The sequence below is a fragment of the Hyla sarda genome, chromosome 7 (assembly GCF_029499605.1).
Source record: "Hyla sarda isolate aHylSar1 chromosome 7, aHylSar1.hap1, whole genome shotgun sequence".
NCBI lineage: Eukaryota > Metazoa > Chordata > Amphibia > Anura > Hylidae > Hyla > Hyla sarda.
This window is the reverse complement of record NC_079195.1, coordinates 54,430,381-54,502,469: the sequence shown is the minus strand read 5'-3', so window position 1 is coordinate 54,502,469 and position 72,089 is coordinate 54,430,381. Positions and strand designations below refer to the sequence as shown.

Genomic DNA, 72,089 nt, shown 5'->3' with positions numbered 1-72,089 from the left:
CCTATTACAGGGACTGTTATCCATATTCTCCATAGGTGTTGGAGAATATGATAACCCATGCTCCACCTGTCGCCTATCATCCAGACGTGGAGATTGAGGTATTTGATCCCCATCAGGCACTAGAGCCATTTCTCCGGTCTCCCCCTCTGCCAGCTAGGTAACACAGACTTGTGTCGTTGGCAAGGGCAACTTGCTATGTGTACTAGGCCGAGACAAATTAGTGATGATCTGCTGCAGGTTTGCAATCATCTGCGACTTTGCAGCCAGATCTACCCTAAGTGTTGCCATAATGGCATCAGTAGATACCATTCTAGTTCTATACTGATTGATCTCAGTGTACAATTAAAGAAGCTCTTTGTCCATGTCAGAGCAATACCTCTCTTGGTCAGAGAGTTTTGATTCCAACATACAAATTTCCTTGACTCTTTCAATTGTACACTGGGCTTCTTCTTCTAACTGGTATTCCAGTGTACACACTTGTTTTACTTTATCTAAGCAGCTATGGCAGTGATAGTTGTGTATATCAGCTACTGTGTCTGCCTTCCTGTTAGCAGCAATTGTTTCACTCTGGTCAGGCTTCCAAATGGTGTCCTCAAAGCAATACACTAGCTTTGCTAACATCTTAAGCCGTTTAGAAGTTTTATTCAGAACACATCTTTTGCCAATATGTATTTTATCATATTTATATGCTTGATCTAATAAAGCGGACCATAACATTTCTGCTGATTTGTATGTGGTGGGGGGTATAGGGTCAAAACTACTATGTTGTGCTAAATCTTTTAGTGTGGAAAAATCCATACTCCCGTTTTCCTTGGCCATCTTGGTCAGTGTTGTCCTTCTTGTCCCTTTCTTGCTGCTTGAAAAAGGTCCTTTTCTTCCGGAAAGCCTTTTCCCGACCAGCTGAACATCACCTTAGGAACACTAACATCTATGCTGGGAAGTATGTGTATGGAATTCGCCGTTTCGTCGCAAAGGAAAAAAAGCATTGTTAACACCTTAGAGAAAAAAATTAAATAAAACAAATAGGATCGCTGTTCCTAAATATATTCCTGTGTCCTGTTTTAAACAAAACTATGCTATTGGTCCAAACTTAAAAGTCTAGACGCACAGTATAACATAACACTTCACCGTGTACGTATGTTACCTGTCCACGCCTCTCCGCCTATCTTAGTTCACAACATAACACAATCCTACTAAAACAAAAATCACAAATAAATAAAAAAAAAAAAACAGTCAGGTCGTGCTCTCCAATGTAAAAGGGTGTACTAATGTGAGAGGAGAAGTGTATAAATATTGATGTAAATATTGTATACTATTCCTCTTTCCTTCCTTTTCCAAGTAACATCTATATACATAACATATATATATATATATATATATATACACATATTCGTATAATATCAATGTTTCTCTGTGTATACAACAATGGCTAAGACAACTTCAATACATTAACATTATACTAGTTACATTACAATTTAACCCAATACAATATCTTATCCGTCCACCTAATTACACACCAATACACTCACACAAGCACTCAATCCAGAACAGCTTTCTGTCCCTAAGGCTATAGGAGTTTGTGATAGCAATGAGAGGGTCAATACTTGATACAGTTTACAGGGATAGAAGGGGTTAATGCAGGGTCTTGGTAGAGAGGAGTGGAAAGGAATTAGTGAGTCTTGGAATAGGAGGGTAAAGGATAGGGTTAGACTATGGAAGCCAGGAGAGAGTGGAGGTTACGAAGAGAGAGAAGTTGGGGCAAAGGTAGAGGATGAAGGAGGGTGCCCAGGATTATACTTAGCAGATGAGTGTTGGGAGATGAGGCAGGACAGCAGTTTGATGACAGTCTATCTTTCTTGGGCCTGGATCCTCACTGCCTCATGGAGTTGCTCCCTGTGTTGGTGACTGCCTCCGTTGGGGACTGCCTCCCCAACCCGGCCCACTCTTGCAGCCACAGAGCTGTATATATGTTAGTGTGATAGCCTCCTCCCTGGCCAGATCTTTCCAGGCACCAACACAGGTTTGGTGGGCACATACCAGAGAATGTTTGTAGACAATGCCACCTGTGCTTTGGCCTCCCTATGACCTGGCCAGATATCCCAAGGCTACCATGATACGTGCATGAGACCGGTTAGGTGGGCCCATTCCAGGATGTTATAAAACATCCCAAAATATGCCCCCTGGTCTAATGGCAAGTCATGTAAGAAATATTCCTGTTTGTGAGACATTCCTACAAAGGTCTTTTATAGGGCATAGGTTGATATGAGATAAATCAATATAAATATGATTATATGACTCTTCCCTTCACATCCAGCATCAACAAGTCTGTCAGATCTGCACGAAGATGATGGAAATCCTGACACTGAAAGTGCAAGCAAAAGACTTGAAGGAAGTTGTTAACAAACTGATCCCAGGCAACATAGGTCAAGTTATTCCAAAGGCCTGTCAATCTATCCTCTCCACAACGCCTATGTTCAAAGGGTTAGCATGCTGAAAAACTAAAAATTCAACTTTCCCCGAGACCCCAACCCAGCCCACTCTTGCAGCCACAGAGCTGAGGCCGGGTCCACAGGCATCCACAGACGTGCCCAGGCTTACTCCTGCTGTCGAGGAGGTTTGGCCAAACCTGCGGGTACCAACCAAAGTGCCTCGACTTACTCCAACTGATGCGGAGGTTTGGCCAGACCAATAGGCAACAACAGTTCATCCCCCAGTGGCACAAGCTGCTGCTGTACAAGTGGTGGTCACTGTGAGTCCGACCATCACTGAATCCCACTTGTCCCATGTCTCATGGAACACACATGTCAACCCCATGGAGGGGGCCCAGTCTCGTGGTCCTAGGTATATGTCACAGCCTAGAAAGCAGTTTGACCGACGAGGTGAGAGTGGAAGAGTACTTAGGTGAAAATGTTCTATTTGTGGAATCGTGTACAGTAATTTCACCAAACTTGGTCGTAAGACTCACTGACTTCTGTGTGCAAGCACAATTTTTGTTGTTACAGGTTTCTACAGCAACGTTTAACCCCATATGGACGCCATGTGTATGGACCCCCCAGGGGTTTGCATGGGGTGCCTGCTGATAGATATTGGCAGTCACCCCGGTCCGGTCCCCACCAGGCGAGCGTCGGGGACCGGAATTCCCACGGGCGTACCCATACACCCTCAGTCCTTAAGGTATGGGTATGCCAGTGGGAATTCCGGTCCCCGTCGAGTCAATTCAGACCGGCGATTTGCGGCTTTTCCAGGTCAATCGGGTCTCTGGTGACCCAGAAAAAAAGGGTGAATGGGCCTGTCCAAGACAGCCCGATTCACCCTTACCCAGCAGGAGTGAGGTGGCACGGGTCCCGCGTCACGATCACGTGATTGATCAGTCAAAACAACCAACCAATCATGACCCTGTGTCGTTTAAAGTTTGCTACAAGCCACCTGGGAGACACACCAAACATGTGGAAGAAGGTGCTCTGGTCAGAAGAAACCAAAATCTAACTTTTTGGCAACAATGCAAAACTTTATGTTTGGCGTAAAAGCAACACAGCTCATCACCCTGAACACACCATCCCCACTGTCAAACATGGTGGAGGCAGCATCATGGTTTGGGCCTGCTTTTCTTCAGCAGGGACAGGGAAGATGGTTAAAATTGATGGGAAAATGGATGGAGCCAAATACAGGACCATTCTGGAAGAAAACCTGATGTAGTCTTCAAAAGACCTGAGACTGGGACGGAGATTTGTCTTCCAACAAGACCATGATCCAAAACATAAAGCAAATCTACAATGGAATGGTTCACAAATAAACATATCCAGGTGTTAGAATGGCGAAGTCAAAGTCCAGACCTGAATCCAAATCGAGAATCTGTGGAAAGAACTGTAAACTGCTGTTCACAAATGCTCTCCATCCAACCTCACTGAGCTCCAGCTGTTTTGCAAGGAGGAATGGGCAAAAATGTCAGTCTCTCGATGTGCAAAACTGATAGAGACATACCCCAAGCGACTTACAGCTGTAATCGCAGCATAAGGTGGCGCTACAAAGTATTAACTTAACCTGTTAAGGACCAAGGGTGTAAACTTACGCCCCTAGTCCAGCTCCCGTGATATAACACGGGGTTACGCGATAACCCCGCATCATATCACGGCGGGCCCGACGTCATAGTGAAGCCAGGACCCGCCGCTAATAGCGTGCGGCACTGATCACGGTACCGCGCCCTATTAACCCTTTAGCCGCGCGCTCAAAGCTTGCTTTATCTATATTAGTTATCTACTTATTTTTCTTTAATTCTCACTTTTTCCTATTTTTGGCTGACATTTTGGGGCTTTAGAACCAATTACCAGGTTTTCATAGAGTTCTGGTCTCAACATACAATGGTTTCAACATACAATGGTCGTCCTGGAACCAATTAATATTGTAACTTGAGGGACCACTGTATAAATTATGCACTTTGAAAGAATTTACCTTTGGGAATGTCCAAACATTGCAAATTTGAAATGTTTTGCAAGACTTTGTCATTGTGATGGTTAAATCCATGCACATATTGTATAAACAAACTATTTAGCTGTATTGATGGATTATCATCTTATATCTACAAGTGCGAATATACCATAAGGCCTCAAAGATCTAATGGAATGTTGTGTGCATTTTTCAATTAATGTATTCCTTTTTGTTCTCATATTGTTTTCCTATCAGCTAGTTAGGGACAAACTTCAAATGGCCCCTATAAATATTCTTGGAATTTTGGTCATTATTTGAACCAAAATTAGGAGTGGAATTAGCCTGACTGTAATTTACAAATAAAGCAAATAAAACAGAAAAATGCTCAAAATAATAGTGTCAGTGCAAACCCCCCTCAAATTTGTGTGATGTTTATTTTAGAAACTAAACTCTACTATTGGAGTTTAAAACTACAGCTGTAAAATGATAAACACTAGCAATGTAGCTCACTTGGTCTACCACAAAAACATACGCTCTCAGGCCTTGTATGTCTGAATTGACCCCATCTGACATAGACAGCTACATTGAACCTGTAATTGGAGTCGGGAAGGAATTTTTACCTCTAGTATGAGGGTTTTTTGCCTTCCTCTGGATCAACTCAGTAGGGACTCATTAGGGATATAGGTTGAACTTGATGGACTCTGGTCTTTTTTCAACCTTATGAACTCTGCAACTGTGTAAGGCTGGGTTCACACTACGATTTGAACTACGGTTCCCGTATACGGCTGGGAGGAGGGGTGGGCGGGGCTTAATCACGGCGCCCGCACTCAGCCGTATTAGGGAACCATAGTTAATGTATGTCTATGAGCCGGCCGGAGTGAACCGCAGCCTCCGGTCGGCTGCTTTTTCGTCCGTATGCGGTTTCCCGACCACAGGCAAAAACGTGGTCGACCACATTTTTGCCTGCGGTCGGGAAACCGCATACGTCCGGAAAAAAGCAGCCGACCGGAGGCTGTGGTTCACTCCGGTCGGCTCATAGACATACATTGACTATGGTTCCCGAATACGGCTGAGTGCGGGCGCCACGATTAAGCCCCGCCCACCCCTCCTCCCAGCCGTATACGGGAACCGTAGTTCAAATTGTAGTGTGAACCCAGCCTAACCTTACAATTCATCAGAATATTACATGTTATTGGGAGCCTAAGAATATACCATGATTTTCAGCACTGCCAGGCAATTACACTGGTAGTGACTTCATTATAGAATGTGAGTTGTATAATTCTTAGAGATGAGATTAGAGATGAGCGAATTTACAGTAAATTTGATTCGTCACAAACTTCTCGGCTCGGCGGTTGCTGACTTTTCCTGCATAAATTAGTTCAGCTTTCCGGTGCTCCGGTTGGCTGGAAAAGGTGGATACAGTCCAAGGAAAGAGTCTCCTAGGACTGTATCCACCTTTTCCAGCCCACGGGAGCACCTGAAAGCTGAACTAATTTATGCAGGAAAAGTCATCAACTGCCGAGCCGAGAAGTTTGTGACGAATCAAATTTACTGTAAGTTCGCTCATCTCTAGATGAGATCCTTGCCTCAAGTTTATTTTGTCTCTTACTTACTTGCGTTCTCTAGAAACCCTTTTATTGTATAAAATCAGGATTTATATTAAATGAATGGGACCTGTTCATGTAAATACTTTGACTCAGAAGCCTAAAATACATCCACTCTAGTATTTACTATGTGTTCATACATGTCCTGTTATTATTATTATTACTGTCACTGATGATAATAAATTACATTATTTATATTATTATTTATAATTATATAACATCATCAATATAGTATTTTTTTAGTTTATATTTTAGTAATATTTGTATGATTGGATATATTTTTTTCTTACATTTGGAACAATACCTGGTTGCAATATATATTATTTGGGGGTAATATTTTTCTGAATCTTTGTCATGTATACAGTACCTAAAGCACTTCTAGAGCGGTGTAAAATAACTACCGTATTTATCGGCGTATAACACGCACTTTTTAGGCAAAAATTTTTAGCCTAAAGTCTGTGTGCGTGTTATACGCTTATACACCCCCAGGAAAGGCAGGGGGAGAGAGGCCGTCGCTGCCCACTTCTCTCCCCCTGCCTTTCCTGGGGTCTAGAGCCCTGCTGCCGGCCCTTCTCACCCCCTGGTTATCGGCGCCGCTGCCCGTTCTGTCCCACTGACTATCGGTGCCGGCGCCCCTGTTGCCTCCCCCCATCCCCGGTGGCATAATTACCTGAGTCGGGTCCGCGCTGCTGCAGGCCTCCGTCGTGCGTCCCCGGCGTCGTTGCTATGCGCTGAACGGCGCGGCGCATGACGTCAGTGCGCCGCGCCGTGCATAGCAACGACGCTGGGGACGCACGACGGAAGCCTGCAGCAGCACGGACCCGACTCGGGTAATTATGCCACCGGGGATGGGGGGAGGCAACGGGGCAGCGGCGCCGGCAATGGGTGCCGCTGCCCCTTCTCTCCCCCTGGCTGTCTGCGCCGCTTCTCTCCCCCTGGCTATCGGCGCCGGCACCGATAGTCAGGGGGACAGAACGGGCAGCGGCGCCGATAACCAGGGGGTGAGAAGGGCCGACAGCAGCGCTCTAGACCCCAGGAAAGGCAGGGGGAGAGAAGCGGGCAGCGACGGCCTCTCTCCCCCTGCCTTTCCTGGGGGTATATCGGGGTATACACGCGCACACACGCACCCTCATTTTACCATGGATATTTGGGTAAAAAACTTTTTTTACCCAAATATCCTTGGTAAAATGAGGGTGCGTGTTATAGGCCGGTGCGTGGTATACCCCGATAAATACGGTAACTGTAAGTTGTGAACTTTGAAAATATCATTGTTTACAAAGAAAGAAAACAAAACCCAGAATGCTCCAAAGGGAAACATAGTAACAGTGTGTAAGGTTGAAAAAAGACTAGAGACCATCGAGTTCAACCTAGAGACACAATATTAGGCAGTAATATTATTATTATAGCTGCTGGGACACATTATTAGGCAGTGTTATTAATATTATAGCTCACGGGACACAATATTAGGAGATGGTAATTATGTTATGGCTGATGAAACACATTAGGCGGTGGTATTAATATTATGGCTGCTGGGACACAATATTAGAGGGTGGTATTGCTGTTATGGATGATGGGACACAATTAGAGATGAGCAAATCGAATTTGATGAATCCGAATTTGTTATGAATGTCAGGAAAAATTCAATTTGCAACGAATGCGAATATAGTTGCGATTCTATCGCGCGAATCGCTTCATTAAACTCCATTTAGTTCAGTCCAGGCTCCAGGGCATCTAAAATGGTGGATCCACATATGAGGACATGGGACAAGGAATCCTGGGAAGGCAGGAACAAGGGAAAGCGGAATGACCCTGAATCACATGCAGGATGCAGTCTATCAGCAGCCAGCCACCCCTGTGATATCACAGCCCTATATAATCAGCAGCATATTGCGGCCAGTCACTTCAGCCTTTCACTGCAGAGAGATAGGACAGACAGTGCTGTGTGTTATACAGAAAAGCTTTTCCAGCAGTGTTTCACCTCCTAGTCACGTCATTGTTCTGGTGGACAGAGAGCAGTGCGTTTTTCACAGAAAATAATTTTTACTTTAGCGATTAACCTCCCTGTCTAACTGTCTACAGCATTGTATTAGAGAGATAGGCAGAGAGCTGTGTGTTGCCTCATATGTTTGAACAAGCTGGCTCAGATGGAGAAACATTAGCAGAGGGGGGAGGAATACGTTTTTTGGCACAACTCTGTCTTTGTTCCACAACAAATGGTCTGCTGGTTATACAAGTCCGTAGATGGTATAATACATACCCAGCAGTCCATTCCTAATAGTCTTTGAGAGAGTGAGTGCAATTTTGGGTTTAGTACACAGCAACTGTGTGCTGCAGCACTGTTGTGTACTGCTGGTGTTGTACTCAAATACTTTAAGTGTACTGTAGCACATTTTTCTGCCCTCATAAGTGCATACCACATACCTACATCTAAGTAGTGTACATTTTTTTTTACCTGTTAATCTGTCAAGGGCCTAGATACTGTGAAAGGCCAGGCAAAAGTACTCACTGGCTGGTGTTCTAGACAAATACTGTTTTAAGCGTAGTGAAGCGTATTGTACTCCCCTCATATACGCACTAAGTGTGTCAGGCAGAGAAGTGCCAGGATGTGCACAGAAGAGTGGCAGAGGCCTAAATTCATCAGGCGCAGGCAGAGGTCGCAGCAGACTAGGGGCAAGTGGCAGCAGGAGTCGCAGCAAGAGGTCTGAGCTCCTGGTATCAGCTAGCGGTCGTGTCTCGACCAGCAACCCATCTGCCGTCATCTATTGGTTAACATGGTCATGTTCATCACAAGTGACATCTTATACCCCCAGTCAACAGTCGGTGGGATCCTCAGACACAACCCTCAGTTGCGTTGGCCTGGGAGCACTCCCTGTCCTCCCATTGCCTCGGTCCGATGCTGTTCCCTCCCCTAAAGTAGTATCTTATGCTGTGGGTTCCGCTCCACTATTCAGTGAGGACGATCTAATAGAGGACAGTCAGCAGCTACTGCCCAGCGAAGAAGTGGAGGAGACATCCATCCAGTAGTGATGAGGAGAGTGACATTGAAGGTGGTGTTGCCAGCGTTCAGAGTCCTAAAGCAGACACTGTTGAGGAACCTGAGGAGGACATCAGTGACGTGCAGACACTTGTTGATGATGATGAAGCTGATCGCAATTGGGAGCCGGGTGCAGAAGGGGCTTCATCATCAGGAGAAGGTTGCAGGTTGCCTGTGAGACAGCAGCTGAGACAGCAAGGTGGTAGCATGTTTGTCAGTCAGCATGGTGGCAGAAGTGGAAATTCTGGAGCCAAACGTGCCCAGGGGAGACCACCTGCTTTGCGGCAGCCTACCTTCCCGGGAGGTAGTGGAACAGGGGTTCCTGGAGATGGCGGCAGTAGCACTCAATTAGTGCAGACTGTAGGTGGGAAAATCAGCTACTCAGCAGTGTTGTTAATGACCGACTGGGGGACAGGGAGAGTGAGCCCTAAACTGACCCTAATACCGCTCTCCCTGCCTACTTGCCCACTCACCCTAAACGGTGAGTCGACAACTGGGCGCCGGTCCCTGCCTAAACTAAAGTGCTGGGGCCTAATTAAAAACACACACTAATAAATAGTTGGTCACCAACCAGAAACATAACAAGAACATACAACTCTATGATATATAAGTTCAGGGGAAACAGATCAGTGAGCAGCACAGAGGACACCATCACTGGACATGAACATAGGACACTTAAGATCATTGGACATGAACAGAGGACTCTATAGATCTGTAGTCATGAACAGAGGTCACTATAGATGAGTAGACATGTACCAAACTCAAGAGATCAGAATAAAAGAACAAATAAACATGAAGTTCAAAACACCAGACAGGAAAACGGATAAGTCAACAGACTACAGGAATATAAAGCATAATCCCCCAGAACCTCCAATAGACACCTAGTCCATGGACCAGAAACAGGGATATATCGCTAACCGGGAATATAAATACTACACGGCAGAATATAGTGAATTAGCAAACAGTTCATAAACCGGAAATCAGATAAACAGCAGAAATGCTAAAATGAACAAGACTAAGCATGATATGAGTATACAGCAGAATACAGGAGATGCAGGGGATAGCAGAAGAACTGAGAGCCAAAACACTAAAACTGAACAGGTAAAATAGAACACTGTTCACAAGACATAAGACAGAAAACTGCTATCCCTCAGGAACGTTCAGAAGACTCCAAGTCCCCATGGACCAGAAACAGGCATGCCAGATAAAGGACACTGTTCACACTGCGCATAAACAGATATAAGAGCAAACACAGTGTGAACAGACACATAACAGAAAGGATAATAAAATCATAAAACCGACTAAACGAACACAGCTTAAAATCTACTAAGAGCATGGCACAACATGAATAAAACCAGAAATACAAAGTGCATGCAGAAACTGATATAGTAGATTAAAAGCACAAACAAAGTGTTTCACCCAGCCTCCATTAACCGCATGGCAGTATGCTAGCAGTTAGAAATCAGGAATTCTCTGTAATAACCAGCACAGGGCTAAGCTGGGCTGACTTTAAATAGACACACCCTATCAGCTATAGGCTACCAGAGGCCTGGGCTAAAACAGCCAGAGAAATTAACTCTTCCCTGACTAGGAAAGATAAAACTGTTCACAAAACAGCAATGCAATAGCTGTGTGTGAACACAGACCAATACACACATTACAGGTGTGGCAGTTTTTCATCAAGCATCCAGAGGAGGTTAACATATCCACATGCACGATGTGACGGCAGAAGGTGAAGCGTGGCCAGGGTCCCAATGTTGGCACCACGGCCCTGTGTCAACATATGCTTTGCAACCATAAAGCTGCCTGGGAGAAACGTGGCTCTGATGTGGTGGTCCAGCCTGTTGCATCACCCAGTGACACGCCGCTCCCTGTTTCAGCCAGCCAAGGCTCCACCACCTCAGCCGAAGGGAGCTGTGTGTTGTGTCATACCCTCCTTCTGTCGCTCCAGATGCTCCTGCTCCTCCTACTTTGAGTAAGTCATTCTGCCAGCAATCCATCGGCGAAGCCATGTCCAAGAGACAACAGTATGCGCCCACTCATCCAATGGAGCAGAAGCTGAATGTGCTCGAGTCCAAATTGCTGGTTCTGAAGTCCCTCCCTTTTCAAGTGGTGGACTCTGGACCTTTCAGAGAACTGATGGCTTGTGCCGAGCCAAGGTCGAGAGTCCCAAGCCATCATTTCTTTGCAAATTTTGTGGAAGAGATGGTGGACCAGTCCTTGAGCCTGTCTGTGTGTACCAAAGTGCTCGGCAGCACCAACTTCTGGAGCTGTAACTATGGTCAGGGAAAATACATGTCCTTTACGGCCCACTGGGTGAAGGTGGTTCCTGAACAGTCACAACACCAACTTGGACAGGTCATGCAGCTTCCTCCTCCCTGCTCTCAGGCTTTTGGTCCTGTGACAGTGTGTGACTCTGCCTCCTCATCCCCCACTGTGTCCTGAGCCTCCACTGCACGGACAAGTCTCAGTGCCCCGACAGAATACCATGTGTGCAGGGCACAGCGGTGTCACGCTGTTCTTCACATGGTTTGCCTTGGCGAATGTAGTCACACAGCGGAGGAACTGCTAAAAGTCATTCATAAAGAAATCGGAGCATGACTTACTCCACGAAAACTGGAAATGGGAACCATGGTGACTGACAAGGGGAAGAGCATCTTGTCTGCGCTGCGACAAGGAAGGCTGAGCCACGCGTCCTGCATGGTACACGTGTTCAATCTGGTTGTCAAGCAGTTCCTGAAGTGCTTGACAACCATTTGCAAGACAAGGAAACTTTGCATGTACTTCCGCCACTCGTACATCGCAAATTATACCTCCTTGAGCTGCAGCGTCAGACGGTATCCCTCAACATAGTCTGATTTGCGATGTTGCCACACGTTAGAATTCCACCATCCATTTCTTGATGATCCAAACGGATAAGGGGAGTCCCGTGTAAGTTCAATGTCAACCAGTGGCAGCTCATACATGACACCTGCTGTTTGCTCAGGCCCTTTGAGGATGCCACATGATTTGCGATGTTGCCACACGTTAGAATTCCACCATCCATTTCTTGATGATCCAAACGGATAAGGGGAGTCCCGTGTAAGTTCAATGTCAACCAGTGGCAGCTCATACATGACACCTGCTGTTTGCTCAGGCCCTTTGAGGATGCCACATTATTTGCCAGGATTATGGGATGAACGACGTGATGCTTCATTTCCTACATGTGTTGGAAATGATGGCTGGTCAGGGCACTGGAGACGTGGCGCCTACATCTCATGGCTACAGGAGCCCTGTGTGGGTTGAACTGGAGGAGGAGGGGGAGAGGCACAGTGGGGCACCGTGGCAGTATGCAGAGGAGATGGAGGCAGGGAATCCCTCCGAGTAACTTGCACAAATGGCACGATGCATGCTCAGTTGCTGTCACGCCGAGCGCTCTGGGTCCCTGCTCCTCCCTGGAGCGCTCGCGGCGTTCGTCTCTGTGCAGCGCCCCGGTCAGACCCGCTGACCGGGAGCGCTGCACTGGTGTCACCGGCGGGGATGCGATCCGCGTAGCGGGACGCGCCCGCCCGCGGGTCGCATCCCAATCTCCTCACCTGCCCCGTCCTCTGGCTGTTCAGTCCCGGCGCGCGGCCCCGCTCTCTATGGCGTGCGCGCGCCAGCTCTCTGAAATTTAAAGGGCCAGTGCACCATTAATTGGTTCCTGGCCCAATCAGTACCTGCACCTGTGCTTTGTATATAAAAACCCACTTCCCCTTCCTGTCCTTGTCAGATCTTGTTGCCTTGTGCCCTGTTTAGTGTGTTCCCAAGCCTGTGTTCCCAGACCTTCTGCTGTTGCCCCTGACTACGACTCTTGCTGCCTGCCCTGACCTTCTGCTACGTCCGACCTTGCTCTTGCCTTGTCCCTGTGTACCGCGCCTGTCTCAGCTGTCAGCTTGGGTTGAGTTGCTATCGGGTGGAAAGACCTGTGGGTTACCTGCCGCTGCAAGTCCATCCCGCTTTGCGGCGGGCTCTGGTGAAAACCAGTAACTCCTTAGACTCCGTTCCCCTGGTACGGCCCACGCCATCACCCCACTGACACAGAGGATCCACCACCAGTGTCCTCGCTGCATACCAGTTTGGATCCTGACAGTTGCTTTGCGTAGTTACTGCTGAATTGTCCCCATTCAGCAGCGGGATGACTTCTGGCTCTCCACCTTATTGGACCCTCACTTCCGGCACAAAATGGGGGCCTCTTTTACTCCCACAGAGAGGGAGGACAAACTGACCTACAACAGAGACATTCTGCGTAGTAAGTTGGCTGATGCCTATCCATCCTCCATCCTCGTCCATCCTCTCACAGGTATCACTCGGGGGTGCTCTGCGTTCACCTTCCTCTGCCATGGCTGCTGGGGAAGGGTGGGGTGGCAGGAGCAGTACCAGCTCCATCAGCAGCAGCCTGAGTCTACAGTCGCTGATGAGTAGCTTTCTTCACCCGCATAGTGAAGCAACTCATCAGCAGCAGGTAGACCTGGATAAGGACCTGAACCAGCAGGTGGTAGCATACCTTGACATGGCCATGCCAACACACCTTGAAGATCTGCTGGACTTCTGGGCAACCAAACTTGATTTGTGGCCGCAACTAGCAGAGTTTTCCCTGGAAAAGCTGTCCTGCCCTGATAGTAGTGTGCCATCAGAGCAGGTGTTTAGTGCGGCGGGGGCCATAGTCACCACAAGGAGAACTCATCTGTCCACGAAAAATGTGGAGATACTGACCTTTGTGAAGATGAATCAGGCATGAATCAGCCAGGATTTCCACACAACAATGCCTGATGCATCAGAATAGATTGATCATGGTACCACACCAACACTTCACAAATATGGATAGTGCAAAACAGATTTAAGGTGCTGCTCCCCATTTACAAACATTCCTCCGCATCAGACCATTATTCACCCACCTTCGTCACCGGGTACTGGTATTGTCACCCACCGCACCACTCTGTCACCAGGTCACTTTCAGGACTCCTGATGCTGCTGCCACCTCCAGACTGTCTCATTCTGCCACAATATGTTCTCCACATGCTGCTGCCACCTCCAGGCTGTGTCATTTAGCCACTATGTGGTCTCCTCTCGCTTCTGCCACCTCCAGGCTGTGTCCTTCAGCCACTATATGTTCTCCTCATGCTGCCACCACCTCCACGCCAGTGGCGGATCCAGGAGGGGGGGGCAATGGGGCAATTGCCCCCCCCCCCCCAGATTAATTTCCCCCGTCACATTTGGGACATCCTAATGTCCTGGAAGACCTTTTCGGGAAACAAGGTTGTCCCGGTTACCCTTCTGCGGCCCAGCGTTAACTTTATAAACGCTGGGGCCGCTAGGAGGTAGCGCACGCAGGGATGTCATTGACATCCCGTGCATGCGCCGATAGAAACAGACCAAAGCGGATCAGCTAAGAAGAGGACGCTCGCATGGTAAGTTACCAGCGGCACGTCATCTTCGGTGCTCCGACCACCCCTCCTCAGGTCCCGGGACCTACTGCTATGACCTATAGGCCATAGCAGTAGATCATGACCCCTGACCGGAGGAGCGGTGGTCGGAGCACTAAAGTGGGGCAGTACACAGGCATACAGCCTCCAGCCATACACTGTATATGGTTGAAGGCTGTATGTCTGTGGGGGCCACTGCCTTCCAAATTTGGGATGAACTATACTGCCAACCTAATGTGGGGGGGAACTATACTGCCAGCTTAATGTGGGGGAACTATACTGCCAGCCTAATGTGGGGGGAAATATACTGCCAACCTAATGTGGGGGGAACTATACTGCCAACCTAATGTGGGGGGAACTATACTGCACACCTAATGTAGGGAGAAATATACTGCCAGCCTAATGTGGGGTAACTACAACCTAATGTGGGGGAACTATACTGCCAGCCTAATGTGGGGGGAACTGTACTGCCAACCTAATGTGGGGGGAACTATACTGCCAACCTAATGTGGGGGGGGGGACTATACTGCCAACCTAATGTGGGGGAACTATGCTGACAACCTAATATGGGGGGGAACTATGCTGACAACCTAATGTGGGGGGGGAACTGTGCTGACAACCTAATGTGGGGGGAAATATGCTGACAACTTAGTGTGGGGGTTAACAATACTGCCAGCCTAATGTGGGGGAAACTATACTGCCAACCTAATGTGGGGGGAACTATACTGCTAACCTAATGGGGGGGGGGGGGCTATACTGCCAACCTAATGTGGGGGCAACTATTCTGACAACCTAATGTGGGGGAACTATGCTGACAACCTAATGTGGGGGAATTATGCTGAACAATACTGCCAACAACTTAATGTGGGGGAAACTATGCTGACAACCTAATGTGGGGTGAACTATGCTGACAACCTAATGTGGGGTGAACTATGCTGACAACATAATGTTGGGGGAACTATGCTGACAACCTAATGTGGGGGGAAACTATGCTGACAACCTAATGTGGGGCAACTATACTGACAACCTAATGTGGGGGAACTATGCTGACAATACAGGAATATGGGTGCTCTATTGTGGCACTTATAGTCTGCTGCAGCCATCCTCCATTGTATGCATTTTTATGCTGGGGATCGCCCCTAGCAATGGACTACAAGGGCAGGATCTGCTCCCCCAGTATAAATGCACAACCGCATTTGGGGTTGAGCACCTCCAACCATTTGAGACCGCGTTTTTTGTTGTTTGTTTAAATTTTATACTTGGAGGTGTGTAAACTCCATATGTAATGTGCCTTGAATATCTTCCAGGTAGCATTAGGGTAGCACCTGTGAGGCCATGCACCTATATTAGCCAACTTAGGTGGGGCTTGCAGCCTGCCTTTCTCCTCCCATTGTATGTGTGCTCAGCCACGCTGGAGGGTACCTGGGAGGACACTGTGAGTCAACCGAATGCTGCCGAAATTGTCCTCTGGCCCCTGGTTTGCTTATCACTCACAGGTAGGTTTAGTGTTAGGTCCCATGCCATTTGCGAAACCTTGGCGGTGGTGTGCGGGCTCTGGTATGTCCTTCATATAAGGATATACTGGCGAATGTCTCAATTTTAACATCAGTGTTGAGGGATAGCCAATGTCATTGTATACATCTACCACAGTAGTGAACCCATATTCCTGTATTGTATTATTCTAATTGTTACACATCCACACCGTCTATCTGGTGTAAGATTCTATTGTGGCACTTGTAGTCTGCTGCCTCCATTGTATGCATTTTTATGCTGGGGATCGCCCCTAGCAATGGACTACAAGGGCAGGATCTGCTCCCCCAGTATAAATGCACAACTGCATTTGGGGTTGAGCACCTCCGGCCATTTGAGACCACGTTTTTTGTTGTTTGAACTATGCTGACAACCTAATGTGGGGAGAACTATACTGCCAACCTAATGTGGGGGCAACTATGCTGACAACCTAATGTGGGGGCAACTATGCTGACAACCTAATGTGGGGAACTATTCTGACAACCTAATGTGGGGGAGCTATGCTGACAACCTAATGTGGGGGGAACTATGCTGACAACCTAATATGGGGGGAACTATGCTGACAACCTAATATGGGGGGTACTATGCTGACAACCTAATGGCGTGGAACTATACTGACAACCTAATGTGGGGGAGTTATGCTGACAACCTAATGTGGGGGGAACTATGCTGACAACCTAATATGGGGGGAACTATACTGCCAACCTAATGTGGGGGCAACTATGCTGACAACCTAATGTGGGGGCAACTATGCTGACAACCTAATGTGGGGAACTATTCTGACAACCTAATGTGGGGGAGCTATGCTGACAACCTAATGTGGGGGGAACTATGCTGACAACCTAATATGGGGGGAACTATGCTGACAACCTAATGTGGGGGTACTATGCTGACAACCTAATGGCGTGGAACTATACTGACAACCTAATGTGGGGGAGTTATGCTGACAACCTAATGTGGGGGGAACTATGCTGACAACCTAATATGGGGGGAACTATGCTGACAACCTAATGTGTTTGAACTGTGCTGACAACCTAATTTGGGGGAACTGTGCTGACAACCTAATGTGGGGGAAATATGCTGACAACTTAGTGTGGGGGTTAACAATACTGCCAGCCTAATGTGGGGGGAACTATACTGCCAACCTAATGGGGGGGACTATACTGCCAACCTAATGTGGGGGCAACTATTCTGACAACCTAGTGTGGGGAATCTATGCTGCCTACCTAGTGTGGGGGAACTATGCTGCCTACTTAGTGTGGGGGAACTATGCTGCCTACCTAGTGTGGGGGAACTATGATGCATACTTAAAGGGGTACTCCACTGCCCCAGCATTCGGAACATTTTGTTCCGAACTCTGGGTGCCGGCTGTGGGGGTTGTGACATCATGCCATGCCCCCTCAATGCAAGTCTATGGGAGGGGACGTGTCGACTAGTGTTGAGCGGCATAGGCCATATTCGAATTCGCGAAGATTCGCGAATATATGGACGAATATTCGTCATATATTCGCGAATATTCGCATATTCGTTATACCCTCGTTTTATTTTCGCATATGCGAATATTCGCGCATGCGAAAATTAACATATACAAATTAACACATGCTGAAATTCGCATATGCGAAAATCAGCATATGCTAATTTTCGCATATGTGAATTTCCGCACGTCAGTCTCACACAGTAGTATTACAGCCTTCTTTACACCACACAAGCTGGAAGCAGAGAGGGATGATCACTGTGATGTGTACTGTGAAGAAAAAAAAAACAAAAAAACAAAAAAAAAAAAAACGAATATTCGTAATTACGAATATATAGCGCTATATTCGCGAAATTCGCGAATTCGCGAATATGCGATATTCGCGAATAATATTCGAATTGCGAATATTCGCGAGCAACACTAGTGTCGACCAATATACAATACTCTGATAGAGCCCCTTTCGAGACTGGACTCTGGATGCGCCACTGCTCCACGCTGTGTCAGTCAGCCACTATGTGGTTTCCTCATGCTGCCGCCAGCTCCAGGCTGTGTCATTCAGCCACTATATGGTCTCCTCTTGCTGCCGCCACCTCCAGACTATGTCATTCAACCACTATATGGTCTCCTCATGCTGCTGGGACATTACCTAAAAAAATTTATGGTAGCACTTGCTACCATGAATCTTCAATTTAAATTTGAAGATTCAGCTCTTAATCTTGGGGATTGTGAGGCCCTATGGTCTCCTCATTCTGCTCGGACATTACCTAAACATTTTTATGGTAGCACTAGCTACCATGAATCTTCAATTTAAATTTGAAGAGTCAGCTTTTAATCTTAGGGATTGTGAGGCCCTATGGTCTCCTCATGCTGCTGGGACATTACCTAAACATTTTTATGGTATCACTAGCTACCATAAATCTTCAATTTAAATTTGAAAATTAATCTTTCAATTTTAGGGATTGTGAGGCCCTATGGGCTCTTCATGCTGCCACCAACTCCAAGCTGTGTAATTCAGCCACTATATGGTCTCCTCTTGCTGCCGCAAATTCCAGGCTGTGTCATTTTGCCAGATTATTGTCTCCTCATGCTGCTGCCACCTCTAGGCTCTGTCATTGTGCTGCCATGTGACTCCTTGTTAGATTGGGTTTTGTGGTCATACAGTATTAGTTCAATGTAAACGCCGGGACATTAAACTTGGGAATCTAATATAAATCTTACATTTAAATTTAAAAAAATCGATGTAATCTTTTCAAGACTGAAGCCCTATGGTCATTGACGTCATTATCTGTGGAATTATCACAAGAATCCAATGAAACAGCTTGGAGCGATAACAATGAACCATAACTGATTAAATGAGAGACAGGGGCTGGAACGGGTGGTATCTCACCTGGCGGAGGACCGACAACTCGAAGCTCATCAGAATGGGTAATCAAAAAATTTAAATAAATTCAAATAAAATAAAATAAAATAAAAATTACATAAAAAATCTTCCACATCCAGATGCTCTGTGGCAGGGAATAACGCCTCTGATCTGCATGTCATACTGAATAACAGTATTATTTCACTAACCCAGCACACTCCCTATGCGTGTTACAGCAAGGCAAAGTGTTCCACACCCCTATTGAGCCTCTATGTGGGCCCTAAATAGCCATTTTTAACCACTTAAGGACCTAGGGCGCAGGGATACGTCTTGTCGTCCTGGTACTAAAGGACCCAGGGCGTATCCATACGCCCGTGGGAATTTCGGTCCCTGCCGCACGCCGGACGGGGACCGGACCTGGGTGACTGCTGATATCAATCAGCAGGCACCCTGCGCAAATGCCCAGGGGGGTCATCAGATCAGCCAGATCAGATCAGTGGGTACCTCCAGCTGTTACATAACTACATCTCCCAGCATGCCCTTCGGTGATTAGTACATGCTGGGAGTTGTAGTTTTGTAACAGCTGGAGGCACACTGGTTGGAAAATACGGAGTTAGGTAACAGAACCTAACTGAAGGTTTTCCAACCAGTGTGCCTCCAGCTGTTGCAAAAGAACAACTCCCAGCATGCACGGTCTGTCAGTAATGCTGGGAGTTGTAGTTTTGAAACAGCTGGAGGTTTGCCCCCCCCCCCCCCCCCCCCCATGTGAATGTACAGGGTACATTCACATGGACAGGTTTACAGTAAATTTCCTGCTTCAAGTTTGGGCTGCGGCAAATTTTTCACCGCAGCGCAAACTCCTAGCGGGAAACTCCCCGTAACCCGACAGTGTGAAAGTACCCTAAAAACACTGCACTACACTACCACATAATAAAGGGTAAAACACTACATATACACCCCCTTACACTGCCCCCCCCCAATAGAAATTAAAAACGTCTTGTACGGCAGTGTTTCCAAAACGGAGCCTCCAGTTGTTGCAAAACAACAACTCCCAGCATTTCTGGACAGCCACTGACTGTCCAGGCATGCTGGGAGTTTAGCAACAGCTGGAGGCACCCTTTTTGGGAATCACTGGCATAGAATACCCCTATGTCCACCCCTATGCAATCCCTAATTTAGTCCTCAAATGCGCATGGCGCTCTCACACTTCGGAGCCCTGTCGTATTTCAAGGAAACAGTTTAGGGACACATATGGGGTATTTCCGTACTCGGGAGAAATTGCACTAAAAATTTTGGGGGGCTTTTTCTCCTTTTACCCCTTATGAAAAGGAAAAGTTGGGGGCTACACCAGCCTGTTAGTGTAAAAAAATAAAAATTTTACACTAACATGCTGGTGTTGTCCCATACTTTTTATTTTCACAAGCGGTAAAAGGAAAAAAAGACCCCCAAAATTTGTAACGCAATTACGGAAATACCCCATATGTAAGCGTAAAATGCTCTGCGGATGCACAACAAGGCTCAGGAGTGAGAGCGCACCATGTACTTTTGAAGCCTAAATTGGTGATTTGCACAGGGGTGGCTGATTTCACAGCGGTTCTGACATAAACGCAAAAAAATAAATACCCACATGTGACGCCATTTTGGAAACAACACCCCTCACGGAACGTGACAAGGGGTATAGTGAGCCTGATCACCCCACAGGTGTTTGACGAATTTTCATTAAATTGGATGGGAAAATGAAAAAAAAAAATTTCACTAAAATGCTGGTGTTACCCTAAATTTTTTATTTTCACAAGGGAAAATAGGAAGAAAGCCCCCCAAAATTTGTAACCCCGTCTCTTCTGAGTAAGAACATACTGCATATGTGAATGTGAAGTGCTCTGCGGGCAAACTACAATGCTCAGAAGAGAAGGAGCGCCATTGGGATTTTGAAAAGAAAATTTGTCCGGAATTGAAGGCCACGTGTGTTTACAAAGGCCCCATAGTGCCAGAACAATGGACCCTCGACACATGTGACCCCATTTTGGAAACTACACTGCTCATGTAATGTAATAAGGGGTACAGTGAGAATTTACACCCCACAGGTGTCTGACAGATTTTTGGAACAGTGGTCCGTAAAAATGAAAAATAAAATTTTTCATTTGCACAGCCCACTGTTTCAAGGATCTGTCAAATGCCAGTGGGGTGTAAATACTCACTGCACCCCTTATTAAATTCTGTGAAGGGTGTAGTTTCCAAAATGGGGTCACATGTGGGGGGGTCCACTGTTCTGGCACCACGGGGGGCTTTGTAACGCACATGACCCCTGACTACCATTCCAAACGAATTCTCTTTCCAAAAGTTCAATGGCACTCCTCCTCTTCTGAGCATTGTAGTTCGCCAGCAGAGCACTTGACGTCCACACATGGGGTATTTCCATGCTCAGAAGAAATGGGGTTACAAATTTTGGGGGTTATTTTCAACTATTACCCCTTGTAAAAATGTCAAATTTAGGGGGAAAAATGCATTTTAGTATCAAAAAATGTTTTTTTCATTTACGCATCCAACTTTAACAAAAAGTCGTCAAACACCTGTGGGTAGTTAAGGCTCACTGTACGCCTTGTTACGTTCCTTGAGGGGTGTAGTTTCCAAAATAGTATGCCATGTGGGTATTTTTTGCTGTTCTGGCACCACAGGGGCTTGCTAAATGCAACATGCCCCCAAACAACCATTTCAGCAAAAGTTGCTTTCAAAAAGCCAAATGTGACTCCTTCTCTTCTGAGCATTGTAGTTCGCCAGCAGAGTATTTTACGTCCTAACATGGGGTATTCCCATACTCAGAAAAGATGGGGTTACAAATTTGGGGGGGCATTTTCTCCCATTACCCTTTGTAAAAATGGTAAATTTGGGGAGAAACTGCACTTCAGTGAAAAAAATTTTTTTTTTCCATTTACACATCCGATTTTAACGAAAAGTTGTCAAACACCTGTGGGGTGTTAAGGCTAACTGGACCCCTTGTTACGTGCCTTGAGGGGTGTATTTTCCAAAATGGTATGCCATGTGGGGTTTTCTGGTGTTCTGGCACCATAGGAGCTTTCTAAATGTGACACGCCCCCCAAAAACCATTTCAGAAAAATTCACTCTCCAAAATCCCTTTGTTGCTCCTTCCCTTCTGAGCCCTCTACTGAGCCCGCCGAACACTTGACATACACATATGAGGTATTTCCTTACTCGAGAGAAATTGGGTTACAAATTTCGGGGGCTTTTTCTCCTATTACCACTTGTAAAAATTCAAAAACTGGGTTTACAAGAACATGCGAGTGTAAAAAATGAAGATTTTGAATTTTCTCCTTCACTTTGCTGCTATTCCTGTGAAACACCTAAAGGGTTAACACACTTATTGAATGTCATTTTGGATACTTTGAGGGGTGCAGTTTTTATAATTGGGTAATTTGTGGGGTGTTTCTAATATGAAGGCCCTTCAAATCCACTTCAAAACTGAACTGGTCCCTGAAAAATTCAGATTTTGAAAATTTTGAGAAAAATTGGAAAATTGCTGCTGAACTTTGAAGCCCTCTGATGTCTTCCAAAAGTAAAAACATGTAAACTTTATGATGCAGTCATAAAGTAGACATATTGTATATGTGAATCAATGTATAATTTATTTGGAATATCCATTTTCCTTATAAGCAGAGAGCTTCAAAGTTAAAAAAAAATGCAAAATTTTAAATTTTTTCATCAAATTTTGGAATTTTTCACCAAGAAATGATGCAAGTATCGACAAAATTTTACCACTAACATAAAGTAGAATATGTCACGAAAAAACAATCTCGGAATCAGAATGAAAGGTAAAAGCATCCCAGAGTTATTAATGCTTGAAGTGACAGTGGTCAGATGTTCAAAAAATCGCCGGGTCCTTAAGGCATATTTGGTCTAGGTCCTTCAGGGGTTAATAGTGATTCGTGGCGAATAAATTTGGACTGAACCAAATTTTTGGGGGAAATTCGGCAAATCGACCGCATCAAATTTTTCAAAAATTTGCTCATCTCTAACAAGAACACAGGGCAGACAACTATAAGGACCTTGTTAAATGGGCACTGTCATTAAACATGATTTGTAATATTTGATGCCAAATAAATAACTTTTGTAATTGGCTTTCATAAAAAAACAAAAAAATAGTTTTATGTTAGTTTTTCTGCTGTATATTTCTGGCCACCAGGGGTCTCCCTTCTTGGCCATAACACATTCCGTCTGTTCAAAATCTCAGATTTTGGTCTCCTGCTTGTAATGCCAGGAGATCAAACTCAGGAAGTGTTTCTCTACACTGAGCTTGATTGACAGCTGCATAAAGCCTCACTGACAGCTGCACAGACTAAAAGCTGCAAAGAGCCTCACTGAAAGATACACAGAGTTAAAGCTGCTGCACAGAGCTTGAGGTTTTCTATTCATCACAGCACTGCAACGATGTGAGGGCGGAAGTGGTCCCCTAGCAGGCTTCATTGATGTCATTCCTGCTGGGAAATGCCCACTTTCTCCTGCTGGGAGATCAGCTTTTTAAAGCTCTGAAATTTTTTTGAAAGGTGGGAGGTGTGTTAGAAATAGTTAAGGAACATAGCCTGAGTTAGTTTAGAAAAGTTTATTTGGTGACAGGTACTCTTTAAGGAATTCATTCAGAATTATAAATCTCTTGGTTGCAATATGTCGCTGAAGATACATTTTCTTCACATTTAGATATCCATCATGGAATCGCGTTATCAAGGCAATTAGAGCCCAAACATGCCGGCCAATTACTGTTGGACATTGAAAAGAGATATTCCTACTCCAAAATACAGAAGAAAATAATGTAAAAATATATTTTTAACTGCCATTAATATTAGAATTTAAGCTATTTTAAGTTGTAAGCAAATGCGAAAAATAAGTTTTTCAAAAGTTTAAAGGCATGTTACTTAAAAACTGTACCTGACACACAAATTTGGAAAGCTGAATCAGTGGGGAAAATACTATAAGAACAACCCCATTTAATCAAAGAAACACCAAAAAAGTTGAATTTTGCTTACCAGTGTATGGCTGAGCTCACACATGTCCGGCAACTGATGCCACTGTTGTGCCATACTGACCTTTTCAAAGAAAATGACCACTATGCATAACATATGTAAATTATGTCACATGAAATCTGGTCTTGATAAGGAGGTGGTCTTCTCAAAGAGGTTTCGCTGCACTAATTTTTATGTAGCATAAGAAAGAATTCACATAGTAGATTATGCAGGAATCTGTGTACTTGCTGCTTAACTCCTTAAGGACCAGGCCAATTTTCATTTTTTACTATTCCCCCGTTCTAAAAATCATAATTCTTTCATTTTTCTTTCACCTACAGACCCATATTAGGGCTTGTTTTGTGCATCACCAATTGTACTTTGTATTGACATCAATCATTTCATAATGAAATCGATGGCCAAACCAAAAAAAATAAAAAATTTGTGGGATGAAATTGAAAAAAAAAAAAGCCATTTTGTAACTTTTGGGGAATTCTATTTCTACGCAGTGCACTTTATGGTAAAGATGACACCTTATCTTTATTCTGTAGTGTTACACACGGCAGTCCAGCCACTTGCGCTGGCCGTGAGCGCATAGCCCCGCTCTCCCCTGCTGCCTGCAGGGCTGGGATTCGCATCGCAGGACGCGCCCGCATGCGAATCCCAGCCCATCACTTACCATGCTCCTCCTCCACTGCCTCTCAGCTCCAGCACGCGTGTCCCCATCTTCTAGGGCACGCGCACGCTGGAGCGCTGAAATTTAAAGAGCCAGTATGCCCATAATTATGTGCAACACCTGACACACTTCAGTAAGTGCCTGTACCTCCCACACTTCCCTGCCAGATCTCCAGTGCCCCTAGCCTGAGATTAAGCGTTCCCAATTGTCTGTTGCCTTGCCCGGGTATTTTGACCTTTCTGCTTCATTATTTGACCACGCACCCTTGCCGCCTGCCGTGACTTTCTGCTAAGTCTGACTACGCCTCTGCCTCATCCTTCTATACCTCGTCATGACCAGTTACCTGTGTGGCCAAGTTGTATCGGGGGTAGCAACCTGGGTGCGGCGGGCTCTGGTGAAGACCAGTGGCACCTTAGACTCCACTTCCCGATACGGCCCGTGTCATCAGCCCCACAGGTCTGAAGATCCACATCCAGCAGCGTTACTACTACTACCGTGAGAGTTACAGCAAGATCCGGCCATGGATCCCAATGGGGTTCCTCTGCCTGATAATCCAGATCTCGCTTCTATTGGGGCTCTCCAGTCGCAGCAGTTGGCCCAGCAGGCACAACAGTTAAGCCAGTTGTCCGCCATGATGCAGCAGCTGCTTTCTGCTCAACAATGACCGCAGCAGCCACAGCCTCCTCCTGCTCCATTGTTGCCTCTTGCTCCTGCAGTCGTTTCGGGATCTAAGCTCTGTTTGTCTCTTCCTGAGAAGTATGAGGGGATCCCAAGTCTTGCCGTGGTTTCGTGACACAGTGCTCCATGCACATAGAACTTATGGCAGAACAGTTCCCTACGGAATAAGCAAAGGTGGCTTTTGTCCTCAGTCTCTTAATTGGAAGGGCCCTGGCCTGGGCAACCCCGCTATGGGATCGCAGTGATCCGCTCACAACTTTCCAGGCTTTTCTGTCAGAATTCCGAGGAGTCTTTGAAGAACCTGCACAAGCTTCTTCCGCTGAGACAGCTTTGTTGAATCTTTCTCAGGGCAACTCCTCTGTGGGCAAGAATGCCATCCGATTCCGTACCCTGGCATCAGAGCGATCTTGGAACAATGAAGCTCTTTGCGCCACTTTCAAGAGAGGACTTTATAGCCATATAAAGGATTTCCTTGCTGCCTGGGAATTGCCTTTTACCCTGAACGAACTCATACAGTTGGCATCTCAGATTGATATCTGTTTCTCTGAACGATGTGAGGAACTACGTCAAGAAAGGGAGTCTGTACGACCTTGGTGGCTTTCCTCGCCTGGCACCTGTCTTCCAGCAACCACTGCTGTCTTCCAGCAACCACCGGAGGCTTTGCAGGTGGATCAGTCTCGTCTGACCCTGCAGGAAAGAACCTGATGACGAGCTGAGAATCTTTGCCTCTACTGTGCCAGTGCAGATAATTTCCTCAGAGATTGTCCTCTGTGTCCACAGTCATAGGGATATACTTGCACCTAGGGTTTGTGGGAGAAGCTTCCCTAGGTGTGAATACCTCTTCAGGCTTGAATTTGACGGTCCAACTATCTATACCGGTCCAACTATTTCTGTTCTTGCTTTCCTGGACTCTGGTTCAGGGGGAAACTTTATCCATGCTTCCTTAATACTGCCTGTATCCTGCCTTCTAAAGCCTTTGTACATCTCTTCGGTCAATGGAGAAAAACTGGACTGTACTGTGTTATTCTGCACAGAATCCTTTACTATGCAGTTTGGAGTTCTGCATAAGGAAAAATTGTCCTTGTATGTACTTCCACATTGTACCTCCAATCTTCTACATGGCCTTCCTTGGTTACAACTATATGCCCCGCATGGAAGACTGGAGATGTACTTCATTGGGGAACCTACTGTTATAACAACTGTTTTCATAATCTTCCGTTTAAGTTGGTGTCTCCCACGACTCCTCTGCCCGGTCTGCCATAATTTCTTCAGGACTTTGCTGACATCTTCAGCGAGAAACATGCTGAAGTTTTACCACCACATCATCCCTACAATTCTCCTATCGACTTTTTGCCTGGGACCACACCTCCTCAGGGCAGAATTTACCCTTTGTCTGTTCCCGAAACCCAGGCCATGTCTAAATACATCCAAGAAAATCTTCAGAAAGGGTTTATCAGAAAGTCATCCTCCCCTGTCGGAGACGGATTTTTGGGACATGTAATCGACTACCATGGCTTGAATAAAATTACCGTCAAGAAGAATTATCGTCTGCGTAGAACGAGGATCTTCTCCAAACTTTACCTTCGTTGGGCCTATAATTTGATCCGCATACGTGAAGGAGATGAATGGAAGACAGCGTTCAATACTTGTGATGGACATTTCGAGTATCTAGTCATGCCTTTCGGACTCTGTAATGCTCCAGCAGTCTTCCAGGAGTTCGTCAATGACATATTTCGTGACCTCCTATACTCCTGTGTCGTGGTCTATTTGGACGACATTCTCATCTACTCGCCCAATGTCCAGACTCATCGCTCACACCTCCACCAAGTCCTACAACATCTCTGAGACAATCATTCTCAAACTTGAGAAGTGTACTTTTGAAAAAAAACTGTCTACATTTTCTGGGCTACATCGTTACTAGTCAAGGTCTACAAATGGACCCTAACAAGTTGTCTGCTGTTCTAGACTGTCCACAACCTTCCGGCTTAAAAGCTTTACAGCGCTTCCTCGTTTTGCCAATTACTTTCGACAATTTATTCCTCATTACTCCATCTTGGTAGCGCTTATTGTCTCTTTCACCAAGAAGACCGCTAATCCTAAGGTTTGGACTCCAGAGGACTCCGACTTTGCTTCAGCCCCGGTGTTATCTAGACCCGATCCTAGCAAGACATTTCTTTTGGAGGTGGATGCTTCTTCAGTCGTAGCGGTGCTGTTTTGACACAGAAGTCTTCTAAAGGAAGAATTGTAACTTGCAGATTTTTCTCTAAGACCTTCTCTCCTGCGGAAAAAAATTATACCATTGGAGATCGCAAGCTTTTGGCTATAAAGCTGGCTTTGGAAGAATGGCGTAATCTCTTGGAGGGCTCTGTACATCCGGTTACTATATATTCTGACCATAAGAACTTGCTTTATCTACAGACTGCACATTGTCTCAACCCTCGACAGGCCCGTTGGTCTCTATTCTTCTCCAGATTTGACTTCTGCATCCACTTCCGTGCAGCAGTAAAGCTCTTTCTAGATCTTCTGAAGTTCATGACCAAGAATCTGTACCTAAACATATTATTTCCTATGAACGGCTCATCTCTGCAGCACCTGCCTTCTGGAAAGACTTATGTGTCTCCTCATTTAAGACTTCAAGTCTTGAAATGGGGTCATTCCTCTTTTCTGGCCGGTCATTCCGGAACTCGTAAGTCCTTGCAGCTCATCTCCAGACAGTATTGGTGGCCTACTTTAAAACAGGATGTCATGGATTTTGTCCGTTCCTGTTCGGTATGTGCTCGGGACAAGACCCCCTCGTACTAAACCTGCAGGTCTGCTACAGCCTCTACCAGTTCCTGAGCTTCCCTGGACCGATATTGCTATGGACTTTATTACTGTCCTTCCATCTTCAGGTGGCAATACGGTCATCTGGGTAGTAGTGGACCAATTCTGTAAGATAGCTCATTTTGTGCCACTGCTTGGACTTCCATCTGCACCACAGCTTGCTAAGCTTTTCTTTTGCCACATTTTCCTCATGGATTGCCTTCTCATATTGTCTCTGACCATGGAGTCCAGTTCGTCTTCAAGTTCTGGCGGGCCCTCTGCTTACGTCTCCAGGTTAAGTTGGATTTTTCCTCTGCGTATCACCCACAATCCAATGGACAGGTTGAAAGGGTGAACCAGGTTTTTGGAGACTATCTTCGCCACTTCATTTCTGCTCCGCAGAATTTTCTTACATCCATAGAAATACAGAATTCACTGGGACATCTCTTTGTGGTTTATGGACACTTTGCAAAAGACTAGTCACAAGCGGACAAGAAAAGGCGTTCTCCTCCCGAGTTCTCTCCTGGTGAGTCTGGTTGTCTTTCAGGTATATTCGCTTCAAGGTACCAAGTTATAAACTAGGTCCTCGCTATCTGGGTCCTTATAAAATCAAGAAGCGCCTAAATCCTGTGGCCTATTCTCTCAATCTGCCATCTTCTCTCTGGATCCCAAATTCCTTCCATGTCTCCCTCTTGAAAGCTGTTATTGTTAATCGCTTTTCTAAAAAAGACATTTCTCCTACTCCCACCTCAGGTACTTCTGAATTTTACATTGTTAAAGACATTTTGGATTCTAAGTTTAGCAGAGGAAAAAGTTTTTTCCTTGTGGATTTGGAAGGATTTTGGTCAGAGGAGAGGTCTTAGGAGCCCCAGGACAACATCTTAGAACGAGACCTTGTCCTCCAAAAAGAGGGGGAGACCAAAGGGGGGGGGAGGACTTTTACTCACGGCGCTCCGGCCACTTGCGCTGGCCGTGAGCGCATTGCCCTGCTCTCCCCTGCTGCCAGCGGGGCTGGGATTTGCAGTCACTTACCACGCTTCTCCTCCACTGCCTCTCAGCTTCGGCTCGCGTGTCCCTGTCTCTTAGGGTGCGCGCGCCGGAGACCTGAAATTTAAAGGACCAGTATGACCATAATTATGTGCAACACCTGACACACTTCTCTAAGTCTCTGTACCTCACACACTTCCTGACGGATCTTCAGTGCCCCTAGCCTGAGATTAAGCATTCCCAATTGTCTGTTGCCTTGCCCGTGTATTTTGACCCTTCCGCTTTGTTATTTGACTAAGCACCTTTGCCGCCTGCCTTGACCTTCTGCTAAGTCTGACTACACCTCTACCTCATCCTTCTGTACCTCGTCTTGCCCAGTTACCTGTGTGGTCAAGTCGTATCGGATCTGGGTGTTGCTTGACGCAGCAAGTCCATCCTGCCTTGCGGCGGGCTCTGGTGAAGACCAGCGGCACCTTAGACTCCGTTCCCCGATACAGCCACACAGGTCGGAGGATCCACATCCAGCAGCGTTACTACTACTACCGTGAGTGTTACATGTAGGTCCATACTCAGGGCCGGATCATCACTGGTGCTCATGGAGCGCCTGCTCTGGGCCCCGTGCACTGAGTGAATAGAAGGGGGCCCCGAGTCTCGACCCACTGCTGCCTACCCCAGTGGCGGATCCAGGGGGGCCCCGAGATTGTTGCCCCTCCCGACACTCCCGTACTATAGCATGGTGGAGCTGGAGCTGTCAGCTGTCCCGCTCCACCACTCCCTCACCTTACTTACACGCTGCGGCTGCTCCATTCACAATTCTTGTACTGAGAGCCGTGGGGACGCCATCCATGGCAGGCCGGCACGATGACATCACATCATCGTGTCGGCGCACAGAGATCACATCCCCACGGCTTTCACTCTCAGAACGGAGCGGCGTGTGAGAAAGGTAACCACTATAGCTGCTCGGGCAAAGGATTTGCAAAGAAAAGTATAAATTATAAGGACACATGTAAGGGGAGCATTATAATTTATATGTGAGGGGCACCCAGGCACAGGACATGGGGCATTATATGTGGGGGTCACAGGACAGGGCGTATTAAATATGAGGGGCACATGACAGGGGGACATTATATGTGGGGGCAAATGACAGAGCCCCCCTTTCATGTGCCCATATAATGCACATATAATGCCCCCCTGACATGTGCCCCTCACATATAATGCCCCATGTCCTGTGCCCCTCACATAAAATGCCCCATGTCCTGTGCCCCTCACATATAATGCCCCCTGAGGGGGCAGAACAGGGGGCATTATATGTGAGGGGCACAGGACATGGGGCATTATGTGAGGGGCACAGGACAGGGGGCATTATGTGTGAGGGGTACATGTCAGGGGGCATTATATGGGCACATGATAGGGGGGCCCCTGTCATGTGCCCCCACATATAATGCCCCCCTGCCATGTGCCCCTCACATATAATGCCCCCTGTCATGTGTCCAGGGCCGGATCATCATTGGCGCTCATGGAGCACCTGCTCCATGCCCCCTGCCCACAGGGGGCCCCTGTCACATTCGGGACAGCCCTGTGTCCCGAAAAATATTTTCAGGACACAAGGATGCCCTGGTTACATCTCTGCGGCCCCGCATTAACTTTAAAAACGTAGGGGCCGCCGGGAGGTAGCGCACGCAGGGACGTCACTAACGTCCCGTGCGTGCGCCCATAGTAACAGAGCAGAGCAGTGAGGAGAACACGCGCGCATGGTAAGTGACCAGCGACACGTCATCTTCAGTGTTCCGACCACCTCTCCTCCGGTCCCGGGACCTACTGCTATGGCCCATAGGCCACAGCAGTAGATCGTGACCCTGGAGCAGTGGTCGGAACACTGAAGTGGGGCACTAAACAGGCATACAGCCTCCAGCCATACACTGTATGTCGCTGAAGGCTGTATGTCTGTGGGAGAACTATACTGCACCTAATGTGGGGGACTATACTGCACCTAATGTGGGGGACAATACTGCACCTAATGTGGGGGACAATACTGCACCTAATGTGGGGGACTATACTGCACCTAATGTGGGGGACAATACTGCACCTAATGTGAGGAGCTATACTGCACCTATTGTGGGGAACTATACTGCACCTAATGTGGGGGAATTATACTGCACCTAATGTGGGGAATTACACTGCACCTAATGTGTGGCAACTATACTGCACCTAATGTGGGGAACTATACTGCCAACCTAATGTGGGGGACTATACTGCACCGAATGTGGGGGAACTGTACCTAATGTGGGGAACTATACTGCACCTAATGTCAGGGACTATACTGCACCTAATGTCGGGGATTATACTGCACCTAATGTGGGGAACTATACTGCACCTAATGTGGGGGAACTATACTGCACCTAATGTGGGGGAACTATACTGCACCTAATGTGGGGAACTATACTGCACCTAATGTGGGGGAACTGTACTGCACCTAACGTGGGGGGAGCTATACTGCACCTAATGTGGGGAACTATACTGCACCTAATGTAAGGAACTTTACTGCACCTAATTTGAGGAACTATACTGCATCTAATGTGGGGAACTATTCTGCACCTAATGGGGGGAACTATACTGCACCTAATGTGGTGGAATTATACTGCACCTAATGTGGTGGAATTATACTGCACCTAATGTGGGGAATTATACTGCACCTAATGTGTGGCAACTATACTGCACCTAATGTGGGGGAACTATACTGCACCTAATGTGGGGAACTATACTGCACCTAATGTGGGGGACTATACTGCACCTAATGTGGGGAACTATATTGCACCTAATGTCGGGGACTATACTGCACCTAATGTGGGGGAACTATACTGCACCTAATGTGGGGGAATTATACTGCACCTAATGCGGGGGAACTATATTGCACCTAATCTGGGGAACTATACTGCACCTAATGTGGGGGAACAGTACTGCACCTAATGTGGGGGAGCTATACTGCACCTAATGTGGGGGAACTATACTGCACCTAATGTGGGGAACTATACTGCACCTAATGTGGGGAACTATACTGCCAACCTAATGTGGGGGAAATGTACTGCACCTAATGTGGGGAAACTATACTGCACCTAATGTGGGGGAACTGTACTGCACCTAATGTGGGGGAACTGTACTGCACACCTAATGTGGGGGAACTATACTGCACCTAATGTGGGGGAATTATACTGCACCTAATGCGGGGGAACTATACTGCACCTAATGCGGGGGAACTATACTGCACCTAATGCGGGGGAACTATACTGCACCTAATGTGGGGGGAACAGTACTGCACCTAATGTGGGGGAGCTATACTGCACCTAATGTGGGGGAACTATACTGCACCTAATGTGGGGAAACTATACTGCACCTAATGTGAGGAACTATACTGCCAACGTAATGTGGGGAAAATGTACTGCACCTAATGTGGGAAAACTATACTGCACCTAATGTAGGGAACTGTACTGCACCTAATGTGGGGGAACGATACTGCACCTAATGTGGGGGAACGGTACTGCACCTAATGTGGGGGAACTGTACTGCACCTAATGTGGGGGAACTGTACTGCACCTAATGTGGGGGAACTGTACTGCACCTAATGTGGGGGAACTGTACTGCACACCTAATGTGGGGGAACTGTACTGCACACCTAATGTGGGGGAACTGTACTGCACACCTAATCTGGGGGAACTACAACCTAATGTAGGGGAACTGTGGGGTGGGGGCCCCATCATAATGAAGTGCTCTGTCTTCCAGGCAGCCTTAATATGGCCTTGTCCATACTGTCACAAGGATACCAAATGTATATAGGTTTTAGTTTATTTTACTACTTTAAAAAAATTATAACTACATGCACCAATATTTTGATGGGACTTTTTGAACCCTTTTTTTTATAAATTTTTTTATGGTATATGAAGTGATTAAAAATGCTCAATTCTGGACTTCTGTATTTTTTTTTTCCATATACGATCGTGGAGTTTATCTAACCTTATATTTTAATAGTTCCTTCATTTACGCATGTGGCGGTATCACCTGTTATGTTTATTTTTTATTACATTATTTTATTTAAAAATGGGAAAGGGGGGGGATTTAAACTTTTAGGGAAGGGGTTATTTCAATTTTATAACTTGGCCGCCACACCCCCTCCCATAGACTTACATTGAGGGGGCCGGCCATGATGTCACGAGGGGCGGGGTCATGACATCATGACGTCACGAGGGGGCGGTGCCCTTCATCAGGCACGGAGCGAACTTCGCTCCGTGCAGCAGATGACAAGGGGGGCTGCAGAAGAAATCGCTGTGTTCCCACGATCAGACATCTTATCCTATCCTTTACATAGGGGATATGATGCCTAGGGGCAGAATATCCCTTTAATTATCAGGATGTCCTTCAAGGGGTTAAACATACAGATAAATGGAGCTGATTTTCAATTTTCTGGAACATAATATGCCACGTGTGAATCTATTTTAATCTATACGTTGCGTTTTAGAATAGGATATGCAGACAGTAAAGATATAATTTATTACAGGTACAACCTGTAGGACAGTGTTTCCCAACCATGGTGCCTCCAGCTGTTGGAAAAGCATGCCAGCTAGAAGCACCTTGGTTGAGAAACAATTACCTAAAGTTAACATAAGTGTTCTCCAAACAGTAAGTCTCCTGCTGTTGCAAAACTACAACTCCCAGCAGGCCCGGACAGCCTTTGGCTGTCCGGGCCTGCTGGGAGTTGTAGTTTCGCAAAAGCTGGGGACACACTGTTTGAAAAGCACCGGTTAAGGGTGGGTTCACACCACGATTTTGCTATATGGTTTCGCCATACGGTTTCATTAAAAAAAAAAAAAACATATGCGACCGTACAGAAAACCGCGCCCATAGACTTCCCATTCAAAACCATAATGTTTACAGTTGTCTCCGTTTTTTCAAACCATACGGTTTTTTACTTTTTTTTTTCTGGACAGAAATCTGTGGCCTACCACGGTTTTTGGGTCGGGTGAAAAACCGTATTAAACCGTATACGTTTGTTTTTTTTAACATGGGAGTCAATGGGAACTGTACAGAACCGTATGTGCGTACGGTTCCATCTGGTTTTCACCATACGATTTTTGACTTTGCACAATTTTCTTTCTTGGAATTTCAATCAAACAAGTGAAACATTATTCATAATGGAGTGAAGAGTTAAAAACGTATACTTTTTTTTTTCTTAAAAAAAGGATGCAAAAAGGATGCAACCGGACATCATGCCGTATACGGTTTTCAACCGTATAGAAATAAAAATTTGTACACGTTTTGATACAGTTTAGACCGGTTTTGAGGAATCCATTTTATTTTTTATTATTTTTTTTTAAATCAAAAACCTGATACGGGAACTGTATTGCAAAAACGTGGTGTGAACGCAACCTAACAGTATTCAGAATAAAAAAAAAATCTAATTGTTGCATTAATAACCGATTTCCACTAGAGGGCGCTGAAAGACCAGCCTGCTCCCATATGAGCCGCGCTCCTGAGTGCAAGGGACCAGCTTAGTTGAACATTTAGTATAATGTCATATCTTTTTGCATTTGTTTCTGTTTGTGCATTTTGTTATTTTTTCTGTACAAATTTACAAACAAAACTAAATAAATAAATAAAAAAGGGTCAGCTTGAGTTGTGTATATGAAAAGTAATAAAGTAATTTTTTCCTTTTCAAATAATTTTTAGTGTTTTTTAACAAACATATAATTAATCACACATAGAAAGTAAATGTTCATCTATGAACTTCCATATTTCTATTGCTTCATAGAAAGTGCAAATCTAAATATGATTAAGTGCATGACATATTAAAGGGGTATTCCAGGAAAGAAAAATATTTTTATATATCAACTGGCTCCAGAAAGTTAAACAGATTTGTAAATGACTTCTATTAAAAAATCTTAATCCTTCTAATAATTATCAACTGCGGAAGTTGAGTTGTTCTATTCTGTCTGGCAACAGTGCTCTCTGCTGACATCTCTGTCGGTCTTAGGAACTGCACAGAGTAGAAGAGGTTTGCTATGGGGATTTGCTTCTACTCTGGACAGTTCCCGAGACAGGTGTCATCAGAGAGCACTGTTGTCAGACAGAAAAGAACAACTGAACTTCAGCAGCTCATAAGTGCTGAAAGGATTAAGATTTTTTTTTGATAGAAGTACAGTGATCCCTCAACTTACAATGGCCTCAACATACAATAGTTTCAACATACAATGGTCTTTTCTGGACCATTGTAACTTGAAACCAGACTCAACATACAATGCTATGGAATCTGCAAAACATGTCACTGGCTGGAAGAACTGACCAATCAGAATGGATATTTCACTGGTAAAACCCCTGTATTACTGAAGCGTATGCACTGACTGGTGTCTGGCAGTGCCCCCTACAGTACAGGGAGGTATTACATGTTCTGTACTCTTTACCTGTGCCAGAGTTAGTTGCTCCTTTGGACACCAAGTAAGGGCGACCCCATGTTACTTTTTTTTTTTTAGGACATTGCATGTACTGTACAGGACCCTGAAGAAGCGCCTTTCCTCTACATAGACCAGTGTTTCCCAAAGAGGGTGCCTCCAGCTGATGCAAAACTACAACTCCCAGCATGCCCGGACAGCCGAAGGCTGTCCGGGCATGCTGGGAGTTGTAGTTTTACAACAGCTGGAAGCACCCTCTTTGGGAAACACTGAAATAGACAGTGATTACAGCTCCCAGCAGATCTTTCTTACTTTTATATGTAAGGATTTGCTTTATCTATATTAGTTATCTACTTATTTTTCTTTAATCCTCACCTTTTCCTATTTTCGGATGACATTTTGGGGCTTCAGAACCAATTGCCAGGTTTCCATAGAGTTATGGTCTCAACATACAATGGTTTCAACATACAATGGTCGTCCTGGAACCGATTAATATTGTAACTTGAGGGACCACTGTAATTTACAAATCAGTTTAACTTTCTGCAGCCAGTTGATATATATATATATATATATATATATATATATATATACATATATATATATATATATATATATATATATATATATATATATATAATTCCCCTGGAATATCCCTTTAAGAAGCAAGTTTCCCCTACTCTTGACCCCTCTTCATCATTATTTGTGTCTCACCTTACATGTTTGTATCTGTGTTTTAGTTGTACTCCATGTATAATAAAGTAATTTTCCTTCCCCTGTCTGTCCCCTAAATTATTAAAATTTATTTTTAAATAATAACAATAATAAATAAATAGTTAAATAAATAAATTTGTACCAAAAATACAATCGTCCCATTACAGGAAGTGTCCCCTGGTCTATCTCCAGCACTGGAATAACTTGCATCCTATTGATATTTTTGTGGTTATAAATCCATGTAGGGCTGATGACTGTGATCACTGTGTTACAATATATCCAGCTTGTATTATTTGTGCATTAGGTTTGTAATGAAAGGAGGATTTCTCAGGAGCAGAGAGTGTGAATGTGAAGAAGAAGTGCATTTACATGACATCTCTGGGTAATAGGGGACACTTTATCCGGCTATTGTCCTGGTATTCATTACATGGAGAGACATAAACTCACAGCACAACTTATGATGATATTACAGGCCCTGACCATAAAGAGACCTCTGATGGGGTCTACAAGGAGACATTATGGGAGCACTCTGACTGCTCTGCATCTACTGACAGCAATGAGACCTCCTGCACACCATATTAACCCTCTGCAATCCGGGCTGTGTGCGCAGATCCCTATCCAGAGCATTCTGTACTAGAACTACATACTCATTCTTTTACTATTAATACTGATATAGCAGTGTTTTCCCAAACAGTGTGTCTCCAGCTGTTGCAAAACTACAACTCCAGGCATGCTGGGAGTTAAAATTTTGCAACAGCTGAAGACACACACTGTTTGGAAGACACCGTGCTAAAGATTCTGGTGATAAGTAATGGTTGTCAAAAAAAAAAAAATAATCTATTTATTCATTATATTCAGAAATAGTTATTAAGATTTTAATAATTTATAGCGAATATAGGAATAGAAATAATCACAGGGAAGATCAAACCTCAAGCGTAAAATAAGAAGAATTTAAAATGTGTCCTAAGGAAACTCGTGGAACGTTTGGCAATAGATTTATATGGTTGTTGTAATGTTTTCATGTGCGACCGTTAAAACAGATTTAAATAATAATACTATAAATATATATATATATATATATATATATATATATATATATATATAATTTCCTAAGGCAAAAGCTAATGTCAAATTTGTATTAGTGCTAATGATAATGGAACTTGTTATTATAGAAAAAAGTAGTATTACTAGTATTATATAGTATGTAAAGTAGTAGTATATCAATTAGTCTATCATTTATAGGATAGTAATATTTAGTATATTAAGTAGTAGAATTTAAATTAGTCTATAGTTTATAGGATAGTAATATTTAGTATATTAAGTAGTATATAAATTAGTCTGCAGTATAGTAATATATAGTATATATATATAGTAGTAGTATATAAATTAGTCTACAGTATAGTAATATATAGTATATATATATATATATATATATATATATATATATAGTAGTATATAAATTAGTCTACAGTATAGTAATATATAGTATATATATATATATATATAGTAGTATATAAATTAGTCTACAGTATAGTAATATATAGTATATATATATATATAGTAGTAGCATATAAATTAGTCTACAGTATAGTAATATATAGTATATATATATAGTAGTATATAAATTAGTCTACAGTATAGTAATATATAGTATATATATAGTAGTAGCATATAAATTAGTCTACAGTATAGTATTATATAGTGTATATACATATATATATATATAGTATATAAATGAGTCTATAGTATAGTAATATATAGTATAAAAAGTAGTAGCATACAAATTAGTCTACAGTATAGTAATATATAGTATATATAGTAGTAGCATATAAATTAGTCTATCGTTTATAGTATTGAAAATTTATGTATAGTATAAAGTAGCAGTATATATATATATATATATATATATATATATACATATATATATATATATATATATATATATATATAAAATAGCCGTGATCTCCACACTGTGGGCCTCCAGGTGTTGTAAAACTACAACTCCCAGCATGCTTGGAGGTCCGCAGTATGAAGGCCACTGGGGTATAGTTATAATATTAATATATATATATATATATATATATATATATATATATATATATATATATATAAAGAATTTGGGCAGTTTCCTCCAGCCTGTTGCTTTTTAGCTACTGCAGAACTACAATTCGCCTCATGATGGGAGTTGTAGTTTGGAACAGCTGGAGGTCCACAGGCTGGGAAATCCTTATCACGATATAATAAAATGACTGCTTCTAACAATTCACATACAAATGAATTGTAGTCGATTTGTATTCATTACTTATTCAGGTTATTATCATGTATTTACATTAACAAATTATACATACAACAATAGTAGTAAATATTTATAAACTTTTTTTTAATGAATTCTTTTAAATATAATGTACTACTATTAAATATATCCTTTGTTTTATTTATCATGACACTATATTTGTATTATTGTTGCTGTTGTTATGATTATTATTATTACTACAGTATTTTTACAGAATGTTTTTGTTTCTTGTATAATTATATTTAAATAGGCATTTCATTATGATTATTATTAATGAAGATCCTACTACAGACCCCAATCTCACTGATACCTCCCAGGTCCAGCAGAGTTTCTCTACATCAGTGTTTTCCAAACAGTGTGTCTCCAGCTGTTGCAAAACTACAACTCCCAGCATGCCCGGACAGCCGTAGGCTGTCCGGGCATGCTGGGAGTTGTAGTTTTGCAATAGCTGAAGATACACTGCTCTACATCATTCAATAGAGTCCACAATAATCATCTATATCCCACTGCAAACTACAAACAATCAATGCTGGAGACCAAACTGCTCAACAAGTGGAGAGATATATCTGCATCTCTTCTATAATCTGATACCAATATAAGCCATCATCCTAATATACAAGGGTCAGCATCAACTGTTTGTACTGAGATCTGTAGGACTACAAGTCCCTGCCACACTTCCACTATGCATACTATTCATGTTGCAAAATTGAAAATAGTATATACCATATATATATATATATATATATACAGTATATATATATATATATATATATACAGTATATATATATATATATATATATATATATATATATATATACCACATACTCTGTGTTGAATATGTGCAGACAATTGTATCAAGGGAGTTCGAAGCAGAAACTACTCATTCTACAGAGATGATGTATATACATGACCAGAAGGAATATAGCAGAGCTCTGCACCTCCTGTCTTTACCTATATGAATTCTTAAGTCTTGCTGGGTAATCAATGCCCAGATTTTTCTATTTGTGTTTTATAATAATAATAAATAATTATTATTATTATATTATTAATGTTATTATATTTGTCTATAATAATAATAATAATAATAATTATTATTATTATTATTATTATTATTAATAATAAGAATAATATTTTCATCATTGTTGTTGTTGTTGTTATTAATAATAATAATAATATCGTCATAATCATTATTATTGTTGTTGTTATTATTATTAATAATAATACGAATCATAATAATACTAATAATTGAAAATGACTAATAATGACCATTGTTATTCTAATTAGCACTCTGGATATTGTTCCTATGTGTCGACTTTTGTTTTAATCCTCCTTATGATACAACTGCATTGTGAATCGTACTTGGTTGTTTATATTGTGAAAATTAATAAAATATGTTTCGAAAAAAAAAATCCATTAGATTACAGTGTAAGAATTATCATTACAACAAACAGTTAAGCAAATCACTGAATCAAGTCTATGGAACTATAAATGTGATGAAATAACACAATTAACCCGTTAGGTTTCTATAGCCTGATCATGAATAACTAGGGTTTTGGAGGGGGATACACTCTATGGATACATTTAGGGGGATACACTCTATGGATACATTTAGGGGGATACACTCTATGGATACATTTAGGGTGATACACTCTATGGATACATTTAGGGGGATACACTCTATGGATACATTTAGGGGGATGCACTCTATGGATACATTTAGGGGGATGCACTCTATGGATACATTTAGGGGGATGCACTCTATGGATACATTTAGGGGGATACACTCTATGGATACATTTAGGGGGATACACTCTATGGATACATTTAGGGGGATACACTCTATGGATACATTTAGGGGGATGCACTCTATGGATACATTTAGGGGGATACACTCTATGGATACATTTAGGGGGATACACTCTATGGATACATTTAGGGGGATACACTCTATGGATACATTTAGGGGGATACACTCTATGGATACATTTAGGGGGATGCACTCTATGGATACATTTAGGGGGATACACTCTATGGATACATTTAGGGGGATACACTCTATGGATACATTTAGGGGGATACACTCTATGGATACATTTAGGGGGATACACTCTATGGATACATTTTGGGGGATACACTCTATGGATACATTTAGGGGGATGCACTCTATGGATACATTTAGGGGGGATACACTCTATGGATACATTTAGGGGGGATACACTCTATGGATACATTTAGCCATATGTTATGTCATTGATCCTGAAGAATATAAATACCCTGTATCTATAGCAATCAGTTGTCACATCTATAGAATTTTAGTGTTACATTATGTATTACCTACTAAGTGTATGTTATCTGGGGATACAATGTGTTATGTTTTTTTCAGTCCTAATATTTTGTTGCAACTAAAAGCAATGATATTCACGGTGTTCAATTGAAAGGCACAAATTTACAGGAAAACTGATACAAATGTGTCCAAAAAATGAACGAACCAAGAGACCATTTAATTTTCATCTATGGCAGTGGTCTCCAACCTGCGGACCTCCAGCTGTTGCAAAACTACAACTCCCAGCATGCCCGGACAGCCGTTGGCTGTCCGGGCATGCTGGGAGTTGTAGTTTTGCAACAGCTGGAGGTCCGCAGGTTGGAGACCACTGATCTTTGGGGTCTGGGCTATAGAAATTAAGATCTGGCAGATGTAAAGACTAAACTGCAGAGAACGTAGAATATAAAGACATAAAATATAGAATGCAATATGTATATACATATATGTAGCCTACTGAAGATAGGTAGATATGAGAGATAGATAGATAGATAAATATGAGATAGATAGATAGATAGATAGATAGATAGATAGATAATGGATAGATAGATAGATAGATAGATAGATAGATAAATATGAGATAGATAGATAGATAGATAATGGATAGATAGATAGATAGATAGATAGATAGATAGATAGATAGATAGATAGATAGATAGATAGATATGAGATAGATAGATAATGGATAGATAGATGGATAGATAGATAGATAGATAGATAGATAGATAGATAGATAGATAATGGATGGATAGATAGATAGATAGATAGATGGATGGATGGATAGATAGATAGATATGAGATAGATAGATAGATAGATTGGGGGGGGGAGGTGAAGTGTAATTGTACCCAGTAAATACTGGTGTTTGTGTAATGTATATAGTGTGTATATCCTGTGTATATAATGGGACAGAGGTCTGGGAGGGAATTGGGGACCTTGTCATTTCAGGACTACATTAATAGCAGCAGTTTGTCACTCTGGGAAATCAGGACAGGTCACATCCCATCATTTCTCATTCATTCTGGAGGACAGGCCCTCTCCTATATCCACATATAACTCTCCATGTGGAGGGTCTGGACACATAATATCTTCAGGAGAGAGACTGAGGGGTCCACAGACTTTACAACGGAAGCTTCACAACAAAAGCCCCTGAATGAGAAGCTATTGTGGTGGGTGAGGGCTGGATACACAATCTGCATTTACTGTCTCTATTGTGTCCTGCCTGTAATACATACCTCCAATGTGTAATGTCCCACCACCTGCTGCACAACTTCTTCTCTCTGTAACATAAGAGGCGCTGCATCCAGTCTTCAAGTCATTGCAATATTACCTGCAACAAAAACCTAAAATAATAAAAACATTCTAAATAGAAAACGATGATGATGATGATAAAAATAAAGCTAATATAAAAAATATCAACAATACAACAACTACTAGCACAGAAGTTATAATATCTACTAATAATACTAACAATAATAGTACTACCTGTAAAAAAAAAGGTTACAATATATACTAATAGCAATACTAACAATAATGCTACAATTAATAAAAATAAGTTAAAATACTAGTGCTAACATAAAAACAATGCATAGTTAAAATACTAGTGCTAACATAACAACAATGCATAGTTAAAATACTAGTGCTAACATAAAAACAATGCATAGTTAAAATACTAGTGCTAACATAAAAACAATGCATAGTTAAAATACTAGTGCTAACATAAAAACAATGCATACTCAATAATAATAATCAAACAACTACTTACAATTCTATAACAGTAAATAAACTAGTCATCAACACAACTGCTACTAATAGTAATACAATTTGCTCCCAATAATACCGATAAGACCAATATTGAGAACAATCATACTAATAAAACAGCAATACAATTTACAACAACAACACTATAACTACATACTCATAGGATCACTATTAACAACCATTTACAAGAGCAATACCAATGTTATTTAGAATGATCAAGTAAAGTAAGTAAAACAACAATAGTGTTAATAATAATAATACTGGTAATATAAATATAATCTTTTGCATACTCCACATCGATGCTACAAGTTGTAGCTGTTTGGAATAAGTGATTACAATGAGGTCCAGTAGAGATGGATTTGCTCTCAGTGATTTATAAGAACCCAATATATACACGGCTGCTATTGCTTCCCTGTCTATAATTATTTACTATACATCACTGTAATAGATGCAGGATTATTGTTGTATTATTATTATTTTTATTTTTTTTGCCTTTTTAACTAAGACAAATTAATCTCCATCCCATAATGACCATCACATTTCCATCACCCCCCCCCCTCTTTCCCTGTGATGAGATCCAGGGCTATATATTCCCTTTTTAAAGCCAGAGCCTCACTAAACTCTCATTGAATGGGATTTATTTAGTGGTTGGAGAGATAAATCAGTGTGTGGATTTACAGCCATGTAAAGCACCTGACTTTATCATCAGAGCTTCATTTAGTGCAGGGAGTGACGTAGATGCAGAACAGGGGCCTGGGCTGAGTGCTGACCAATCAGGGCTGAAGCTGGCAGGTGGCTGGCCAGTTATCAGTGCATGTGAATGACTGGGTGGCAGTGGGATGTGTACTGGGCTCAGGCTGGGGACACTCAGCTCCTCCAGGATTATTACTCTGCACCCAGCAGCAGCAGCAGCAGGGACACCATAGACTGGATGCTTGTGGCTGATCATTGCTCCAGAGACATCAGTGCAAATCCACAGAAAGTTCCCCTGGAGGCTGCAGGACTTGTCTGGAGAGGCAGCTCTGGATGCTCAACACCAATGTTAGCTGTGGGGCAGATGGATACTAACAGACAGAGTGCATTCGTGCTAAGCAGTGCCCCCCTGGCTGCCCTGCACAACATGGCAGAGATGAAGACCACCTTGTTCCCCTATGCCTTGCAGAACCCTTCTAACTTCAAAGCTCCAAACTTGTCCTCCCTAAACACACAGATCCCCCTGGGGACACCTCATGGGATTAGTGACATTCTCAGCAGGCCCCTGGGAGCCTCTCTGGCAGCATCTGGCAACCTGCTCTCTAGCCTGCCTCGTATTAATGGACTTGCCACCTCCACGGGGATGTATTTTAACCCAGCAGCTGTGTCCAGATACCCCAAACCACTAGCTGAACTTCCAGGGAGACCCCCTATCTTCTGGCCGGGAGTTATGCAGACTTCTCCATGGAGGGACCCCAGGCTGGCCTGTCCTAGTAAGTACATCCTTATGCATGTGTCAGTGCTTCCCAACCAGGGTTCCTCCAGCTGTTGCAAAAATACAACTTCCAGCATGCCCGGACAGCCGAAGGCTGTCCGGGCATGCTGGGAGTTGTAGTTTTGCAACAGCTGGAGGCACCCTGGTTGGAAAACACTGATATATGTATACCAGTGTTCCCTAACTTTTTCTAAATGTGTACCCCTTATTTCACTGATCCCCCAACCTGAGGCTCTCCAGGGAGTTGTGGTTTTGCAACAGCTGGAGGTACCCTGGTTGGGAAACACTGACATATGTATACCAGTGTTCCCTAACTTTTTTTTTATTTGTACCCCTTTATTTCACCGATCCACAACCTGAGGCTCTAACTACCAGCAAGCCTTGAAAGTCGAAATTGCTGGGAGTTGTAGTTTTGCAACAGCTGGAGGCACCCTGGTTGGGAAACACTGACATATGTATACCAGTGTTCCCTAACTTTTTTTTTATTTGTACCCCTTTATTTCACCAATCCCCAACCTGAGGCTCTAACGACCAGCAAGCCTTGAAAGCCGAAATTGCTGGAAGTTGTAGTTTTGCAACAGCTGGAGGCACCCTGGTTGGGAAACACTGACAAATGTATACCAGTGTTCTCTAACTTTTTCAATTTGTACCCCTTATTTCACCGATCCCCCAACCTGAGGCTTTCCAACTGTCGCAGGACTATAACGACCAGCAAGCCTTAAAAGCCGAAATTGCTGGGAGTTGTAGTTTTGCAACACCTGGAGGCACCCTGGTTGGGAAACACGGATATATGTATACCAGTGTTCCCTAACTTATTTTTTTATTTGTACCTATTATTTCACTGATACCCCAACCTGAGGCTCTCCAGGGAGTTGTAGTTTTGCAACAGCTGGAGGCACCCTGGTTGGGAAACACTGATATATGTATACCAGTGTTCCCTAACTTTTTTTTTTTTATTTGAACCCCTTTATTTCACTGATCCCCAACCTTTGGCTCTCCAGCTGTCGCAGGACTATAACGACCAGCAAGCCCTGAAAGCCGAAATTGCTGGGAGTTGTAGTCTTGCAACAGCTGAAGAGCCACAGGTTGGGGAACACCGCCTGATACTAAATGTAGCAATGAGTTTGCTATGTGATGTAACGTTTCTGTGACATTGCAACATTGTTATAATCTCAAAATAAATATAGCAAAAGTATTCTGCATCATATATATAATAGCCTTTTATATACTGCACCATAAACACTATTACTCTATAGAATTAATGTAAAGGAATCTATATTTTCTCCTGGAAATCAGGCGTATTATTATTATTATTATTATATATTTAGATAGATTTTTTTATTCTATTTTTTTTCCTCATTTTCCTCATTCGAGTAGTTTTCACAAAGAATATTGCCTTATATTACAATAGATGTTACAGCAGGAAAATTCTAACATTCATAATAAACTGTCGCTCAGAAATGTGTGGTTCTTCAGCTGTTGTGGAACTACAAGTCACAGCAGGCTCTGAGGGTCAGTGATATTATACAGAAGTATTGTGGACACTTTATAATTTTATATTGTGTTTATTATCTTTAGCACAAGCCGGGATGGTACTAGACAAGGATGGAAAGAAGAAACACTCCAGACCCACATTCTCAGGGCAGCAGATCTTTGCATTGGAGAAAACATTTGAACAGACCAAATACTTGGCAGGGCCGGAGAGGGCAAGGCTGGCATACTCCCTGGGCATGACCGAGTCTCAGGTCAAGGTAAGAGACTTACAGTCTTATTTTTTCACATTTGTAATCTACTGCTACTGCTATATAGTAGTAATAATACACTATATATATATATATATATATATATATATATATATATATATATATATATATAGTGTATCATGTAAATAGTAATAGTAATAATAATAATAAATATAGATTATTATTATTACTACTAATATATATATATATATATATATATATATATATTATGGAAATAGTAATAATAATATATATTTGTGTATCATGGATAAAGTAGTAGTAGTAATAATATATAGTGTATCATGGATGTAGTAATAATAATATATATAGTGTATCATGGATGTAGTAATAATAATATATATAGTGTATCATGGATGTAGTAATAATAATATATAGTGTATCATGGATGTAGTAATAATAATATATAGTGTATCATGGATGTAGTAATAATAATATATAGTGTATCATGGATGTAGTAATAATAATATATAGTGTATCATGGATGTAGGAATAATAATATATAGTGTATCATGGATGTAGTAATAATAATATATAGTGTATCATGGATGTAGTAATAATAATATATAGTGTATCAATAGTAGTAATAATAATATATATTGTATCAATAGTAGTAATAATAATATATATTGTGTATCAATAGTAGTAATAATAATATATATTGTGTATCATGGATGTAGTAGTAATAATAATAATAATATATAGTGTATCAATAGTAGTAATAATAATATATAGTGTATCATGGATGTAGAAATAATAATAATATATAGTGTATCAATAGTAGTAATAATAATATATAGTGTATCATGGATGTAGTAGTAATAATAATAATAATATATAGTGTATCAATAGTAGTAATAATAATATATAGTGTATCATGGATGTAGAAATAATAATAATATATAGTGTATCAATAGTAGTAATAATATATAGTGTATCATGGATGTAGAAATAATAATAATATATAGTGTATCAATAGTAGTAATAATAATATATAGTGTATCAATAGTAGTAATAATAATATATAGTGTATCATGGATGTAGTAATAATAATATATAGTGTATCATGGATGTAGGAATAATAATAATATATAGTGTATCAATAGTAGTAATAATAATATATAGTGTATCATGGATGTAGGAATAATAATAATATATAGTGTATCAATAGTAGTAATAATAATATATAGTGTATCATGGATGTAGAAATAATAATAATATATAGTGTATCAATAGTAGTAATAATAATATATAGTGTATCATGGATGTAGAAATAATAATAATATATAGTGTATCAATAGTAGTAATAATAATATATAGTGTATCATGGATGTAGTAGCAATAATAATATATATAGTGTATCATGGATGTAGTAGCAATAATAATATATATAGTGTATCAATAGTAGTAATAATAATATATAGTGTATCATGGATGTAGGAATAATAATAATATATTGTGTATCAATAGTAGTAATAATAATATATATTTATGTATAATGTATATAGTAGTAATAATAACAATATATATTGTGTATCATGGAAATAGTAGTAATAATAAATATTGTGTATCATGGATGTAGTAATAATAATATATATATATATAAAGCTTATATTACGATATAATAATACAAGTAAATATATACAGCGTTGTTGTAGTAGACATGAACTTTCCAAGATTATATATATATATATATATATATATATATATATATACATATATATAATTATTATTATTATTTTTCCCATCTACTTCTGCGCTATATAGAGATGGGGAATCCATTGCTCATAGGAGCTTACAATCTAATATACGATCATCATACCCATAATAATAGTGATCAGTATTACCATATATTGTCTATTGGACATGATCACCATGAACAGGTCCTGATAGGTAGTAATAATTATAGATGACAAGTCCATTACAGATCAGGACACATCACTGAGCTGTCACTTCTTCTACATATCAATTACAGCCGGATCGGACTTCACCAATGCGATTTAAGTCATGGGGGATCCCAGCATTTCACTTATTGTTTAACAAATTTTTTTTTTATTATTATCAATGAATCAATCAATCAATTTTATCCTAAAAGTGAGAGAACTAAACTTCCTAGAACATCAAGCGGTGTAGAAATAGTTTTACCATCGTCGATATTATCGAAATCTGATTATTATAATAATCCCTGTATAATGTAATCATCCGGCCCCCATTATAAAACAGGAAACCCCCTTTAGACAACAAATTAAACAAATCTAAAGCAAAATAACGTATTTATGTTTAGAGGAAAAAATCACCTATGTGCCGGGTACAGAACACCACATATTCCAATAGACCAGTGGTCTCCAACCTGCGGACCTCCAGATGTTGCAAAACTACAATTCCCAGCATGCCCGGACAGCCGTTGGCTGTCCGGGCATGCTGGGAGTTGTAGTTTTGCAACATCTGGAGGTCCGCAGGTTGGAGACCACTGCAATAGACTATTTAGACTGTAGTAGTTATTTACAGTATATATATATATATATATATATATATATATATATATATATATACTCATACTGTATATTTTACAGGATCGTAGATGGAATTTTTTTGGTTTCTGAAATATGTGACTGTTCTGGATAATAAAGTATACATTGCTGCTACATTGTATTCATGAGGACATCTACAATATGTTTTATACTCATAAATATGACTAAACATATATAAATATAAAGTGTATTAGACTCTACATTACTAATAAAAACAAGTAACAGACATTGTGAGTGGTGTTGTGTAATACAAGTTATTGTTACAAATATTTAAAAAACATAAAGATAACAGTACAATACACAATTATAATGTATATAGTATTTAGTAAATCTATACAGATCTGTAAAGCCAGTGCACTATGTTTTGTGTTTGGCAATATTTTTAATTTTTTTTTTAAAGGTTTTTCATATAAGAACAGAGACTTTACCCCAATGTTTTACTTGCAGTTTCTTGTTTGAACCATAGAACCATAAAAGAAAGTTTTATGGCAGTGACACATGCTGTAGGCTAGATGGGACTGTAGTGTATATATATATATATATACATATATATATATATATATATATATATATATATATATATATATATATATATATAGGGGTCAAGTCCTGGAAAAAAAAAAGTGAAGGAACTCACCCATGATTTCCACTCAAGAGCTGGTCCTGCTAATAGGAATGGTGTTCCTGCTGTGGAAAAAGTGCAGAAACTCAGTTCCCACACGTTCCTGCAGGACTTGACCCCTGTGTGTGTGTGTATATGTGTATGTTTATATATATATATATATATATATATATATATATATATATATATATAGTATTAGTAAATATTTATAGCATTTTTAGTGATCTTTTATAAATTGTATTTCGTATAATGTACAATGAAGGTCCACATCAGTGGTCTCCAACCTGCGGACCTCCAGATGTTGCAAAACTACAACTCCCAGCATGCCCGGACAGCCGTTGGCTGTCCGGGCATGCTGGGAGTTGTAGTTTTGCAACATCTGGAGGTCCGCAGGTTGGAGACCACTGGTCTATATAATATTAGCCGCACAGTGGAGAATAATATTTATTACATAATTTAATATTATAAACTGTACCAGAACACTTTATATTTTACATGTAATGTTTTGGTAATACTTTATTTTACATGTTGCTCTTACAGTGCAGTAAGTGATCCTGTGCATTATATACGTATTGTAATCTTTCAGCAATTAACAATAGAATATGGTAACTTCATAGTTTATGCTTTATTGCTTTAGTCTTTTTTAGCATACTGTATTAGTATTAAAAAAGATTAAACGTAATATACTGTATCTAATATAATTCTTATTTTATTAGTAGCTATAGTGGGTCACTTATACTTAATATGTAATATATATATATATATATATATATATATATATATATATATATATATATATATGTTTATATTGTGCTATCCGTGTTTTCTCATGATGATTTTCTGCTTCCTATAGGTTTGGTTCCAGAATCGTAGGACAAAGTGGAGGAAAAGGCATGCAGCAGAGATGGCCTCGGCCAAGAAGAAGCACGACTCAGAGACAGAGAAGATGAAGGAGAGCTCAGACAATGAGGACGATGATGAGTACAACAAACCACTGGACCCCAACTCAGACGATGAGAAAATCTCCAGGTTGTTGAAAAAGCACAAAAGCACAAACTTGAATCTGCTGAGTCCGTGCAGCAATAACTCGGACACCTTGTGATCCGCTCCCCACAGAGACTGCACCTTAACCCCCTACTTATTTACTTATCCTCCAGAGATTGCACCACTTTCCCCCTTCCTTATCCCCAAAGACTGAACCTCTTCCTCCCCCCTTCCTTATCCCCAAAGACTGAACCTCTTCCTCCCCCTTCCTTATCCCCAAAGACTGAACCTCTTCCTCCCCCTTCCTTGTCCCCAAAGACTGAACCTGTACTTTCCCCCTTCCTTATCCCCAAAGACTGAACCTGTACTTTCCCCCTTCCTTATCCCTATAGACTGAACCTGTACTTTCCCCCTTCCTTATCCCTATAGACTGAACCTGTACTTTCCCCCTTCCTTATCCCTATAGACTGAACCTGTACTTTCCCCCTTCCTTATCCCTATAGACTGAACCTGTACTTTCCCCCTTCCTTATCCCTATAGACTGAACCTGTACTTTCCCCCTTCCTTATCCCTATAGACTGAACCTGTACTTCCCCCCTTCCTTATCCCTATAGACTGAACCTGTACTTTCCCCCTTCCTTATCCCCATAGACTGAACCTGTACTTTCCCCCTTCCTTATCCCTATAGACTGAACCTGTACTTTCCCCCTTCCTTATCCCTATAGACTGAACCTGTACTTTCCCCCTTCCTTATCCCTATAGACTGAACCTGTACTTTCCCCCTTCCTTATCCCCATAGACTGAACCTGTACTTTCCCCCTTCCTTATCCCCATAGACTGAACCTGTACTTTCCCCCTTCCTTATTCCCAGAGACTGAACCTCTTCCTACCCCCTTCCTTATGCCCAAAGACTGAACCTGTACTTTCCCCCTTCCTTATCCCCAAAGACTGAACCTCTTCCTACCTCCTTCCTTATCCCCAAAGACTGAACCTGTACTTCCCCCCTTCCTTATCCCTAAAGACTGAACCTTTACTGCCCCCTTCCTTATCCCCAAAGTCTGAACCTCTTCTTCATCCCACAGAAACTGCACCTGTTCCTTTCCTCCTTATCTCCTAAAGCAGTGTTACCCAACCAGGGAGCCTCCAGCTGTTGCAAAACTACAACTCCCAGCATGCCCAGACAGCCAAAGGCTGTCCGGGCATGCTGGGAGTTGTAGTTTTGCAACAACTGGAGGCTCCCTGGTTGGGTAACACTGCCCTTAAGACTGCAATTCTTCTTCCTGATGCCCCTGCACCCCTCCTTATGCTCCTCTGCCCTCCCGATCACTGCCCCAGACTGCACCTCCTTCCCTTGCCTCCTCACCCCAGAAACCTCTTTATAAAGCGCTTTACCAGCTGAGATGACCAGGGTATTCACACTATAAATAAGAGTTGTATGTGTATGTAAGTGCTATGTGTTGTACAGACTGTTGAGATGTATATATATTTTTTACAGAATAAGTTATAAAAAAAATATGATCTTATCGCTTGTGTAAATTAGACCGAAGAGGACTCGGAATCCTGCCCTGTCAGGGGAGAAGAAGGGTTAAATAATCCAATATCCCCCTGTCCTTCTGTTATGACTCCGCCCCTATATGAAAAGACATTTTGTTACTTTTTGTACAGATTTTACTGTCACTTTGTATATAGGAGATTATAAACTTTTTCTGGTGTGTTATTTTCCAATGCAATATGAAGCTCTTTTCATTCCTCTCAAGTACCCCGAAAAGGCCTGTACCCCAAAACCTGCCAAAAATACAGTGACAGGAAATCAGAATCATTGGATTTTGACGTTGGAATAAAATATTGTGCTCCAGATACTGGAAAAACTACTTTGTATATTAAAATAAATTATTTAACAACTTATCCAGAGATTGTTGCCTATGTTATGTGTATACAGCTTAAATATTCTCCCATTAGTTTTTTACCTTTTTTTTTTTTAACTTGCAATATATATATATATATATATATATATATATATATATATATATATATATGAATTTATTTATTTATATATATATATATTTTATATATTTTTTTATATATATACATATATATTTTATAGATATTTTTTATATTTATACATATATTTATATATATTTATTTATATATTTTTATATTTATACATATTTATATATTTTTTATATACATATTTATATTATATATATATATATATATATATATATATATTTATTACATATATTTTATATGTCTATATATTTTTTATATATATATATACAGTACAGACCAAAAGATTGGACACACCTTCTCATTCAGAGTTTTTTTTTATTTTCATGACTATGAAAATTGTAGATTCACACTGAAGGCATCAAAACTATGAATTAACACATGTGGAATTATAGACATAACAAAAAAGTGTGAAGCTCAACAAGAGAATGCCAAGAGAATGCAAAGCAGTAATCAAAGCAAAAGGTGGCTAGAACCTAGAATATGACATATTTTCACACTTTTTTGTTATGTATATAATTCCACATGTGTTAATTCATAGTTTTGATGCCTTCAGTGTGAATCTACAATTTTCATAGTCATGAAAATAAAGAAAACTCTGAATGAGAAGGTGTGTCCAAACTTTTGGTCTGTACTGTGTGTGTGTGTGTGTGTGTGTGTGTGTGTGTGTGTATGTGTATATATATATATATATATATATATATATATATATATACATATATATATATATTTTATGTAATATATATATATATATATATATTTTATATATTATGTATATATATATTTTATATATTATGTATATATATTATGTATGTATATATATATATATATATATTATATATTATGTATGTGTATATATATATATATATATATATATATATATATATATATATATTATGTATGTGTATATATATATATATATATATATATATATATATTCTTAAAACTTTGGGTATGTTCACATGTGGCAGCTTTGATGCACAAACTTCTAGAAATCCATTCTATACATCAGAATGAAGTTCTTTCTGCAGGGTGTACATACATTTTTACATATCCTGTGCAGATATATGGTGGACCAGTTCTCAGCAATTTCTCCTTTATAAACATCTGTGAGGCAGGGGTGTCAATCATAAGTGATGGTGGTGGGGGTGGTGGGGGCTACTGCATCTGCCAAGAATGTGACTAAATTTAACAACCATGTCCATTTAATCTGAAAAGGAAAGACACTTGCTGCTAATATTATTAATTATTATTATTACATACAATCATAAATAGTATGGTACTTTTTGTGAATATTAAAAATAGACACTAAAACTGTAAATAATAATCATAATAATTGTCATAACAAACAGAGCAACAAGTGAGCTCTTTATGATATGTATTTATTATAAATGTATGGGTGTTACAGTGTGCCAGGAAGAACATACAACTACACTTAGGGGGAGATTTATCAAAACCTGTGCAGAGGAAAAATTGCTGAGTTGCCCATAGCAACCAATCAGATCGCTGCTTTCATTTTTCACAGGCCCTTTCAAAAATGAAAGAAGTGATCTGATTGGTTGCTATGGGCAACTCAGCAACTTTTCCTTGGACAGGTTTTGATAAATCTTCTCCTATAGTATAGAATGTTGTTATTATTATTAGATTTGAATTGTGTTATCGTTATTATTGTTATTAGATTTGAATTGTATCATTGTTGTTATTGTTATTATTATTAGATTTGCATAAGGCTTCCTATGGCAAAGAAGAAAGAAACAAGTGAATATCACCATTGTTTGTTTATATTAAGACATATAGTTAAAGAAACATCAGGCACATTCAGGAACAAGTGACATTTTGCTGTGTGTTTTTTATTATGTTTTCACACTAAAACTTAGGCTTTTAAACTTAGGCTGCTTTCACACTATGAAAAGTACCCGTTATCTAATGCCCGTTATAAAATAGCAGGCGATCGCGGGGTTAAACGGCCATTAGAAAATCCCTAACGGACGTTAGAAAATCCCATTATAGTCTATGGGCTATAGCCTATAATGGGATTTTCTAACGTCCGTTAGGGATTTTCTAATGGCCGTTTAACCCCGCGATCGCCCGCTATTTTATAACGGGCATTATAGAACGGGTACTTTTCATAGTGTGAAAGCAGCCTAAGTTTAAAATGGCGCCATTTGTGTTTAGTGTGCTCTAAATTCATGAAGCAGGAACATGTGTACAATACATTTCTAAAGTTTAGGCCCTGCTTTGGATGTCATAAAATTTACCGGAGTGAAAAATATTAGAATCATTTTATAAAAATTGGCCCATGTTTGTGACAATTTTTCAATTCGCCCGTTGCGCCGAATTGAGGAAAATATGTAAAAATTGTGGCGCACATGCTTATTTAAAAAAAAAAAAAAAAAAAAAAAAAATTGGTCTCTGGTTTAGCATCTGAGCAACTCAGACACGTGTGATGTCTAGATGAGAGCATCTATAATGATGTTTCCCAACCAGGGTGGCTCCAGCTGTTGCAAAACTACAACCCCCAGCATGCCCAGACAGCCTTCGGCTGTCTGGGCATGCTAGGAGTTGTAGTTCTGCAACAGCTGGAGCCACCCTGGTTGGGAAACACTGATCTACAATAATGGGAGGTGTTGTCAGGTGTTCCTGGTAAACAAAGTTTGGTTCTCACCATAAGGACAATTGGTGAACTGGTGCCAGGGTCATAGATGGTTCATTGATGGACATGGGAAGTAAAGACGACTTTTGTTTGATCTGATCACATAAAAGGTTCTTATGCGCTTTACTTTAACTTTCCAATAAAATGCACAATTCACACTATACTGCCTGTAGCTACAATGCTTGAACCCAGCCTATTAAAGGGGTATTCCAGGAAAAAAACTTTTTTTTATATATATCAACTGGCTCCAGAAAGTTAAACATATTTGTAAATTACTTCTATTAAAAAATCTTAATCCTTTCAGTACTTATGAGCATCTGAAGTTAAGGTTGCTCTTTTCTGTCTAAATCCTCTCTGATGACACGTGTCTCGGGAAACGCCCAGTTTAGAAGAGGTTTGCTATGGGGATTTGCTTCTAAACTGGGCGTTTCCCGAGACAGGTGTCATCAGAGAGGATTTACACAGAAAAGAACAACCTTAACTTACGAAGCTCATAAGTACTGAAAGGATTAAGATTTTTTAATTGAAGTAATTTACAAATCTGTTTAACTTTCTGGAGCCAGTTGATATATATATATATATATATATATAAAAAAAAGTTTTTTCCTTGAATACCCCTTTAAACATAACACACTAGCAACCACAGTATAACATGTCGCTGTCATTGAAAAAATGTTACACTTTCATATTTTTTCTGCTGCAGGTTTCTGCAACTGATTTGCCGGAAATCTGCATAAAGTAAACATACAATAAAAATATAATAATAAAAAAAAAAAAAAAAAAAAAAAAAAAAAACAATTGCAACCAAACACTGCTATAAACCTAATAAGGCACATGTATTATTTTATAAGTGTAGGTGAAAATGTATTGTAAGAATTAAAAAACGAAAAAAAAAAAGTAAAAAAAAGCGAATCCTAAGTTAGTTTCAAATTTTAAGGCCATATTGTTTATGTTGTAAATGAGCAATTTCTTTTGTTAGGTTAGGCTAGGTTTACATACTGTTCACAACTGATGGTACGACTGATGCTCAAAAAGTGCATAAATTGTCATAAGTCAAAACCATCAGTTGTCATTTGCCATCAGTTGTCATCAGGTGCCATCAGTTTTTTCAGAGCCTCAGTTTTTTCCATGATGGGAAATGGTAGTGGGTGTTTTTTTTTTGTTTTTTTTTAAAGATTAATTGTGCATTTTTGGTCTCTTCATACCAGACAAAAAGAGAAAGAATGATTGTAATCGTATAGACCTACAGAATAAAGATTTTGTCATTTCAGTGCACTGCATGGAAACTAAAGCTGCCCCAAAATTTTTTTACTATTTCTTTTTTAAAGCACAGCTTATCATTGTAGATTTGGTGGTAAAATGAGTGATGTCATACAGTATAATTGGTGGCGCAAAAAACAAACCCTTATATGGGTCAGTAGGTAGGAAATTGAAAGCGTAGTGGCAAAAAACATTACTTGCCAAAATGAAGAAAATCCTGCCTCTAGACTGGTACAATGAATACTACATTGTCTCACAACCAGGGTGCCTTCTGCTGTTGCAAAACTACAACTCCCTGCAGGTCCCAGCGGGCATGCTGGGAGTTCTAGTGCTGGAGGCACCCTGGTTTGGCAATACAGATTTTTTGCCAGTACCACTAGCCCACCAGAATTAAGCCTACGTTTTATCCACGGCTTTATTGGGAGAACTCTACTTCCTATACAGTGATCCCTCCCAAAATACGGCAGTGATGGAGGCAAAATACGATGCTTGCAATGTACTTTCAGTTCTATCCGGCGCTCCATAGAGAAACATGGGGTCCGACATCTGAAGCCGCCTGACAGGTATGCGGAATGGACGGGGGAACGCAGGAAGATGCGTTCCTCTGTCTGCGACATTCCGGCGAATGAAAACCTCCGGCGCCTAAACTGAGACGCCAGATGATTGTGAACGGTCCCATTCAAATGAATGGGATCGGTTCTGGTTTCGTTTACCCTCCGGCGCAGATTTTGCAGCATCGGAGGGAAATGTAAACGAACGCCGGACGTATGTAAAGGGGCCTTCGTGAACCTTATATAATGGACAGGACAACTGATTTATGTTTTGCTTTGTTGTGGGGTTACACAGAGATTTCCTTTAGCATCAGTTTGAGTTCAATAGAAAAAAATTGATTCTACTACATTACCAAGAAAAGTGTGTATCAATCCTGAAAGTGCGATTTTGCTGTTTTATTTTTAAAGTGTAAGGAAAAAAATTATAATAATAAACATTTTTTTTTTTAATTAGTCAAGATGCCAAATGGTTTTCCTGGATTCACACTTTTCTTAGAAGTTGTGGACAATTCTTTTAAATTTTTTTAAGACATGATCGGACGACATGTGCATCAGAAACAAGAACATTTCAAAAACTAAAGTCCCTTTTTTTCGTACGGTCAGTCAGTGGGTGATGGATTAGGGGCTGGGTTAACAATGAATTTCCCCTATTTTTAGTGTCTACACTAAACATCGCTGTCTGAGGCTGCCCTGCCAGTATATGTCAGTATACCACAAAAAATGACGTATGGAATAGCTCAGTAGACTATGCTACCGTGTTTCCCCGAAAATACACCCTACCCCGAAAATAGGCCCTAGCTGTATTATCGGGGTGGGCTGCAATATAAGCCCTACCCCGAAAATAAGACCTAGGCCAGTGGTCTTCAACCTGCGGACCTCTAGATGTTGCAAAACTACAACTCCCAGCATGCCCGGACAGCCAACGGCTGTCCGGGCATGCTGGGAGTTGTCGTTCTGCAACAGCTGCAGGTCCGCAGGTTGAAGACCACTGACCTATACAATGCCCGGGCTGCATGTATTAAAAAACAAGCTTAAACTTACCTTCGTCCTCCGTTCCCCCGTTGCTAAGGAACCGGCCTCACTGTCCTCCGCTGTTATCGCGGCTTCCTGGTGTTGGGACGTCACAGAGCCTTCAGCTTATCACCGGCCGCAGCGATGTCCCGCCTCTGCCGATGATAGGCTGAGCCCACTGTGATGTAACAAGCCGGCCGGCTTCTTACATGACAGTCGGCTCAGCCTATCATCGGCCGAGGCGGGACATCGCTGCGGCCGGTGATTGGCTGAAGGCTCTGTGACGTCCCAACACCAGGAAGCAGCGATAACAGCGGAGGGACCATGAGGCCGATGCCTTAGCAACGGGGGAATGGAGGACAGAGGTACGGTAAGTTAAAGTTTGTTTTGTAATACCCTATTTGCAGCCCGGGCACAGGAATAGATACAGCGCAGTGGGCGATCATTATTTGGGTGGAGAGAAGCTGCGCTTGCGGGTGACAAACGATTATTACCCCGATGTGGGGTGCTGGGCTGATAAACCGGTGGGGGGGGGGACATTGGGCTTCACAGCTGCGCCCATCACATGATAATAATGGGGGGGTAAATACCATGGAACCGCCATGTTGTTTAATGTGCATACCGTACTGTAAGTAAGCCCTACCCTGAAAATAGGCCCTAGTGTGTTTTTTGTGGCTAAAAGTAATATAAGACCCGGTCCTATTTTCGGAGAAACGCGGTATGTGAATAGACAGGATCTGGTAAAAAGAAAACAATACAAAACTTCTACATAAAACAGATACCACATAAGCCTATGGATGACTGGTGACAATATTGGGGGAGATTTATGAAAACTTGTGCAGAGGAAAAGTTGCCCAGTTGCCCATAGCAACCAATCAGCTCGCTTCTTTCATTTTGCACAGGCCTTGTTAAAAATGAAAGAAGCAAGCTGATTGGTTGCCATGGGCAACTTTTCCTTTGCACAGGTTTTCATAAATCTCCCCCATTATCTTTTCAGTTAATAGGGTAAGCTCAGTTCACTAACTTATTTTCTATATACAGGATAGTGGATAACCTGCGGATCAATGGGGGTCTGAGTCTGATCGCTGGGACCCCCTGCTGTTCCTGAGAAAGGAAGTTCATTGTGGCCCAGAATGAACAGCGCACCCCATGCATGTGCGGCCAGCACTCCATTCATCCTCTATGGGTATTTCAAACAGGCCCCAAATGTTACATTACATTTTTTATTATATTTATCTATTAATTCCATAGAGAAAAATCGCAATGACCCAAGATATGTGTATTTTTTTTTTTTTACCATTAATAATACAAGATTTTTTTTTCTTTTTTTGTTTTGTTTTGTTGGTGTGTGTGTGGGGGGGAGGGGGAGGTGATGTTCGATATCACAGAGTAAGAAAAGTAGTTAGACTATATGAACCTAGCTCGCCACTGTATGCTTAAAGGGGTTATCCAGGATAAGAAAAACAGAGCTGACATCCTCCAGAATCAGCACCGCCACTGTCCTCAGGTGGTGTGTGGTATTGCAGCTAAAATTCATAGATGTAAATGGAGCTAATGGAGCAGGTGTGGTGCTAATTTTAAAAGGGTTTATTCACACGTATAGTATCCTGCGCATATTTGATGTCCAGAATTTGAACCTGCAGATAACTACTATATGTGGACTAAATAAATACCAAATGATGGCTTAATGTATGGAAGCTAATACATGGGGAGATAACTACTGTATGTGGGACCTAAATACTGCATAGGGGTATGTGTGGGGAATAACTACCATGTGGGGATACAGAGGGGGCCTACAGTGGGGATCAAAAGTTTGGGCACCACAGGTAAAAATTTGTATTAAATGGGCACTGTCATGAAATAAAAAAATTGATATGTTGTAGTACTTAAGTACTACAACATATCTCTAATATACTTTAATTAAAAAAAGTGATTTTAAAACAGTTTAAAAGCGGATGTTCGGGTAGCGCCGCGGCCATGTATTGTTTGTTAACACAGGGTGCTCCAGTTTTTCCCCACTACAACTCCCAGCATGCCCTGACAGCCAATAGATGTCAGGGCAAGCTGGGAGTTGTAGTGGTGAAACAGCTGGAGGCACCCTGTGTAGATGAACTAAGGGCGGAAGTCCCCCCCCAGCAGGCATCAGTGACGTGGTGCCTGCTGGGGAAGTCTGCCTGGTAGTGAGCACGCTACCAGGCAGACAAAACTGCATTTTATATATAGTAAAAAAATAAAATTAGGCAGGGAGGAGGTTAGGGATAGATGGGAAATAGGCAGGGACAGAGAGGGGGAAAAAGGGATGGTGGGAGCTACCCTTTAATGTGCATAAAGAAGCCAAGGAAAGATGGAAAAATCTCCATAAGGCATCAAATTACAGATTAGACATTCTTATAATATGTCAACATAAGTTAGATTTTATTTCCATCATTTACACTTTCAAAATAACAGAAAACAAAAGAATGGCATCTGCAAAAGTTTGGGCACCCTGCCGAGTTAATATCTTGTACTGCCCCCTTTGGCAAGTATCACAGCTTGTAAATGCTTTTTGTAGCCAGCCAAGAGTCTTTCAATTCTTGTTTGAGGTATCTTTGCCCATTCTTCCTTACAAAAGTCTTCCAGTTCTTTGAGATTTCTGGGCCGTCTGTCACGTACTGCTCTTTTAAGGTCTATCCAAAGATTTTCAATTATGTTGAGGTCAGGAGATTGTGAAGGCCATGGCAAAACCTTCAGTTTATGCCTCTTGATGTAATCTCCCGTGGATTTCGAGGTGTGTTTAGGATCATTATCCATTTGTAGAAGCCATCCTCTCTTTAACTTCAGCTTTTTCACAGATGGCATCAAGTTTGCATCCAAAATTTGCTGACATTTTATTGAATCCATTTTTCCTTCTACTCATGAGATGTTCCCTGTGCCACTGGCTGCAATACAACCCCAAAGCAGTTGGACAGAGGTTCTGCTCCAAACGTACCTTTGCTCATTCCGGTGCATTGCCGTGGAATGAGATTTGCCATAGAATGAGATGGTCCGCCTCCATCACATCCTATTGGCTCTCTCTTGTCACGTGACATATTTAAACGTCACGCATCGATGCGCACAGTAGTGTCAGTTTGGCTATCACAGGGAGAGGATCTCTTCACCCTGTGATAGTTGAAGCTGTACGGAGCTCTCATGGCCTGTGTGGCCCGACAGAAGTTCACACATGTACGCAGCTCATACGGCTGCCTCATATACACTTACTCTATTATTACATCCACAGCGCTGTCGGGATCCCTATGCCCGATGGCGCTGTCATCAGTGTGCGTCCCCGCGAGCGCCCCACGCCCGCAGCTCTACTCCCCGTCCCCCGCAGCTCTACTCCCCGTCCCCCGCAGCTGTACTCCCCGTCCCCCGCAGCTGTACTCCCCGTCCCCCGCAGCTCTACTCCCCGTCCCCCGCAGCTGTACTCCCCGTCCCCCGCAGCTGTACTCCCCGTCCCCCGCAGCTGTACTCCCCGTCCCCCGCAGCTGTACTCCCCGTCCCCCGCAGCTCTACTCCCCGTCCCCCGCAGCTCTACTCCCCATCCAGTTAACGCTCAGGGAGCGGGGAACAGAAAATAGAGCATCGGGCGCAGGTAAAGTAGTACTGCGCATGCGCAGCACTACGCGAATACGCGAATAACTTAATCTGCGCCCGATGCTCTACTTTATGTTCCCCGCTCCCTGAGCGTTAACGGGACGGGGAGTACAGCTGCGCTCACGGGGACGCACACTGATGACAGCGGCATCGGGATCCCGATAGCGCTGTGGATCAAGAGTAAATGTATATGAGGCAGCCGTATGAGCTGCGTACGTGTGAACTTCTGTCGGGCCACAGAGGCCATGAGAGCTCCGTACAGCTTCAGCTATCACAGGGTGAGGAGATCCTCTCCCTGTGATAGCCAAACTGACACTACTGTGCGCATCGATGCGTGACGTTTAAATATGTCACGTGACAAGAGAGAGCCAATAGGATGTGATGGAGGCGGACCATCTCATTCTATGGCAAATCTCATTCCACGGCAATGCACCGGCCAAAAAGTTAAATTTTAACCTCATCGGTCCACAGAACTTGTTTCCAAAATGCATCAGGCTTGTCTATATGTTAATTTGCAAAGTTCAAATGCTGATTTTTGTGGTGAGGACTAGAGATGAGCGAACTTACCGTAAATTCGATTCGTCACGAACTTCTTGGCTCGGCAGTTGATGACTTTTCCTGCAAAAATTAGTTCAGCTTTCAGATGCTCCCGTGGGCTGGAAAAGGTGGATACAGTCCTAGGAGACTCTTTCCTAGGAATGTATCCACCTTTTCCAGCCCACTGGAGCACCTGAAGGCTGAACTAATTTACGCAGGATAAGCCATCAACTGCCGAGCCGAGAAGTTTGTGACGAATCGAATTTACTGTAAGTTCGCTCATCTCTAGTGAGGACGTAGAAGAGGTTTCCTTCCGATGACTCTTCCATGAAGACCATATTTGTACAAGTATCTCTTTATAGTGGAATAGTGTACCACAACTCCAGTGTCTGCCAGATCTTTCTGGATGGATTGTGCAGTCAAACGTGGGTTTTGAATTGTTTTTCTCACAATCTTGCGAGCAGTTCTGTCGGATATTTTTCTTGGTCTTCCAGATCTTGCTTTAACTTCCGTTGTTCCTGATGATTGCCATTTCTTAATTACATTCCGAACAGAGGATATTGACATCTGAAAACATTTTGTTATCTTCTTATAGCCTTCTCCAGCTTTGTGAGCGTCAACTATTTTCAGTTTCAGATTTCTAGACAACTGCTTAGAAGAACCCATGGTGCTGATTGTTGGGGCAAGGTCAGATGACTCTGGGCATTTAAAACCTTTGAGATTGACATCACCTGGTCTTCCCAGATGATGATTGAGAACAATCCATGACACTGGCAGGTCTCAGCTTTGCAAAGGGAGCAGTGCATGCTATAAATTCTGCAGGGTGCCCAAACTTTTGCAGACACCATTTTTTTGTTTTCTGTTATTTTGAAAATGTAAATGATGGAAATAAAATCTAACTTTTGTTAACATATTATAATGTCTAATCTGTAATTTGATGCCTTTTGGAGATTTTTCCATCTTTCCTTGGCTTCTTTATGCACATTAATACAAATGTTTACCTGGGGTGCCCAAACTTTTGATCTCCACTGTAACTACTATATGGAGCAAAAAGTGAGCACTTTTGCTGTGTGGGGCAATGCAGATAGGGAGTTTGTATACAAGGTTCTGGAGCGAGGAGCCTAAAATGTTAGTCCGACTGATTCTGCAGAAATTAGTTACGGCCAGGAGAACTCTTCATAATGACCCAGACCAGATGTGAAGGAAAGGAAAAGTATATATGACTTTAATCAAAGAAGATGTTACCTGTGACTCACTCTAAGAAGACGCCCCCTGTGAGTCACTGAATGTAACTACATTGTGATCACTTAGATGGTCTGCACAGCCAGTGTAGAGCCAGTATTTAACGTTACGTGGTCACAGTATAAAGGGGCAGGGGAATATTAGACTGTGTATAAATGGTCTAATTTGTAATAGTATGGTGTTATTAGTCATTATGGGGCCGTAAAATATGATATATATATATATATATATATATATATATATTACAGGTGCACCGAAATGGAAATTTCAGAACCGAAACGAAACCGAAATAAAAAAAAAATGTCCGGCCGAAACCGATACCGAAAATGACTTCTCCCCGTCTTCTGGTAAAATGCAGCGCTCCGCTCATTAGATTAGATTCCCCCACATTAGATTGCCAGATCCCCCACATTAGGTCGGGAGTTCCCCCACATTAGTAGGCAGCTCCCCCACATTAGTAGGCAGCTCCCCCACAATAGTAGGCAGCTCCCCCACAATAGTAGGCAGCTCCCCCACAACAGTAGGCAGGTTCCCAAATTAGGTCAGCATTTCCCCCTCAATAGTAGGCAGGTTCCCCACAATAGTAGGCAGCTCCCCCCAACAATAGTAGGCAGTTCCCACACAATCTTAGGCAGCTCCCCCCAACAATATTAGGCAGCTCCCCCACATTTTTAGGCAGCTCCCCCCCACATTAGGTCAGCAGTTCCCCCACAATAGTAGGCAGCTCCCTCACATTAGGTCAGCATTTCCCCCACAATAGTAGGCAGCTCCCCCCAACAATAGTAGGCAGCTCCCCCCGCATTTGTAGGCAGCTCCCCCCCCCTTATTAGGTCAGCAGTTCCCCCACAATAGTAGGCGGTTCCCCCCACAATATTAGGCAGCTCCCCCACATTTGTAGGCAGCTCCCCCCCACAATATTAGGCAGCTCCCCCCAACAATATTAGGCAGCTCCCCCCCCCCACACACAATATTAGGCAGCCCCCCCCCACCACACACAATATTAGGCAGCTCCCCCCCCCCACACACAATATTAGGCAGCTTCCCCCCCCCCAATATTAGGCAGCTCCCCACCCCAATATTAGGCAGCTCCCCCCCACATTAGGTCAGCAGTTCCCCCACCCCACAGACATACAGCTTCCAGCCATATACAGTGTATGGCTGGAGGCTGTATGTCTGTACTGCAGCCCCCACAGTGATCCGGTCACCGCTCCTCCGGCCCGGGGTCACATCTACTGCTATGGCCCATGGACCATAGCAGTAGGTGCCGGGACCGGAGGAGCGTTGACCGGAACACTGAAGAAGATGACGCGCCGACGGTGACTTACCAGGCCCCGGTCAGCGCGCGTTCTCCCGCGACGATCCTGCGGTCCTCCTGCGTCTCTATGGTTGTACGCACGGGACGTCAGTGACGTCCCGTGCGTACGACCATAGAGGCGGAGAAGCGAAGGACCGAAGGAGGATCGCGGGAGGACGCCGGGGAATGGTGAGTGACCGCCGGACATCCTTATGTCCCGAAAAGATTTTTCGGGACACAGGGATGTCCGGGATAGGATTAGGAATACTTCTTTTTATGTGCCTGGGCCGGCTCCTGTGTGTGGCTGCAGGCGGGGGCCGGCCAGAGCATATAAAAACTAATACTGTGTACTAAAAACCAGGGGGCCTCCAGCTGTTGTGAAACTACAACTCCCAGCATGCCCGGACAGACTTTGCCGGTCCGGGCATGCTGGGAGTTGTAGTTTCACAACAGCTGGAGGCCCCCTGGTTTTTAGTATACGGTATTAGTTTTTATATGCTCTGGTCGGCCCCCGCCTGCAGCCACACACAGGAGCCGGCCCGGGCACATTAAAAGAAGTATTCCTAAGCCTATCCCGGAGAGCACAACCCCCCCCAGATGTTGCGGCCGGCCCCCCCTGCACCCCCCACAAGTACCTCTGCCACTGGCAGTGTTTGTAACTTGTGCTGTGGGCGGGCAGGGGAGGTGGTCATTATCGGCACATTTTTTGTTGTTTCGTCATTTTGCCGAAATAGCTATTTTCGACCGATATGTATCGGCCGCCGATATATCGGTGCATCCCTAATATATATATATATATATACACACATACATATGCCTTATCAGTCTCAGGGAGGGGACTCAGGTCCAAAATTTGCCCTGGGTCCCACAGGACTGCTTTTGGGTCTGGGCCCGGGTTTTCACTAGCCTAATATAGATATATTTTTACATCCGTACAATGGCCACAAGTCCCAGCCTGCTGCTGGTCTGAATATCTGAAGTGACAGCTGTGTCAATTGGAGTCATCAGACCTATGGTCAGGCCAGGATTTGAAGCTGTAATACAGATGTAAAAATAAATCTGTATTAGGCTAGTGTGAACCCAGCCTAAGAGAGCGATAGTCTACGGGAGCCAGAGTATGTACATACACCCAACTGTATCATGAAATGCTTGTTAGGCTGACTGCCTGGTAAAACACTGTCAAAGTGGGTGAGCAGCAGCACATGGAAGCAAGGGGCATGTCTGTAGATGGATCTGAGATAAGAGCGTAATCCAGTCTGCAGTAGGCAGTGGGACAAAGTAAAAGAATTTGTGTTGAGAAGAGAGATTAGGGTGCCCTGATCATAGAACAGGGGTGGACTGACAACTCATGGGGCAATAGAGGATCATGGGGCCCCTCATGCGCTCACCCATGTGTAAGCCACACCCATATAGATGCCCTGCCCACATACAATAAATATTTCAATACATAAAGAAAATATAGAAAAATATTTTTAAAATTGAAAAGAAACAATGCAATTCTGCATTTTTTTAGGTGTGTTTCTATGCAGTATATTTTACAGCTAAAATTACACATTATCTTTATCCTGTGAGTCAATATGATTACAACATTACCCAATTCACGTAGGATTTGTTTTATTTTACTACTTTTACTACTGTAGAACTTTTTGTAAGAAAATTGACATGCATAATATTGTCCAATAACACTTCTGACCCCTATAACACTTTTATTTTTCCGTATACAAGGCTGTATTTTTTAGCACCATTATCTGTAGATTTTAGTGGTACCATTTTTGTTTAGATGGGACTTTTTGATAGCTTTTTATACATTTTTTTATGGTATATGAAGTGAACAAAAATAAGCAATTCTGTTTTTTGTATTTTTTTACATTTACGCCATTTAATGTGGTCCCCTAACATCACCCCTGAGTGCTTACTGACATCAACCCTTGAGATCACTGCCGACATCACCCCCCGACAAGCAATGTAATATAGGTAAATAGTGACCTCCCCAGCAGAATAGTGAGAGCAGCTCTGGAGTATAATACAAGATATAACTCAGGATCAGTACAGGATAAGTAATGTAATGTATGTACACAGTGACCTCACCAGCAGAATAGTGAGTACAGCTCTGGAATATAATACAGGATATAACTCAGGATCAGTACAGGATAAGTAATGTAATGTATGTACACAGCAGTGACCCCACCAGCAGAATAGTGAGAGCAGCTCTGGAGTTTAACCCCTTAAGGACGGAGCCCATTTTCACCTCTAGGACGAAGCCCTTTTTTGCAAATCTGACCACTGTCACTTTAAACATTAATAACTCTGGAATGCTTTTAGTTATCATTCTGATTCTGAGATTGTTTTTTCGTGACATATTCTACTTTAACTTAGTGGTAAAATTTTGTGGTAACTTGCATCCTTTCTTGGTGAAAAATTCCAAAATTTGATGAAAAATTTTTTTTTTCATTTTTCTAACTTTGAAGCTCTCTGCTTGTAAGGAAAATGGATATTCCAAATATTTTTTTTTTGGATTCACATATACAATATGTCTACTTTATGTTTGCATCATAAAATTGACGAGTTTTTACTTTTGGAAGACACCAGAGGGCTTCAAAGTTCAGCAGCAATTTTCCAATTTTTCACAAAATTTTCAAACTCGCAATTTTTCAGGGACCAGTTCAGGTTTGAAGTGGATTTGAAGGGTCTTCATATTAGAAATACCCCATAAATGACCCCATTATAAAAACTGCACCCCCAGAAGTATTCAAAATGACATTCAGTAAATGTTTTAACCCTTTAGGTGTTTCAAGGGAAAAGCAGCAAAGTGAAGGAGAAAATTCAAAATCTTCATTTTTTACACTCGCATGTTCATGTAGACCCAATTTTTGAATTTTTACAAGGGGTAAAAGGAGAAAATGTATACTTATATTTGTAGCCCTATTTCTCTCGAGTAAGCACATACCTCATATGTCTATGTAAAGTGTTCGGCGGGCGCAGTAGAGGGCTCAGAAGCGAAGGAGCGACAAGGGGATTTTAGAGAGTACGTTTTTCTGAAATGGTTTTTGGGGGGCATGTCACCTGTAGGAAGCCCCTATGGGGCCAGAACAGCAAAAAAAAAAAACACATGGCATACCATTTTGGAAACTAGACCCCTTGAGGAACGTAACAAGGAATTAAGTGAGCCTTAATACCCCACAGGTGTTTCACGACTTTTGCATATGTAAAAAAAAATAAAAAAATGTTCACTAAAATGTGGGTTTCGCCCCCAAATTTCACATTTTTGCAAGGGTTAATAGCAGAAAAGACCCCCCAAAATTTGTAACCCCATCTCTTCTGAGTATGGAGGTACCCCATAAGTGGACCTGAAGTGCACTACGGGTGAACTAGAATGCTCAGAAGGGAAGGCGTCATATTTGGCTTTTTGAGAGCAAATTTTGCTCGGGGGGCATGTCGCATTTAGAAAGCCCCTATGGTGCCAGAACAGCAAAATAACCCCCACATGGCATACCATTTTGGAAACTAGACCCCTCACAGAATGTAATGAGGGGTACAGTGAGCATTTACCCCCCACTGGTGTCTGACAGATCTTTGGAACAGTGGGCTGTGCAAAATTTTTCATTTTCACGGACCACTGTTCCAAAGATCCGTCAGACATCTGTGGGGTGTAAATTCTCACTGCACCCCTCATTACATTCCGTGAGGGGTGTAGTTTCCGAAATGGGGTCACATGTGGGTGTGTTTTTTTTTTTTTGCGTTTGTCAGAACCGCTGTAACAATCAGCCACCTCAAATCACCTCAAATGTACATGGCGCACTCTCCCTTCTGGGCCTTGTTGTGCGCCCCCAGAGCACTTTGCGCCCACATATGGGGTATCTCCGTACTCGGGAGAAATTGTGTTACAAATTTTGGGGGGCGTTTTTCCCTTTTACCTCTTGTGAAAATGAAAAGTATAGGGCAACACCAGCATGTTAGTGTAAAATTTTTTACTTTTTTACACTAACATGCTGGTGTAGACCCCAACTGTTCCTTTTCATAAGGGGTAAAAGGAGAAAAAGCCCCCAAAAATTTGTTAGGCAATTTCTCCCGAGTTCGGCGATACCCCATATGTGACCCTATTCTGTTGCCTTGAAATACGACAGGGCTCCAAAGTGAGAGCGCCATGTGCATTTGAGGCATGAATTAGGGACTTGCATAGGGGTGGACATAGGGGTATTCTACGCCAGTGATTCCCAAACAGGGCGCCTCCAGCTGTTGCTAAACTCCCAGCATGCTTGGACAGTCAATTGCTGTCCAGAAATGCTGGGAGTTTTTGTTTTGCAACAGCTTGAGGCTCCATCTTAGAAACACTGCGGTACAATACGTTTTAAATTTTTATTGGAGAAGGGGGGTGGGGGGGCAGTGTACGTGTGTATATGTAGTGTTTTACTCTTTATTTTATGTTAGTGTAGTGTAGTGTTTTTAGGTTACATTCACACTGGCGGCGGATTACACTGAGTCTCCCGCTAGGAGTTTGAGCTGCGGCGGAAAATTTGCCGCATCTCAAATTTGCAGCAGGGAACTCACTGTAATCTGCCGCCAGTGTGAATGTAGCCTGTACATTCACACGGGAGGGGGGTCAAAACTACAACTCCCAGCATGCACTGACAGACCATGCATGCTGGGAGTTGTAGTTTTGCAACAGCTGGAGGCACACTGGCTGGAAAACCTTGAGTTAGGTTCTATGACCTAACTCAGTATTTTCCAACCAGTGTGCCTCCAACTGTTGCAAAACTGCAACTCCCAGCATGTACTGATTGCGGAAGGGCATGCTGGGAGATGTAGTTATGCAATGGCTGGAGGCACTCAAGTACAACTCCCAGCATGCCAAGACAGCCTTATGCTGTTCCTGAATGCTGGGAGTTGTAGTTTTGCAAGATTTAGAGGGGTTCAAGTTGTAAATCACTGTCCAGTGGTCTCAAAACTGTGGCCCTCCAGATGTTGCAAAACTACAACTCTCAGCATGCCCAGCCAGCAAACTGCTGTCTGGGCATGCTGAGAGTTGCAGTTTTGCAACATCTGGAGGGCTACAGTTTGAGACCACTTAGTGATCTACAACCTGAACCCCTCTAAATATTGCAAAACTACAAGTCCCAGCATGCCCACACAGCAAACAGCTGTCTGGGCATGCTGGGAGTTGTAGTTTTGCAACATCTGGAGGGCCACGGTTTAGAGACCACTGTAAACTGTGGCCCTCCGGATGTTGCTAGGCAACAACTCACCTAGCAGGACCCGGAAGCCGCCGCCGCCGCCGCCGCACGTGGGGGATCCCCGCATGGAGGATCGCGATCCGGGATCCAGGTAGGGACCTTCGGCGCCGACCCTCCCTGGACGGTTCCCCCGTTTTGCCTGGACACCGATAGGTGGGCAAAGCGGGGGAACCGAACTTTAACCCCCCCTCCCCCGGTCTGCTATCGGTCGGTCGCTCGGCCGACCAATAGCAGGGATAGGAGGGGTGGCAACCCTGCCACCAAACTCCTATCCCTTTAGGGGGATCTAGGGTGTCTCGGACACCTACGATCCCTCTTATTTTCTGGGTCACCGGGTCACCAGTGACCCGTATGACCCGGAATCGCGCAGATCGCAGGTCTGAATTGACTTGCCATTTGCGCGCATCGTGGTCATTGAGGGGTCTCAGAACCCCCCTCGGCGATGTGTCGGGATGCCTGCTGTTAGATAACAGCAGTCATCCCGGTCCGATCACCTCTACCGGTGACGCGGCGCTCCCGGAACCCCGCGACGTACATGTACGTCGCCGCGCGCCAAGTGACACTTCGCGGCGCCGTACATGTAGGGGTTAATACAGGATGTAACTCAGGATGAGTATAGGATACAGTAAGTAATGTATATACTGTATACCAGTGTTTTTTTCAACCAGGGTGCCTCCATCTCTTTCAAGCTACAACTCCCAGCATGCTGGAAGTTGTAGATTTGCAGCAGCTGGAGACACCCTGGTTGGGAAACACTGTTGTATACAGTGACCTCACACCAGCAGACTGCAGGAAGAACTCACCCAAGCACCCGGCTGCTCCGCTCAACAGGACCTTCAGCTCCGCCCCCACAGGCCACATGACTACATGTCCTTAGCCTCCAGCATTCAGTAGGTGCCGAGCAGGTCTTAGTCGGGCAGTCACTGTCGTTATATTGTGTGTGGAGATTGCGTGTTTTCAGTGACTGTCCGACCTGGACCTGTATGATGCAGGGGGGAGATTTAGGATTTAGATTATTAAGGTTATGCACCCTTACATTCCCAAAATAAGAGGGCTTATAGTTTGTTTGACAATTCAGGGAATCAGTCAGATGGGTGTGAATTCAATGTTAGTAATGGGAATAAATATCAGGAGATGGGTGGGATATACACTTGGGGGAAGGGGTATATAAGACATACACCCCCCCTGATTGTATAATCCCGCCTAACACTTGACTCCTATCAGAATTAAGTTTATGTCCATCTAACTGTAAACTGTTTAATGTTAATGCAATCTCATTTTGCTTTGCACTTCTGTGGAAAAAGTGAAGGAACTTAGTTCCCACGCATTCCCGCAGGACTTGAGCCCTGTATACAGCCGTTACTTTAATAGAAAATACAGAGGACAGATAAATAATAGATACAACAGTAAAAGATCTACTGTAGAGGTCAGATAAATAGCTAATACAGCAGTTAGAAAAATTACTGATACAGAATATATATCTGTCAGGCATCATACAGAACCAGTATTGTAATGCTATTAAATATTAGTATCCTACACTGATGTTGGTGGCTGCGGGTGGGTCCGGGGGTGAGGCTTTCTGGCCTCTCTATCTGTGGGAGTGGAGTCAGCAGCTCCAAGTAAAAATACTCATGTCACAGGAGCCAAGATAAGCTGCACGGTTTGCCCGGTTTGGAGTCCGTAAGAAATGCTTCTCTCAAAAATAAGAAAAATATGCTTCTACCCTCATAAAGTGCGTTTTTCTTTCAGCTTTACAAACTATGGGGGAGATTTATCAAAACCTGTGCAGAGGAAGAGTGGTGCAGTTGCCCATAGCAACCAATCAGATTGCTTCTTTCATTTTCCACAGGCCTCTTTAGAGGCCTGTGGAAAATGAAAGAAGCAATCTGATTGGTTGCTATGGGCAGCTGCACCACTCTTCCTCTGCACAGGTTTTGATAAATCTCCCCCTATGTTACTAATAAAACAGCTCTGCTGAATACCTTTTGTTTTATACAGACTTAATACAAAAAGCAAAGTTATATCAGCTATATGGTTTTATAAAACCATTCTACAACGCAGTTTATGGTGTTCCACGCACATATCCATACACTTATCTCACTTCTGAAGGGCAGGTCACACACTAGACTGCTTCAAACTTAAAGGGGTACTCCGGTGAACACCTTTTTTCTTTTAAATCAACTGGTGGCAGAAAGTTAAACATATTTGTAAATTACTTCTATTACAAAATCTTAGTTCTTCCAGTACTTATTAGCTGCTGAATACTACAGAGGAAATTCTTTTCTTTTTGGAATGCTCTCTGATGACATCACGAGCACAGTTCTCTCTGCTGACGTTATTATAATAATAACGCTTTATTTATTGTTGTCCTTAGTGGGATTTGAACCCAAGTCCCCAGCACTGCAAGGCAGCAGTGCTAACCACTGAGCCACCATGCTGCCCTTAGCATACATCTGCTATGCATGGTTGCTAAAATGGACAGAGATATCAGCAGAGAGCACTGTGCTCGTGATGTCATCAGTGTTCCAAAAAGAAAGGAATTTCCTCTGTAGCATTCAGCAGCTAATAAGTACTGGAAAGATTAAGATTTTTTAATAGAAGTAATTTACAAATATGTTTAACTTTCTGCCACTAGTTGATTTAAAAGAAAAAAGGTTTTCACCGGAGTACCCCTTTAAGGAACCATGCATGTAAACTAGGTTTATGGCCACAGAACTGAGTTGCTGTACCCAATAAAGACGTAGAAATAAAGTCCATTGGAACTATAAACGTACACAGAA

The 72,089-nt window shown here is 42.4% G+C and overlaps 1 protein-coding gene and 1 long non-coding RNA gene across 2 annotated transcripts; one reads left to right on the top strand and one right to left on the bottom strand.

Moving 5' to 3' along the window:
* Nucleotides 1-23,503: 23,503 nt before the first annotated feature.
* Nucleotides 23,504-57,492, bottom strand: LOC130281626 (uncharacterized). Its single transcript, XR_008846060.1, has 4 exons — nt 57,424-57,492; nt 52,961-53,085; nt 42,021-42,128; nt 23,504-23,666 (listed from the first exon to the last, which is right to left on the bottom strand). It is a non-coding gene; the product is annotated as an uncharacterized LOC130281626 (long non-coding RNA).
* Nucleotides 43,435-50,168, top strand: NKX6-2 (NK6 homeobox 2). Its single transcript, XM_056529049.1, has 3 exons — nt 43,435-44,012; nt 45,593-45,765; nt 49,781-50,168. The coding sequence occupies exons 1-3, from the start codon at nt 43,478-43,480 to the stop codon at nt 50,027-50,029; spliced, it is 957 nt and encodes a 318-aa protein (XP_056385024.1). The 5' UTR covers nt 43,435-43,477; the 3' UTR covers nt 50,030-50,168.
* Nucleotides 57,493-72,089: the final 14,597 nt, after the last annotated feature.

What these genes read in the sequence shown, in the direction of transcription:
- NKX6-2 (XM_056529049.1), top strand. Translation starts at nt 43,478, where the DNA reads ATGCTTGTGGCTGATCATTGCTCCAGAGACATCAGTGCAAATCCACAG. An exon ending in CCCCAGGCTGGCCTGTCCTA is followed by an intron (nt 44,013 to 45,592) that starts GTAAGTACATCC and finishes TATTATCTTTAG; the next exon opens with CACAAGCCGGGATGGTACTA. An exon ending in TGACCGAGTCTCAGGTCAAG is followed by an intron (nt 45,766 to 49,780) that starts GTAAGAGACTTA and finishes TGCTTCCTATAG; the next exon opens with GTTTGGTTCCAGAATCGTAG.